Raw genomic sequence first — 72,089 nt, 5'->3', positions numbered from 1 at the left:
CATTTTAATAGCAAATAAAAGGGCAACCATTGATGCCATAGCTCCAATAAAGCTGAAAAAGCCAACATTCTAATGGAGAACCCCTTGGATGAGTGAGGAAACTAATACATTTAAGAAATTACAGAAAGGCAAAACAGAAGAGGATGAAGTCAAAGTTGCAGGTCCATTATGACATTGAGAAAACAACTTACCAGACGGGCTAATATTTCTAACTTGATCACTAATAATCAGAATAATTTGAGTGTGCTCGCTCTTCTTGACCATTAATGGCCTGATAAATCCTAACCCCGCAAACCTATATGAACTTCCCTCAACATCTAACTGTGATGAGTTTGCAGCATATTTCAGAGATAAGATAAACATTAGGCTGGGTATCAATCAAGCAAGACCTGATGAGAGTTTTGATGATATGTGCCCTAGCCTACTACACAAAGGCACTATGGATTTATTTTCCCTGGTTGACACAGACATGCTCAGGAAAGTGATATCACAACTTAAGCCTTCTACCTGCCTTCTTGATCCTATCCCCCCCACCTTCAAAACAGATTTTAATTGCATATCTGAAGAAGTGTAAGCTATTGAAAATCACTCCCTGTTCACAGGCACTTAAAAACTGCTATGGTGAAACCCCTTCTGAAGAAAAGTAATCTAGATTATTCAGCGCTTAGCAATTGTCAGCCAATCTCCAACCTTCCATTCTTAAGCAAAATTCTTGAAAAATTGGTTTACAAACAGCTAAATTAGTTTTTCAAGTGCAAACTGTATTTTTGCAAAATTCTAATCTGGTTTTCAGGCCTACCACAGCATAGAGACAGCCTTAGTTTAAGTGGTAAATGACCCAGCGCAGATGCCCAACAGCTCTCTGTCCTTGTACTCATGGATTTGTGTGTTGCATTCGACACGGTTGACCATGATGTCCTTCTGGAGAGGTGGATTGGCCTAACCGTCTAGTTCTAATTGGTTTAGGACCTACTTAACAGGTCGAGAGTTTTTCACCCTTGGTAAACATAACTCAGAGAAAATACATATCACATGTGGCGTTCCAAAAGGCTAGATTTTGGGTTCGGTGCTGTTCAGTTTATACATGTTACCCATTGGCAGCATTATCAGAAGGCACAGCATTGATTTTCACTGCTACGCAGACGATACACGACTTTCCATCTGTGTCACCACAGGATTTTAGCTCCACAGATAAATTAGACTGTATCAATGATTTAAAAACTTGGATGGCTAACAACTTCCCCCAGCTAAATCAAGACAAGACTGAGGTACTTATTGTTGGAGCCAAAGCACAGAGAATCTGGCTGCACATTTTAATTCACAGGCAATAAAGATAAACACCAGGTAAAAAAGGTGTTATTTTAGATTCTGAATTCAATTTCAAATCACAGGAATGTGAACAAATAGCTTTTTTCCACCTGAGGAACATTCCTCACTCAGGCTGATACTCATCCATGCTTTTATTACAAGCAGGCGTGACTAGTGTACTCATCTCCTTTCTGGTCTACCCAAGAAAGCCATTGGTCAACTACAAAACATGCAGAATGCTGCAGCACGGGTAATGACCAAGACCAGACAGAGAGCACAAAATACACCGGTTTTAAGGTCTCTGCACCGGCTGCCTTTGAGTTTCAGAATAAATTAAGCTTCTTCTATTAGTTTTTAAAATCAATCCACAACTGTGCACTCCAATACATGTCAGACAGGCTTTTAAGTCATTTAGCCAGTAGGTCCCTCAAGTCCTCTAGCACAGGCCTTTTAACTATCCCAAAGCCTAGGACCAAGAGGCATGGAGAGGCAGCCTTTAGTTATTATGACCCCAGCCTCTGGAATAGCCTGCCAGAGGACCTGAGAGGGGCCGAAACTGTGGACATTTTTAAAAGAGATCTTAAAGTCGTTCAGTTTTGATTGTTATTCTTTAGTTTTTAATCCTCTTATGTTTGTTGTGTAGTAAATATTTCAGTATTCATTTTCATTGTATATTCCTGTTAAGCATATTGTGTTGAATTCCATGTCTGAAATGTGCGGTATAAAAATCTTTATTAGACGATTGTCACAGTGATAGAACGTATCCCTCTATATAAGAATGCATGTCACAACATCAAATAATGTGTACACACATTTTGAGAGAGAAAGAGACAGAGGAGTACCTTGCTCTTGAGTGTCTGCAGTACGTCTAGGTAAGCGGCCAGCATGGCCAAACTGAGGGATTCTATCAGGGTGCTGTGTAGCCACTGGGTCAATTTGGTGTCCCAGTTGACACTGGCCAGTGCATGGCGCACCTTTCGGGCACACTTGTCCACAGCAATCCTGCGCAATACGGGCTCATTGGAGGCCTATGAGTCAGAGGAAGGGATGGTAAGACTAGAGGGACAGGAACTTTGATAGTCATCGAAACTGAATTAGTACCACATAGAAAAGCACTTAGTTGGTGCATATGAACTCACGTTTTCATTGGCCAGCCGGGCCAGTCTTTCAGCTTGCAGAGCCTTCAGCACCTTATTAAACAACTTGTTTTGAATGACCGACCATCCAGCCCTGTAATACAAGCAGTCAGTAATGAAGTCTGACGATTATCACCATTTGAAACGGAGATTGAGACAAAGACGGTGTATACAAGAGCTGAGCAAACAAGGCATCTGCAACACATAAGTCCTTACGGAACATAGATATATTTTTAAACCTCAATAGGGTTATTCAAAAGGGAGGTCGGGTGGAGGCCACTCACTTGTTGATGTGTTCCTCCCAGTCATCAGGGGGTGGGGGACCCTCAGCAATTGTGCGAGCAAATAAAACATGTCGCTCACACTCCTTCATAACACTGCGTGCTTTCTGATTGTCATAGAGTGGAATAGGTGTAGGCGTGACAGATTCCACATCTATTGACAGGTCTGATTCCCTGCAAAAGAACACAAACATACTTCAGTAAATGCTGTCATCCAGTTTAAGCTGCAACTTTATTATTGTCGTGATAAAGCTACTGCTACAAAATTTAATTTGTTCTGAGACACAGGTTTTCAATGTTAAAATTGTTTGGGCAATGAGTCATCAGTGAGGATAATGAGGGTTGAAACTCACGGAACGGCATCAGGTTGGCGACGGGGTGTGACGAACAGCATGCGCGTGGGCCGGGCACTGCTGGCATCCGGGTGGGCATTCCATGGCTTAGCATAGCTGTGGTCCAGGAACACCAAGTCCAGTTCACGCTCATGGACAGACAACTGGAACAGCAAAGATGTACCCATCCTCCGCGCTGAAGTCTGGAAGTCCTTGTCCACACCACGGTGCATCCTCTACTGGGGCCCCAAGGGCCCTACAGCTCTGAGACAGAGTTCTGCTTTCAATCCAAGCCTGAGCAAGGAGGAACTGTGATCAATACCACTATCATATTCATCAAACATCATCATGTGACATCACATGTAATTTGTACCCCACCCCTCCTCTTTAGCGCACATCTGGTTAGTACAAGCACCATTCTTATCCATTTTGTAACGTCAGCTTAGTCAAGTGACGTTGACTAACGTTAGTTCGCTAACTAGTTACACGTAAACGTCATTCTTTTAGCGAGCTACAGTACATAGGGGAACGTCTCTGAAGAATCTAAGGTTGATAGTAAAATACATGGCGGTACGCAAGCTCTGCGTTGTTGACATGACGTTACTAGTTGGCTAACTACATGTCTTAGCTAGACGGCTAACGTTAGTTAGCAACAACACGACATATTCATTAAACTAACGTTAGAGCATGGCTAACAGAAGGGGTAACTAACAACTGATAACTATACAGGGCATTACAACGTGTATTATTGTAGCAAATATTAACAAGGCGAACATTACATTAGCTAGCCAACATGGTAACGTAGCATTAAACCTAGCACGCGCTAGTAGCATCGGCTACTCACCTTTTCATGCTACTTCCATTGATAGCATTACGTATTTGCAATCGAACAATAATTTACACCAAATGAAGTCATATATAAATGTCAACAAACAACCTACGTCTCGATTTTGTCACAAATTTGAGAAGGACAGACGTTAGCTACTAGCTACACCTCGTTGATATATTATGGCCGAATTCCTTTTGTTTTGCGTGGGCGCGAGCCACCGCCACAGTTAGTTCTGCACACATATACAAAACACGGACTGGATTCCTATTTCTTAAGGACGGTGCATGTTATGGTGCCCAGTGTAGAGGCGTACCGCAGTTACGCCCGTCCTTCGCAAGGTCTTTTTTGGTGGGGAAACAGCTAACTTCCTACAATTCTATACATTTTGTCATGTGCAGTTTTATAGCCAAGCTCATACTATTCTATACATATTGTAATGAGGCTGAGAGAAAATGTTGCTGTTTTAAAGCTGCAATATGTAACTTTTTGGACAACCACACTAAATGCACATAGAAATATGAGTTATAGATCTGTCGTTCTCATTGACAGCAAGTCTAAGAAGCTGTAGATGTGTTCTATATGTGCTATTTCTATGTTTCCCGTTCTTACATTTGTCTTTTACTTTAGGTTTTGTACACCAGCTTGAAACAGCTGAAAACACAATATTTTTGGTTATGGAAAATATTGTTGTGCCACAGAAGCAGTATGTTCTGCCTACTTTGATCCCTACATGTTCCAATTGTCATGATATTGTAAATTAGGTTAAGTGTTTTTCTGTTGGTTCCTCAGTTGTTGTATGGCCCTGATATGTACACCTATGTGTGAACTGAACTGGAGTTAAGTTATAACACTTTAGTTACTGTTTATCTACAATAAACCCTTAAGAGAGAAGGTGATTTTTGGAGCTTCTTCCCACACCATCTACATATTAGAAGGTCTATGGCGCTACAACAGTACAGTTGTAGCGCCATAGACAGTACAATAACTTAGTTCAGTTAGGTAGCTAACAGTCATCTGAAGGGCCATCACCCTGCTGACAGCTCCAATGTCTCAGCCCTCAACACCGGGCAGAGCCACCACACCTCTGCTGGCACCATGGTCCCTGACACTGGGCAGGGCCACCACCCTGCTGCCTGCTCAGAGTTCTCCATCCTCGAAACTGGGCAGAACAACCACCCTGCTGCCAACGCCAAGGGCCTCACCCACAACACCGGGCAAAACCACCACCCTGCTGCCAGCACCAGGGGCCTCACCCTTGACACCGGGCTGAACCACCACTCCTCTGCTGGTATCAAGGGCCTCGACACAGGCACCACCAGACCTGTGCTTCAGCCAGCCAAGGGTGAAGAGAAGAAGCAGTGTGCCCTCACTAAACCTCCTGTGTGCATGGACATTCCTCATGAGCCACCCAAACTGCAGCAGTGGGCCAAACAGACACCCCACAAACCAGAGAACGAGCAGCTGGCATGGGGAAAACATTAGATCCACACCCAACACAAGTCCAGTCAGAGGGAAACACATGGACTTCCAGGTATGCAAACCAGCTTGTCACACCCTCATTCTTGGGTTAATACCCAACAAAACAGGGCTGAGGAAGAACGACAGAGACGCTAAATGTGGTTGAGGAGTGTGCCCATGCCAGCAGCAGCAAGGCCCGCAGGAGATAAATAACCACAAAGTAGTTCAGGACTGTTACAATGTTTCCCAGTTACTGAGAAGTCAAGTCTTAAAAACATTATTATTCACACTGAAAATGCATGCCGCCTATATAGTACCACCGTATGAGTCATAATACCCATAAAACCTAGCGTTCAAACAAGGAAATGGTTCCAATCGTTTTTCCACCATTCATTTTTCCCATTACGTTTTGATAACTGTGTAAATCTCTCTAGGACAAAGTGACTTATCAATATATTCGCCTGTATTTGCCCCCCAAAAATGAAATGCTAGTTAGCTACAAATGTGGCTGTCAAAAAGAACTACAAATACCATGATGATCTGGACAAGATTGACAAATCAAGGATTAACTTGCAGGGATTTGCAGTCTTGCATGATGTCTACTTTGTTGCTAATTAGCATTTTCTAATCTGAGAGTAAATAGAGCTGTCACGATCATTATAAGGAGTGGACCAAGATGCCGCGTGGTATGTTTCCATCCTTTATTTTTGGAATAGAAAACAAAAGAACAAGAACAAAACAAGATCAAAACAAACAAACGGTGATGCTAATAATATGCCCACAGGCAACTATACATAGACAAGATCCCACAAAGCACAATGGAAAAATGGCTACCTAAATATGATCCCCAGTCAGAGACAATGATAAACAGCTGCCTCTGATTGGGAACCATACTAGGCCAACATAGAAATATAATTCACCTAGATAACCCACCCTTAAATCACACCCCAACCTAACCAACATAGAGAATAAAAGCTCTCTATGGTCAGGGCGTGACAGTACCCCAACCCAAAGGTGCGGACTACGGCCGCAAAACCGGACTCAATAGGGGAGGGTCAGGATGGGCATCTACCGTCGGGAGCGGCTCCAGTGCGGCGCGAAGTACCCACTCCGCTCGTGGACACGTCATCGGAGGAACCGGACCGTGGGTCATCGCCAGTGGAACCGGACCGCGGACCGTCGCTGGGGACTCCGGACTGTCGCCAGATGCCCCGGATTTTAAGTGTTTCTATAATTCCCTATGGTAAAAATTAATGGTGGAAAAACAATTGGAACCATTTCCCTGTTTGACCGCTAGGTTTTATGAGTATTATGACAGCTCCACTGTGGGGCTCTATAGCGAGTGCCAAACACTGGCCACACATTCTGCAAGATTGATTGTCTATTCAAACAATTTAAAAGTGCTGCCTAGAGCCCACACTTCTATGCAAAAGAGAAATTGATGTTCAATATTTTGTTCATCAATACATGGTTGTGTTTCTATCTCCTGCCTTGGTATAGGCTCTGAGATTAAATAAATCAAATCAAATTTTATTTGGTCACATACACGTGATTGTACATTGGAGACATATACACTATCGTTCAAAAGTTTGGGGTCACTTAGACATTTCTTTGTTTTTGAAAGAAAAGCATATTTCTGTCCATTAAGATAACATCAAATTGATCAGAAATACAGTGTTGACATAGTTAATGTTGTAAATGACTATTGTAGCTGAAAACAGCTGATTTTTAAAATGGAATATCTACATAGGCGTACAGAGGCCCATTATCAGCAACCATCACTCCTGTGTTCCAATGGCACGTTGTTAGCTAATCCAAGTTTATCATTTTAAAAGGGTAATTGATCATTAGAAAACCCTTTTGCAATTATGTTAGCATTGCTGGAAACTTGTGCTGATTAAAGAAGAATTACAACTGTCCTTCTTTAGACTAGTTGAGTATCTGGTGCAGATTCAATTACAGGCTCAAAATGGCCAGAAACAAAGACCTTTCTTCTGAAACTCATCAGTCTTTTCTTGTTCTAAGAAATTAAGGCTATTCCATGCGAGAAATTGCCAAGAAACTGAAGATCTCGTACAACACTGTGTACTACTCCCTTCACAGAACAGTGCAAATTGGCTCTAACCAGAATAGAAAGAGGAGTGGGAGGCCCCGGTGCACAACTGAGCAAGTGGACAAGTACATTAGAGTGTCTAGTTTGAGAAACAGACACCTCACAAGTCGTCAACTGGCAGCTTCATTAAATAGTACCTGCAAAACACCCGTCTCAACGTCAACATGGGATGCTGGCCCTCTGGGATGCTGGCCTTCAATGCAGAGTTGCAAAGAAAATGCCATATCTACGACTGGCTAATTAAAAATAAAATATTAATATGGGCAAAAGAACACAGACACTGGACAGAGGAACTCTGCCTAGAAGGCCAGCAACCTGGAGTCGTCTCTTCACTGTTGACGTTGAGACTGGTGTTATGCATTTGAAACTTTCTTCAAGTGCAGTCGCAAAACCCATCATGGCTCTCATGAGCACCGTCACAGGAAAGGAAGACACAGAGTTACCTCTGCTGCATAGGATAAGTTCACTAGAGTTACTAGCCTCAGAAATTGTAGCCCAAATGAATGCTTCACAGAGTTCAATTAACAGACACATCTCAGCATCAACTGTTCAGAGGAGACGGTGTAAATCAGGCCTTCATGGTCAAATTGCTGCAAAGAAACCACTGCAAAGGACACTAATAAGAAGAAGAGACTTTCATGGGCCAAGAAACACGAGCAATGGACATTAGACCGGTGGAAATCTGTCCTTTGGTCTGATGAGTCCAAATGTAAGAATGTTGGTTCCAACCGCTGTGTCTTCGTGAGACGTAGAGTAGGTGAACGGATGATGTCCGTATGTGTGGTCCCCACAGTGATACATGGAGGAGGAGGTGTGATGGTGCTTTGCTGGTGACGCTGTCAGTGATTTATTTATAATTGAAGGCCCACTTAACCAGCATGGCTACCACAGCATTATGCAGCGATATGCCATCCCATCTGGTTTGCACTTAGCGGGACTATCATTTGTCTTTCAACAGGACAATGACCCAAAACACACCTCCAGGCTGTGTAAGAGCTATTTGACCAAGAAGGAGAGTGACCTAGCCTCCACAATCACCTGACCTCAACCCAATGGAGATGGTTAGGATAAGTTGGACCGCAGATTGAAGGAAAAACAGCCAACAAGTGCTCAGCATATGTGGGAACTCCTTCAAGACTGTTGGAAAAGCATTCCAGGTGAAGCTGGTTGAGAGGTTGTCTTTGTCACATGCGCTAAATAGCCTACAACGGGTGTAGACTTGACCATGAAATGTTTGCTTATGTGCCCTTCCCAACCATGCAGGGTTTTTTTATATCGAAAGACACATTACATGTGTGAGTGTTTTTGTAAGGTCTGGGTTGAGCAAGTAAACAAGCAACTTCATAGCTTCAAACTGCCCTGTCCTACCACTATATCATATATATACTGAGTGTACAAAACATTCAGAACACCTGCTCTTTCCCTGACATAGACTGACCAGGTGAATCCAGGTGAAAGCTACAATCCCTTATTGATGTCACTTGTTAAATCCACTTCAATCAGTGTAGATGAAGGAGAGGAGACAGGTTAACAGGATCGATGGGTCCCCCGCGAGATGGTTGAGCTAACGTAGACTAATGCGATTAGCATGAGGCTGTTAGTAACAAGAACATTTCCCAGGACATAGACATTTCTGATATTGGCAGAAAGCTTAAATTATTGTTTATCTAACGGCACTGTCCAATTTACAGTAGCTATTACAGTGAAAGAATACCATGCTATTGTTTGAGGGGAGTGCACAGTTATGAACTTGAAAAGTTATTAATAAACCAATTAGGTACAATTGGGCAGTCTTAATACAACATTCTGCACAGAAATGCAATGGATCAGTCTAAAACTATGCACATACACTGCTGCCATCTAGTGGCAGAACTCTAAATTGCGCCTAAACTCCTAAGTCAATTTTTTAAATTTCACCTTTATTTAACCAGGTAGGCTAGTTGAGAACAAGTCCTCATTTGCAACTGCGACCTGGCCAAGATAAATTCGACACATACAACAATGCAGAGTTACACATGGAATAAACAAAACATAGTCAATACTACAGTAGAACAAAAGAAAACAAAAAGTCTATTCAATGAGTGCAAATGAGGTAAGATAAGGGAGTTAAGGCAATAAATAGGCCATGGTGGCGAAGTAATTACAATATAGCAAATAAACACTGGAATGGTAGATGTGCAGAAGATGAATGTGCAAGTAGAGATACTGGGGTGCAAAGGAGCAAGATAAATAAATAAATACTGTATGGGGATGAGGTAGGTAGATACAGTGCCTTGCGAAAGTATTCGGCCCCCTTGAACTTTGCGACCTTTTGCCACATTTCAGGCTTCAAACATAAAGATATAAAACTGTATTTTTTTTGTGAAGAATCAACAACAAGTGGGACACAATCATGAAGTGGAACGACATTTATTGGATATTTCAATTTTTTTTAACAAATCAAAAACTGAAAAATTGGGCGTGCAAAATTATTCAGCCCCCTTAAGTTAATACTTTGTAGCGCCACACTGCTGGAGCGTGTGCTACGAGTGGGTGCTGCTATGGTGACCAGTGACCTGAGATAAGGCAGGGCTTTACCTAGCAGAGACTTGTAGATAACCTGTAGCCAGTGGGTTTGGCGACGCGTATGAAGTGAGGGCCAACCAACGAGAGCGTACAGGTCGCAATGGTGGGTAGTGTATGGGGCTTTGGTGACAAAACGAATGGCACTGTGATAGACTGCATCCAGTTTGTTGAGTAGAGTGTTGGAGGCTATTTTATAGATGACATCACCAAAGTTGAGGATCGGTAGGATGGTCAGTTTTACGAGGGTATGTTTGGCAGCATGAGTGAAGGATGCTTTGTTGCGATATAGGAAGCCAATTCTAGATTTAATTTTGGATTGGAGATGCTTAATGTGAGTCTGGAAGGAGAGTTTACAGTCTAACCAGACACCTAGGTATTTGTAGTTGTCCACGTATTCTAAGTCAGAGCCGTCCAGAGTAGTGATGCTGGACAGGCGAGCAGGTGCGGGCAGTGATTGGTTGAAGAGCATGCATTTAGTTTTCCCTGCGTTTAAATGCAGTTGGAGGCCACGGAAGGAGTGTTGTAATGGCATTGAAGCTCATTTGGAGGTTAGTTAACACAGTGTCCAAAGAGGGGCCAGAAGTATACAGAATGGTGTCGTCTACGTAGAGGTGTACCAGAGAATCACCAGCAGCAAGAGCAACATCATTGATGTATACAGAGAAGAGAGTCGGCCCGAGGATTGAACCCTGTGGCACCACCATAGAGACAGTCAGAGGTCCGGACAACAGGCCCTCCGATTTGACACACTGAACTCTATCAGAGAAGTAGTTGGTGAACCAGGCGAGGCAATCATTTGAGAAACCAAGGCTGTCGAGTCTGCCAATAAGAATGTGGTGATTGACAGAGTCGAAAGCCTTGGCCAGGTCGATGAATACCGCTGCACAGTAATGTCTCTTATAGATGGCGGTTATGATGTTGTTTAGGACCTTGAGCGTGGCTGAGGTGCACCCATGACCAGCTCTGAAACCAGATTGCATAGCGGAGAAGGTACGGTGGGATTCGAAATGGTCGGTAATCTGTTTGTTAACTTGGCTTTCGAAGACATTAGAAAGACAGGGTAGGATAGACATAGGTCTGTAGCAGTTTGGGTCTAGAGTGTCACCCCCCTCTCAGACGATACGAAAGAGAGGTTGAACAGCCTAGTAATAGGAGTTGCAACAATTTCGGCAGATAATTTTAGAAAGAGAGGGTCCATATTGTCTAGCCCAGCTGATTTGTAGGGGTCCAGATTTTGCAGCTCTTTCAGAACATCAGCTATCTGGATTTGGGTAAAGGAGAAATGGTGGGGGCTTTGGCTGGTTGCAGGGGAGGGTGCCGGGCAGTTGACCGGAGTAGGGTAGCCAGGTGGAAAGCATGGCCAGCCGTAGAGAAATGCTTATTGAAATTCTCAATTATCGTGGATTTATGGGTGGTGACAGTGTTTCCTGGCCTCAGAGCAGTGGGCAGCTGGGAGGAGGTGCTCTTATTCTCCATGGACAATGCAGTGTCCCAAAACTTTTTTGAGTTTGTACTACAGGATGCAAATTTCTGTTTGAAAAAGCTAGCTTTAGCTTTCCTAACTGCCTGTGTATATTTGTTCCTAACTTCCCTGAAAAGTTGCATATCATGGGGGCTATTCGATGCTAATGCAGAATGCCACAGGATGTTTTTGTGCTGGTCAAGGGCAGACAGGTCTGGAGTGAAACAAGGACTATATCTATTCCTTGTTCTACATTTTTTGAATGGGGCATGCTTATTTAAGATGGTGAGGAAGGCACTTTTAAAGAATAGCCAGGCATCATCTACTGATGGGTTGAGGTCAATGTCATTCCAGGATACCCCAGCCAGGGGGGGGGCCTCAATGTTAATGCTAATTAATTACTTAAAAATCATACAATGTGATTTTCTGGATTTTTGTTTTAGATTCCATCTCTCACAGTTGAAGTGTACCTATGATAAAAAATTACAGACCTCTACATACTTTGTAAGTAGGAAAACCTGAAAAATCGGCAGTGTATCAAATACTTGTTCTCCCCACTGTATATCACTCCAGTGTTTGATCGCTAAATTGAAATTATTTCACCCCTGTGGCCTATTTATTGCCTTACCTCCCTTATCTTACCTCATTTGCACACACTGTATATAGACCTTTTCTCTATTGTGTTATTAACTGTATGTTTGTTTATTCCATGCGTAACTCTTTGTTATTGTTGTGTGTCGAACTGCTGTGCTTTATCTTGGCCAGGTCGCAGTTGTAAATACAGGTGATTTTTTTAAAACTGCACTGTCCAATTTACAGTAGCTATTACAGTGAAAAAATAACATGCTATATGAAGAGGGTGCACAACAACAAACCCCTGCTGTCTCAGGGGTTCAAAGACCAGCATCCCTGAGTTGCCTCTTCACTGTTGACGTTGTGACTGGTGTTTTGCTGGTACTATTTAATGAAGCTGCCAGTTGAGGACTTGTGAGGTGTTTGTTTCTCAAACTAGACACTAATGTACTTGTCCTCTTGCTCAGTTGTGCACCGGGGCCTCCCACTCCTCTTTCTATTCTGGTTAGCGCCAATTTGCGCTGTTCTGTGAAGGGAATAGTTCAAAGCATTGTACAAGATCTTCAGTTTCTTGACAATTTCTCGCATGGAATAACCTTCATTTCTCAGAACAAGAATAGACTTATGAGTTTCAGAAGAAAGTTCTTTGTTTCTAGACATTTTGAGCCTGTAATCGAACCCGCAAATGCTGATGCTCCAGATACTCAACTAGTCTAAAGAAGGACAGTTTTATTGCTTCTTAATCAGAACAACAGTTTTCAGCTGTGCTAACATAATTTCAAAAGGGTTTTCTAATGATGAATTAGCTTTTTAAAATTATAAACTTGGATTAGTTAACACAACGTGCCATTGGAACACAGGAGTGACGGTTGTGATAATGGGCCTCTGTACGCCTATGTAGATATTCCATTAAAAATCAGCCATTTCCAGCTACAATAGTCCTTTACAACATTAACAATGTCTACACTGTATTTCTGATCAATTTCATGTGATTTTAATGGACACTTTTTTTCACTTTTCTTTCAAAAACAAGGACATTTCTAAGTGTCTCCATACTTTTGAATGGTAGTGTGTCTCAAGTAAACAATATAAATGATTTAAATCAGACCTATTAGACAGGCAATTTTTTCAAGTAAGCTCTTTTGATTTTTACATCCCAAAGGGAGCGTGGTTTATAATATACTGTAGAATTTAATTGATGAACAGATAGTTGATATTTTGCTTTGAAGTTTGTGGGCTTCCACTGTAGCTAAAAACATTTTTCAGTGTAGACATACTAACTAGACAATAGCTAGGTTTCCATCAAATGGGTGACAGATTTTCGTGCTAATATTCTAAAAATACAACATAAAGAAAATACGCATATCTTCCCACCAGTAGTTCATAGTGTTTCCATCGCATTTTCAACTCTACAGATACACAACATGACCAAAAGTATGTGGACACCTGCTTGTCAAACATCTCATTCCAAAATCATGGGCATTAATATGGAGTTGGTTACCCCGTTGCTGCTATAACAGCCTCCACTCTTCTGGGAAAGCTTTCCCCTAGATGTTGGAACATTGCTGCGGGGACTTGCTTCCATTCAGCCACAAGAGCTTCAGTGAGATCGGGCACTGATGTTGGCGATTTGGCCTGGCGATTTGGCCTGGCTCCAATTAATCCCAAAGGTGTTCCATGGGGTTCAGGTCAGGGCTCTGTGCAGGCCAGTCAAGTTCTTCCACACCGATCTCGACAAATAATTTCTGTATGAACCTCGCTTTGTTCACGGGGGCATTGTAATACTGAAACAGGAAAAGGCCTTCCCCAAACTGTTGCCACAAAGTTGGAAGCACAGAGTCATCTAGAATGTCATTCTATGCTTTAGGGTTATGAATTCCCTTCACTGGTACTAAGGAGTCTATCCCAAACCATGAAAAACAGCCCCAGACCATATTTCCACTTCACAATAACAGCACTTATAGTTAACCGGGGCAGCTCTAGCAGGGAAAGCATTTTAAGAACTGACTTGTTGGAAAGGTGGCATCCTATGACAGTGCCACATTGAAAGTCACTGTGTCTTCAGTAAGGTTGTTCTACTGCCAATGTTTGTCTATGGAGATTGCATGGCGGTGTGCTCGATTTTATACACCTGTCAGCAACGGGTGTGGCTGAAATAGGTGAATCCACTCACTTGAAGGGGTGTCCACATACTTTTGTATATATAGTGTAGTTTTGTCACAATAACTGTTGCATTAAATAGAAATATGCCTCTCTGGTATAGGCATGTGCACTCCAACAGCTTGCAGATACAGTAGGCTGTAGGGGTAGGCTAGTCTACATGATATTGTGGGGGTAGGCTTGTCTACAATAATATTTGTCAAATGGCAGTCAAGCATCGATCATCATGTCACCAAAATCAAATCCTAGACATTTATTGGAAAGGAGCATCAAGCTCATCACCTTGCACTTTCACCACCCTGTGAAGTTCATCATTATTTATTTAATCTGTAGCCTCATAAACTGCATGGTTTCCCGAGTTGTAGTGGGAGGCAGACTCCAAGTTTACTTCCATATGATGGTTATTATATCAATATTTCCACATAAAGTTGTTTCCACCGCCATTTCTCGTCCAATGAACAAATTATCTGTCTGCGTTTATAAAATGGTACCGAAACTTTGTGTTTCCATCACAGTTGTCGTGATTTGTTTTATATACACACACACACACACACACACACACACACACACACACACACACACACACACACACACACACACACACACACACACACATGTCTCAATATTTTTTGTATGTGCGCAGTCTTTTCAGACAAAACTGGTTAATTCTCGTTAGACAAAAGCTATTAGGCTACCATTTATCCATCACTCATTTAATAGCCTAACCACCTGCTCAAAAGTAGAGATCCGGTAGCCTATTTAAAATATTTGAAAGGATGGGTTGGCTACAGTATTGCTCTGCGATAGTAGCCTATTTAAATTCAGAGCCTCTACCAAGGTAAGATATAGAAACACAATAATCTATTCACAAACTATGTGTATTTTCCATAGAAATGTGCTGTAGCATTTCCGTTTAAATTGTTCAAATAGACAATCAAACTAGCAGAATGCACAAATATAGTATGGCTCTGATTTATGAATGAAAATATGCGTATATGTTGCAACAGTTTGATAAATCCCAATAATTTGTTGCGCACACACATCTTAGAATCTCCACATATATACATATATTTTTTTCTTGGGCCTCTATAACTATATCTATTTATTTATTAATTTATTTTTTGCGAATTGGATTCATCCCCTCTACCACACAGAACCCCACTAATCCTACCGACAGAAACGCACAAGGTGGCTAATAACAGACCTCCATCCTATGCTAGCTTGCTACCAATGGCCCGGCTAGCTGTCTTAATCGCTGTGACCCCAACCAACCTCACTATTCACTGGACGCTTTTGATCACTCGACTAAGCATGCCTCTCCTTAATGTCAATATGCCTTGTCCATTGCTGTTCTGGTTAGTGTTTATTGGCTTATTTCACTGTAGAGCCTCTAGTCCTGCTCACTATACCTTATCCAACCTATTAGTTCACCACCCACACATGCAATGACATCTCCTGGTTTCAATGATGTTTCTAGAGACAATATCTCTCTCATAATCACACAATACCTAGGTTTACATCCACTGTGTTCACATCTTACCATACCTTTGTCTGTACATTATAACTTGAAGCTATGTTATCGCCCCCAGAAACCTCCTTTTACTCTCTGTTCCAGACGTTCTAGACGACCAATTTGTATTGCTTTTAGCCGTACCCTTATTCTACTCCTCCTCTGTTCCTCTGGCGATGTAGAGGTGAATCCAGGCCCTGCAGTGCCTAGCTCCACTCCTATTCCCCAGGCGCTCTCTTTTGATGACTTCTGTAACCGTAATAGCCTTGGTTTCATGCATGTTAACATTAGAAGCCTCCTCCCTAAGTTTGTTTTATTCACTGCTTTAGCATACTCTGCCAACCCGGATGTTCTAGCTGTGTCTGAATCCTGGTTTAGGAAGACCACCCTCTGCCCACAGCTGTGCTCTGGACACCATATGTGAACTGATTGCCCCCATCTATCTTCAGAGCTCGTGCTGCTAGGCGACCTAAACTGGAACATGCTTAACACCCCAGCCGTCCTACAATCTAAGCTTGATGCCCTCAATCTCACACAAATTATCAATGAACCTACCAGGTACCTCCCCAAAGCCTTAAACACGGGCACCCTCATAGATATCATCCTAACCGACTTGCCCTCTAAATACACCTCTGCTGTCTTCAACCAAGATCTCAGCGATCACTGCCTCATTGCCTGCATCAGTAATGGGTCAGCGGTCAAACGACCTCCACTCATCACTGTCAAACGCTCCCTGAAACACTTCAGCGAGCAGGACTTTCTAATCGACCTGGCCGGGGTATCCTGGAAGGATATTGATCTCATCCCGTCAGTAGAGGATGCCTGGTTATTTTTTTTAAATGCCTTCCTAACCATCTTAAATAAGCATGCCCCATTCAAGAAATTTAGAACCAGGAACAGATATTAGCCCTTGGTTCTCCCCAGACCTGACTGCCCTTAACCAACACAAAAACATCCTATGGCGTTCTGCATTAGCATCGAACAGCCCCCCGTGATATGCAGCTGTTCAGGGAAGCTAGAAACCATTATACACAGGCAGTTAGAAAAGCCAAGGCTATCTTTTTCAAGCAGAAATTTGCTTCCTGCAACACTAACTCAAAAAAGTTCTGGGACACTGTAAAGTCCATGGAGAATAAGAACACCTCCTCCCAGCTGCCCACTGCACTGAAGATAGGAAACACTGTCACCACTGATAAATCCACTATAATTGAGAATTTCAATAAGCATCTTTCTACGGCTTGCCATGCTTTCCACCTGGCTACTCCTACCCCGGTCAACAACACTGCAACCCCACAGCAACTCGCCCAAGCCTTCCCCATTTCTCCTTCTCCCAAATCCAGTCAGCTAATGTTCTGAAAGAGCTGCAAAATCTGGACACCTACAAATCAGCCGGGCTAGATAATCTGGACCCTTTCTTTCTAAAATTATCTGCCGAAATTGTTGCCACCCCTATTACTAGCCTGTTCAACCTCTCTTTCGTGTCGTCTGAGATTCCCAAAGATTGGAGAGCAGCTGCAGTCATCCCCCTCTTCAAAGGGGGGGACACGCTTGACCCAAACTGCTACAGACCTATATCTATCCTACCCTGTCTTTCTAAGGTCTTCGAAAGCCAAGTCAACAAACAGATTACCGACCATTTCGAATCTCACCATACCTTCTCTGCTATGCAATCTGGTTTCAGAGCTGGTCATGGGTGCACCTCAGCCACGCTCAAGGTCCTAAATGATATCTTTAACCGCCATCGATAAGAAACATTACTGTGCAGCTGTACTCATTGATCTGGCCAAGGCTTTCTACTCTGTCAATCACCACATCCTCATCGGCAGACTCGACAGCCTTGGTTTCTCAAATGATTGCCTCGCCTGGTTCACCAACTACTTCTCTGATAGAGTTCAGTGTGTCAAATCGGAGGGTCTGTTGTCTGGACCTCTGGCAGTCTCTATGGGGGTGCCACAGGGTTCAATTCTTGGACCGACTCTCTTCTCTGTATACATCAATGATCGCTCTTGCTGCTGGTGAGTCTCTGATCCACCTCTACGCAGACAACACCATTCTGTATACTTCTGGCCCTCTTTGGACACTGTGTTAACAACCTTCCATGCAAGCTTCAATGCCATACAACTCTCCTTCCATGGCCTCCAATTGCTCTTAAATACAAGTAAAATTAAATGCATGCTCTTCAACCAATCGCTGCCTGCACCTGCCCGCCTGTCCAACATCACTACTCTGGACGGCTCTGACTTAGAATACGTGGACAACTACAAATACCTAGGTGTCTGGTTAGACTGTAAACTCTCCTTCCAGACCCACATCAAACATCTCCAATCCAAAGTTAAATCTAGAATTGGCTTCCTATTTCACAACAAAGCATCCTTCACTCATGCTGCCAAACATACCCTTGTAAAACTGACCATCCTACCAATCCTCAACTTCGGGGATGTCATTTACAAAATAGCCTCCAATACCCTACTCAACAAATTGGATGCAGTCTATCACAGTGCAATCCGTTTTGTCACCAAAGCCCCATATACTACCCACCATTGCGACCTGTACGCTCTCGTTGGCTGGCCCTCGCTTCATACTCGTCGCCAAACCCACTGGCTCCATGTCATCTACAAGACCCTGCTAGGTAAAGTCCCCCCTTATCTCAGCTCGCTGGTCACCATAGCATCACCCATCTGTAGCACGCGCTCCAGCAGGTATATCTCTCTGGTCACCCCCAAAACCAATTCTTTCTTTGGCCGCCTCTCCTTCCAGTTCTCTGCTGCCAATGACTGGAACGAACTACAAAAATCTCTGAAACTGGAAACACTTATCTCCCTCACTAGCTTTAAGCACCAACTGTCAGAGCAGCTCACAGATTACTGCACCTGTACATAGCCCACCTATAATTTATCCCAAACAACTACCTCTTTTCCTACTGTATTTATTTTTATTTATTTTGCTCCTTTGCACCCCATTATTTTTATTTCTACTTTGCACATTCTTCCACTGCAAATCTACCATTCCAGTGTTTTACTTGCTATATTTTATTTACTTTGCCACCATGGCCTTTACCTCCCTTATCTCACCTCATTTGCTCACATCGTATATAGACTTGTTTATATTGTATTATTGACTGTATGTTTGTTTTACTCCATGTGTAACTCTGTGTCGTTGTATGTGTCGAACAGCTTTGTTTTATCTTGGCCAGGTCGCAATTGTAAATGAGAACTTGTCCTCATCTTGCCTACCTGGTTAAATAAAGGTGAAATGAAAAAAAAAACACAAATTGTATGTAGGCATGGTTGATAAAGGAGGCCCCAGATAAGCTCCTGAATAAGAACATTGTCACCACCGATTTTAACCAGTAGATGGCAGTAGAGGTGGAGTTTGTCTTTCTCACTTGTTTTAATACCCTCTTCAAAAAAATGAAAAAGAGAGTCAGAGTTTTGGAAAGGGACTGACTGACTGACTGACTGTAAGTTAGACACAATTACATCGTTTTCTGTGGAGCTGCCTGGAATGCACTTACTTTGTAGCTATTTTCTTACTGTTGGGAAGTAGGACAAAGGAAGACCAGGAGTTTGCTGTTATGTGGCTCAGTGCATGTAGCCTGTGCTTGCTTGTCTCTTACCCAGTTATTAGAGCTTCCTGACTCAGTTGAGACGGACTAGATTCATAGCATCAGTGCATTCTCTGCCTTCCACTGCACCCTTTCAGATAACTTATTTTCAATGCTGAAGAATACTGGATCAATATACAGAAATAAGGAATAGTTTTTTTTTTGTACAAAGGAAAGGTTTTTCTCCACCTGTTTTCCAAAGTGGTTTTATTCTTCCTTTTATGTGAAATAGGCTCCTCCAAACTGGAATAATGTCTTTATATGGGTGCAGAGGCTCCTGGTTACCAGTGCTGCTTGGTGTTGTGAGTGTGCTGGTGGTGCTGACAGCTGGTAATGCTGGGCACAACCAGGACAGGGGGGAGACTGGACCATCCTGCTTCGGGAGCTTTGACCTCTACTTTGTCCTGGACAAGTGAGTTTGTCATTCATCATTCTCTTTCCACCTTATCTCTCCACTGCTTGTCATACACTATTGGGGGCAGAGTTCATAACTGTGTGTACAATGTACTATCAGTTGGTGAGAGAGCGACTCAAATATCACATTCATTTGTACATATTCACTGTATAACAACAGTGGTCACCAACCGGTCGATCTTCAAGACAATACACCCATGTGTAACTCTGTGTTGTTTTTGTCGCACTGCTTTGCTTTATCTTGGCCAGGTCGCAGTTGTCAATGAGAACTTGTTCTCAACTGGCCTACCTGGTTAAATAAAGGTGAAATAAAAATAAATTAAAACTTTCCTAGTTGACCACCAAACATTTCTGTAGAAAAGCCAATGATACAGGCTTGCTCTTTTTCGTGTGGCGCTGTTGGTGGAAGGTGTACTTAATTCATAAGCCCTGCACACCAGGTAGGCATAGACTACCACAGTATGAGTCATAATACCCATAAAACCTAGCGGTCAAACAGGGAAATGTTTCCAATAATTTTTTCCACAGGGGATTTTAGAAACACTTAAAATAAGGCCTGTGTTTCATGTAGGCTTATCCTGGCATGACGTTTTGATAAGCGTGTAAGTCTCTTTAGAACAATGTGACCGTGAGAGGCTGAGACTAATGCTGTGTTCAATTGGAAACCTCATACTTCCGACATATGACTGGGGAAAATCATTTTGAACGGTCATCCAACTCGGAATTCCAAGTCGGAAACTCGGGCATCTTTCTAGAACTCCGACTTCACTACCTGAAGATCACTGACGTCATGATTTGTCCTGGTTCCCAGTTGCCTTGAAAGCACTATGACAGATGCAGGTACCATTAATCCAGTAAAATAAAACAACTAATTATTTACATTTATGCTCAGCTGTGCCTTGCAAGTGCTACACCTGATCTAATTTATCAAAGCTCGAATTTGAAATATAATATGGTCTGAGAAGAACAATATTGGCAGGCCAGGTATATAGCCAACATGCTGTGATAATGTATTAGTCCTGCTGCACAAATCAAGATCTTTATAGAACTGTTTTTATTAGGTTAATGTTACATTTTTTAAGTCATGTTTAAAATAAAAATCATAATCTGAGTGGTACATATTGACTTGCATTTTGACTGAGAAAGTGATCTTGACTCAAAGGTTGGTGACCACTGGTGTACATGAATCTTGGCAAAGTCCGTTCCTGTTTGGTCACGTTTCTGTGTGTCAAACAAAAACACCCTAATTATAGGTTGACAATAGAGCCTCCCACAATGCAATCTATGGCTGCGGGATGAAGTTGGTAAAGAGCAACTGCAGAAACTTGCAGTCGACTGCAGTCAAAATGACATTTGATCACGTGGTTTTTGTAAAGTTTATGCAGTAGTCATGTAGGCGCAAAACGGACAATTTTATCCCCATAATGTAGCACACTTTGGAAGGCTTGACAGAAGTGACCCAAATGTTGTCATACTTGGCAGGATCGGACTATCGCATTGGGGCCCCGGGACACCGAGGGGGGGCGGCTAACTTACAGCATTTGTCATGAGGCTAAGGTTAAAATGTTGCAGTTTTAAGCTAATTTGCTGCAATTCTACACTTTTTGTCATGGGGCAGAGATTTTGTTGTTGTTGCTGTTTTATAGCTCATCTCATGCTTTTGTTGACATTTTGCCATGAGGCTGAGAAACATCTTTGCAGTTTTAAAGCTAATTTATTGCTATTCAACACATTTTACCATGTGGCTGAGAGAAAATGTTGCAGTTTTAAAGAACATTTGCTCAAATTCTACACATTTTGATATATGGGGGGCCCCCCCCCAACATATTGTGTGGGGGTTTGGGATCCCAGGGCATGTGCCCTGCATGCCCGTTTGGTAGTCAGGCCTTGATAGGTTGACATGTTCAGCAATGTTATTGTTATTATCAAGACCTCTGGTGAAACCATTTCTATTTTGACTTAGAATATGTGGACAATTTCAAATAACTGGGTGTCTGGTTAGACTGTAAACTCTCCTTCCAGACTCACATTAAGCATCTCCAATCCAAAATTAAATCTAGAATCGGCTTCCTACATCGCAACAAAGCATCCTTCACTCATGCTGCCAAACATACCCTCGTAAAACTGACCATCCTACCGATCCTCGACTTCGGTGATGTCATCTATAAAATAGCCTCCAACACTCTACTCAACAAACTGGATGCAGTCTATCACAGTGCCATCCGTTTTGTCACCAAAGCCCCATACACTACCCACCATTGTGACTTGTACGCTCTCGTTGGCTGGCCCTCGCTTCATACTCGTCGCCAAACCCACTGGCTACAGGTTATCTACAAGTCTCTGCTAGGTAAAGCCCCGCCTTATCTCAGCTCACTGGTCACCATAGCAGCACCCACTCGTAGCACCCACTCGTAGCACGCGCTCCAGCAGGTATATCTCACTGGTCACCCCCAAAGCCAATTCCTCCTTTGGTCATCTTTCCTTCCAGTTCTCTGCTGCCCATGACTGGAACGAATTGCAAAAATCTCTGAAGCTGGAGACTCACATCTCCCTCACTAGCTTTAAGCACCAGCTGTCAGAGCAGTTTACAGATCACTGCACCTGTACTTAGGCTATCTGTAAACAGCCCATCTATCTACCTACCTCATCCCCATACTGGTATTTATTTATTTATTTTGCTCCTTTGCACCCCAGTATCTTGACCTGCACATTCATCTTCTGCCAATCTACCATTCCAGTGTTTAATTGCTATATTGTAATTACTTCGCCACCATGGCCTATTTATTTCCCTAACTTACCTCATTTGCCATCACTGTATGTAGACTTTTTGTTTTCTTTTGTTCTACTGTATTATTGACTGTGTTTTGTTTATTCCATGTGTAACTCTGTTGTTGTTGTATGTGTCGAATTGCTACGCTTTATCTTGGACAGGTCGCAGTTGCAAAGGAGAACTTGTTCTCAACTAGCCTACCTGGTTAAATAAAGGTGAAATAAATAAAAAATAAATGCCCAAAATGTTTTATTTTGCTTTATGCTGGCAAAAAATTGTGAAGTGTTTTCTCAATGTCTGTTTATTTGATAATTGTAATCTGATATAACCTCATTGCTATATTTGTGTACTTTATACCATGTTGAAGGCATTCTGACTGCAAAAAAATATATAACCTAATGTGGAAAATATATATTTTTATTTCCAACAAAACCTGCATCTTACAAAACATATGTGGTATTTACTTCCCCTGAGGGGCATTGATCAAGCATTGGGACAATTCTGAAGATGATATCCCCATAATGCAACACACTTTAGAAGGCGGTGACATGAGCCTCTTTAAAACTCTTCACAAAAGCAGTGTTTACATGTCCGCTGCTTTCTTGAGTTACATACAGTGAATTCTAAAAGTATTCAGACCACATTTTGTTACGTTACAGCCTTATTCTAAAATTGATGAGGAAATGTGTTATTTAATCCATCTACTCACAATATCCCATAACAACAAAGTGAAAAAACAGAAATACCTTATTTCCGTAAGTATTCAGACCCTTTGCTATGGAACTCGAAATTGAGCTCAGGTGCATCCTGTTTCCATTGATCATCCTTGAGATGTTACTACAACTTGATTGGCGTCCATCTGTGGTAAATTCAATTGACTGCACATGATTTGGAAAGGCACACACCTGTCTATATAAGGTCCCACAGTTGAAAGTGCATAATCAGAGCAAAAACCAAGCCATGAGGTTGAAGGAATTGTCAGTAGAGCTCCGAGACAGGATTGTGTCGATGCACAGATCTGGGGAAGGGTACCAAAAAATGTCTGCAGCATTGCAGCTCCCCAAGAACACAGTGGCCTCCATCGTTGTTAAATGGAAGTAGTTTGGAACCACCAAGACTCGTGCTAGAGCTGGCCGCCTAGCCAAACTGAGCAATCAGGGTAGAAGGGCCTTGATTTGGGTGGTGACCAATAACCCGATGGTCACTCTGACAGAGCGCCACAATTCCTCTGTGGAGATGGTTGTCCTTCTGGAAGGTTCTCCCATCTCTGCAGCACTCCACCAATCAGGCGTTTATGGTAGAGTTGCCAGACGGAAGCCACTCCTCAGTAAAAGGCGCATGACAGCCTGCTTTGAGTTTGCCAAAAGGCACCTAAAGGACTCAGACCATGAGAAACAAGATTCACTGTTCTGATTGAACTCTTTGGCCTGAATGCCAAGCGTCACGTCTGGTGGAAACCTGGCACCATCCCTATGGTGAGAGATGGTGGTGGCAGCATCATGCTGTGGGGATGTTTTTCAGCGGCAGGGACTCGGAGACTAGTTGGGAAAGATGAATGGCGCAAAGTACAGAGAGATCCTTCATGAAAACCTACTCCAGATCGCTCAGGACTTCAGACTGAGTTGAAGGTTCACCTTCCAATAGGACAACAACCCTAAGCACACAGCCAAGACAACGCAGGAGTGGCTTCAGGATAAGTCACTGATTGATTGTCTTTGAGTGGCCCAGCCAGAGCCCGGACTTGAACCCGATCGAACATCTCTGGAGAGACCTGGAAATAGCTGTGCAGTGATGATCCCCATCCAAGCTGACAGAGCTTGAGAGGATCTGCTGAGAAGAATGGGAGAAACTCCCCAAAAGCAGGTGTGCCAAGCTTGTAGGCTGTAATTGGTGTCAACGGTGCTTCAACAAAGTACTGAATAAAGGGTCTGAATACTTATGGAAATTTTCATTTTTTTAAAATAAATTTGCCAAAAATTGTAAACTGTATTTGTTTTGTCATCATGAGGTATTGTGTGTAGATTGATGGGGGAAAACTATTTAATCCATTTCAGAATTAGGCTGGCACAAAATGTGGAACAAGTCAAGGGGCCTGAATATTTTACAAATGAACTGTAGATTTCCAAACCCGTGTTTATCTCTGTGTGACTAACATGTGGACAAATCAATCCTGCGTGCAACTAACTAGCTTGCTGATTCTTGCATGTTTTCCTTTTCACTCAGCCATGTTGTTGGCATTGGACTGTTTCAGACTGGTACCGTCTGTTTCATGGAGCTGCCCCAGTTTTTAGCATTTCAACCACAACCAATAATATCTCATTTATGCCACCCTATGATATTCTCAGATGTATTTCTACTGTAGGTAGCCTTTCTCTGTCACTTCTGCACTAGTTCTCCGTAGTGTTAGTTCACCCAAATTCCTTCCTTATCCTCCATCAAAAGGGCCTAATTATTGTGAGCAAAGGCAAATCAAATCAGTTTGAGTCACATGCACAGGGTCGCAGATGTAATTGCAGGGTACAGCGAAATTCTTATGCTCCAACAATGCAGGTCAGAGAAGTGAGTGAAACATTAATACCAAGTAAAATAATAGAAAAAGGCATGTGTGTATGTATCTCTATCCAGGCTATATCACATCCAGTTGTGATTGGGAGTCCCATAGGGCGGCGCACAATTGGCCCAGCGTTGTCCGGGTTTGGTCGGGATAGGCAGTCGTTGTAAATAGGAATTTGTTCTTAACTGACTTGCCTAGTTAAATAAAGGTAAAAAGTGAAGTGTTGGTGCCATGTTTCATAAGCTGAAGTAAAAGATTCCAGATGTTTTCCAGACGCACAAAAGCTTATTTTTCTCCAATGTTGTGCAAAAATGTGTTTGCATCCCTGTTAGTGAGCATTTGTCCTTTTCCAAGATAATCCATCCACCTGACAGGTGTGGCATATCAAGGGCCGATTAAACAGCATGATCATTACACAGGTGCACCTTGTGCCGGGGACAATGAAAGGCCACTCAAATGTGCAGTTTTGTCACACAGCACAATGCCACAGTTTTGAGGGAGCGTGCAATTGGCATGCTGACTGCAGGAATGTCCACCAGAGCTGTTGCCAGATAATTGAATGTTCCTTTCTCTACCATAAGCCACCTCCAAAGACATTTGAGAGAATTTGGCAGTGCGTCCAACCGGCCTCACAACAGCAGACCACATGTAACCACGCCAGCCCAGGACCTCCACATCTGGCTCTTTCACCAGCCACCCGGACAGCTGATGAAACCCCAGTGGGCTCTCGCAGGCCTACCCATGGCTGCGCTCCTGCCCAGTCATGTGAAATCCGTAGGTTAGGGCCTAATGAAGTCATTTAAATTGACTGATTTGCTTATATGAACTGTAACGCAGTCAAATCTTGAAATTGTTGCATTTTATATTTTTGTTCAGTGTGTGTGTGTGTATTTATTTATAACTAGTTTTAAATTCTATACAGTTGTTGCAGTTAAGTGGCAACTTGTGTAAATAAGGCTATTTGTCCATAGTGTGAGATTTACAAGGATAAATGTCCATTAGGGGGTAAGGGGGGGTAGAAGCTATTGGGCAGTTTATTTCTACCATGATGCTCCTATATTGTCTGTGTGATGAAAGCGGTGAGAACAGGCTGTGGCTCGAGTGGCTGAGGTCCCTGATGATTTTATTGGTCTTCCTGTGACACCTGATGTTGTAGGTGTCCAGGAGGGCAGATGGTGTGCGACATCTGTAGAACCTTGTGGTCAGGAGCCATACCAGGCTGATGCAGCCCAACAGTGCGATCTCGATGGTGCACCTGTCCAACACTATGAGAGCCCTCGGGAACAGGCCGAATTTCATAAACCTCCTGCTTTCTTCACCACGGCGTCTTTGTGGTTTGACCATTTCAGCTCCTCTGAGATGTGGACACAGAGAAACTTTAAAAGTTTCTGACCGTCTCCACGGCAGCCCCGTTGATGGGGGTGTGCCTAGCTTGGTTCCTCCTGAAGTCCACAATCGGCTCCTTTGATTTGCTTACTTTGAGGGAGAAGTTGTTTACCTTGCACCACACCATCAGAGTGCCTACCTCATCTCTGTAGGCCGTCTCGTCGTTGTTGCTAATCATGCCTACTACTGTCGTGTCATCAGCGATTTTGATGGAATTGGAACTGTACCCCCGTGTTGAGGGTCAGTGTGGAGGAGGTGATGTTACCTACCTTCACCACCTGGGGGTGGCCGTCAGGAAGTTTAGGACCCAGTTCTATATGGAGGAGTTAAGTCCCAGGGCCGAGAGCTTTGTGGTGAGCTTAGAGAGTACTGTGGTATTGAAGACCAAGCTGTAGTCCATTTCAAGCATCTTCACATGTGCATTCCCCTTTTCCAGGTGGGTGAGGGCAGTGGATCTTTTGGGGCATATCTAATAGGGTAAAATAGAGCCTCTTCTGGTTTTAATAGATATTGCTACCCTCTGAACTCCAATACTTTCAAATGACAACACTCATTATTGCCTGCATGATTATTTGTCTAATGTGGGTGAGCAGGCTTCAGCCTCTATCATTTGGGTCTGCCTTTTCCTCTCCTCCATTGTTTAGTCTCTTACTCGTGGATGAAGATTGTTTTTTTTTCTCGTTTGCCCTACATCAAAATGCCAACTCCAGGCAGACATCTCTGTGGTGGCATAACATTCTAGCTAAGTGGAAATTCAGGCAGACATCTTGAATTGTAAGATTCAAAAGACTGATGTAGGGAGTATGATGAACATACTGCTGCGTGTGTGCACAATGTTTTGCTAACAGAAAATGCATAAAAAAGGAGAATGTTAGACACCAGGAGGTTGGTGGCCCCTTAATTGGGGAGGGTGGGCTCGTGGTAATGGCTGGAGTGGAATAGGTGGAATGCTATCAAATACATCAAACACATTCCATTTGCTCCGTTCCAGCCATTATTTTGAACTGTCTCCTCTGATTCTGCATTATATGTAGTATTTTATTTTTTATTAGGATCTCCATTCGCTGAGGTGGAAGTGTTCCAAGTGGTCATTCATGGGTCTATGTAGTCATTCTCTGGTTGCTTTCCTCTACCTCTCTTTGATTGAACTGATATCCTTTTTACCATAACTGTCCTTCTGTATTCTCTGTCTGATCATCACTCCTCTCTGTATCAACTCCTCTGTGTGTCTGCAGAACCCTTTCTCCACTAGGTCCAGATGTTCCAATGTTTCAGCCTTTTGGCTGCGCTGTCTGTGCTGGGACTCGTATCCTGGTAACAATGGATAAAGAGGTGTTTTGAGAAATGCTCCGAGAGGGAGAAAGAAGAGGACAGTGAAATAAGAGGATGGGAGTAAAGACAGGAATTAAAAGAATGACACACAGAAAGAAAGACCAAGTCATATGGCCGGTCAACCTACTGTTAACAACATTTAATTGTAAGAAACCATTATCAAGGTTAGAGTTCAGTGATTTTTGAACTGTTGAAAAGTGACAGCCCAAGTATAAATACCGTAAAGTACATACACTCATGAGTAAAAAAAAATGTTTTGAGCAAAATAGTGTTTAAAAAATACATTTTTTTAGACACAACTGAAAACTTCAAGGAGTAGGGCATTCAATGAGTTGGTCTGATGGGTAGTTGTGGTGTCATCGGCCTCCCCCTCCATTGTGGAGCAAAAGAGGACAGACCCCCCCCCTACTTGTGATGTCATGACTTACCTGGACCACCTATTGAGATGTGCCTTTTGTTAACTAAATCAGGTGTTAAATTAGGTAAGAAGGAGACTGGAGTGAGTTAACAAAACATAATCATCAAATAAGGACAAGGAGATTTAAACCACAAAAATCTGTAATGAATCGGTCAGCTATGCATACGTAGTGATGTTGAGTACGGTACTACAGCCCCGTTAGACTGGCCTAATTCAAATACATAACTCAGGCATATAGGCATAATGACTGATAATTTACCTGACTCTAGTAACACATAATGGCTGATCATTTACTTGACTCCAATAAGACGGAGATCATTACTGGGGCTGCATTATAAACACATTGACAGTAATCTGAGAAGAAGGATTTCACTGATCTGCATCAGCATGAGATCATTAGTGCAGTCCAAAGATGGCAACTATCTAATCAATCAGAGTTATAGGCTACGTTGTTGCTTTCCAACCAAGGTGTTTGCGTGTTCTAATAGAATGGGTGCTTCCGAAGCAATACCCTCATTTTCGGGAAAGAAGAGGCATACAGGAGTGTTGCCACAGTACACACCGGCAGGTAAAGACTACATTACTACATACTACAGCCAAGATTAATATATCGTCGAACTGTAATGGTTGGATGGGATAAAAAAAAAAATATTTCACCTTTATTTAACCAGGTAGGCCAGTTGAGAACAAGTTCTCATTTACAACTGCGACCTGGCCAAGATAAAGCAAAGCAGTGCGACACAAACAACACAGAGTTACATATGGAATAAACAAACGTACAGTCAATAACACAATCGGAATCTATATACAGTTGTGTGCAAATAAGATGAGATTAGGGAGGTAAGGCAATAAATAGGCCGTAGTGGCGAAGTAATTACAATTTAGCAATTAAACACTGGAGTGATAAATGTGCAGAATATGAATGTGCAAGTAGAGATACTGGGGTGCAAAGGAGCAAAAATAAATAACAATATGGGGATGAGGTTGTTGGATGGGCTAATTACAGATAGGTTATATACAGGTGCAGAGATCTGTGAGCTGCTCTGACAGCTGATGCTTAAAGTTAGTGAGGGAGTCTCCAGCTTCAGTGATAATTTTTTAAAATATATATATTTTTTAATTAGTTCCAGTTATTGGCAGCAGAGAACTGGAAGGAAAGGCGGTCAAAGGAGGAGTTGGCTTTGGGGGTGACCAGTTAAATATACCTGCTGGAGCTCGTGCTGCTATGGTGACCAGTGAGCTGAGATAAGGCAGGTCTTTACCTAGCAAAGACTTATAAATGAGGTGGAGCCAGTGGGTTTGGCGACGAAAATGAAGTGAGGGCCAGCCAACGAGAGCATACAGGTCGCAGTGGTGGGTAGTAAATGGGGCTTTGGTGACAAAACGTATGGCACTGTGATAGACTGCATCCAATTTGCTGAGTAGAATGTTGGAGGCTATTTTGTAAATGACATCGCTGAAGTCAAGGATCGGTAGGATAGTCAGTTTTACCAGGGTATGTTTGGCAGCATGAGTGAAGGATGCTTTGTTGCAAAATGGGAAGCCAATTCTAGATTTCATTTTGGATTGGAGATGCTTAATGTGAGTCTGGAAGGAGAGTTTACAGTCTAACCAGACACCCAGGTATTTGTAATTGTCCACATATTCTAAGTCAGAACCATCCAGAGCAGTGATGCTGGGCGGGCAGGTGCGGGCAGTGATTGGTTGAAGAGCATGCATTTAGTTTTACTTGCATTTAAGAGCATTTGGATGCCACGGAAGGAGAGGAGGTTAGTTAACAGTGTCCAAAGACGGGCATGAAGTATACAGAATGGTGTCATCTGCGTAGAGGTAGATCAGAGAATCACCAGCTGCAAGAGCGACATCATTGATGTACTGTATACAGAGAAAAGAGTCGGCCAGAGGATTGAACCCTGTGGCACCCCGATAGAGACAGCCAGTCAGCCGGTCCGGACAACAGGCCCTCCGATTTGACACACTGAACTCTGTCTGAGAAGTAGTTGGTGAACCAGGCGAGGCAATCATTTGAGAAACCAAGGCTGTCGAGTCTGCCGATAAGAATGTGGTGATTGACAGAGTCGAAAGCCTTGGCCAGGTCGATTGAATACGGCTGCACAGTATTGTCTTTTATCCATGGCGGTTATGATATCGTTTAGGACCTTGAGCGTGGCTGAGGTGCACCCATGACCAGCTCGGAAACCAGATTGCATAGCGGAGAAGGTACGGTGGGATTCAAAATGGTCGGTGATCTGTTTGTTAACTTGGCTTTCGAAGACTTTAGAAAGGCAGGGTAGAATAGATATAGGTCTGTAACAGTTTGGGTTTAGAGTGTCGCCCCCCTTTGAAGAGTGGTAAGCTGCCGCAGTCATCCCCATCTTTGGGGATCTCAGACGATACGGAAGAGGTTGAACAGGCTATTAATAGGGGTTGCAACAATTGAGGTGGATAATTTTAGAAAGAGAGGGTCCAGATTGTCTAGCCCAGCTAATTTCTAGGTGTCCAGATTTTGCAACTCTTTCAGAACGTCAGCTATCTGGATTTGGGTGAAGGAGAAATTGGGGAAGTTTGTGCAAGTTGCTGTGGGGGTGTAGGGCTGTTGACTGGGGTGTGGGGTGTGGGGATAGCCAGGTGGAAAGAATGGCCAGCCGTAGAGAAATGCTTATTGAAATTCTCAATTATCGTGGATTCATCGGTGGTGACAGTGTTTCCTAGCCCCAGTGCAGTGGGCAGCTGGGTAGGTGCTGTTATTCTCCATGGACTTTACATTGTCCCAGAACCTTTTGGAGTTTGTGCTACAGGATGCAAATTTGAAAAAGCTGTCCTTTGCTTTCCTAACTGCCTGCGTATATTAGTTCCTAACTTCCCTGAGAAGTTGCATATCGCGGGGGCTATTCGATGCTAATGCAGTACACCACAGGATGTTTTTGTGCTGGTCAAGGGCATTCAGGTCTGGAGTGAACCAAGGGCTAAATCTGTTCCTGGTTCCACATTTTTTGAATGGGGCATGCTTATTTAAGATGGTGAGGAAAGCACTTTTAAAGAATAACCAAGCATCCTTTACTGACTTAATGAGGTCAATATCCTTCCAGGATACCAGGTCGATTAGAAAGCCCTGCTCGCAGAAGTGTTTTTAGGGAGTGTTTGACAGTAATGAGGGCTGGTCGTTTGACCGCAGACCCATTACGGACGCAGGCATTGAGGCAGTGATTGCTGGGATCCTGTTTGAAGACAGCAGAGGTGTATTTAGAGGGCAGGTTGGTCAGGATGATATTTATGAGGGTGCTCGTGTTTACAGATTTGGGGTTGTACCTGGTGGGTTCATTGATCATTTGTGTGAGATTTGAGGGCATCTAGCTCAGATTGTAGGACGGCCGGGGTGTTAAGCATAGGATACAGCGTGATGTGCAGAAGAAGTTACACAAAGTCAAGTAAAAAGTCTTGAGTGCAGAAAAAAAGATTGTAGAAAGGTGTGCATCTATTACCTGGCGGCATCTAGCCTAGCGGTTAATACCGTTGGGCCAGTAACCAAAAGGTTACTGGTTTGAATCCCAGAGCCGGCAAGGTGGACAAAATCTGTCATTCTGCCCTTGAGCATGGCAGTTAACCCCCAACAACAACTGCTCCCTCGGCGCCGACGATGCAGACTTCAATTTAAGGCAGACACCTTTCAGTTTAATGCATTCAGTAGTGCAACTTACTACGTATCCCAAATCAAATCAAATCAAATTTTATTTGTCACATACACATGGTTAGCAGATGTTAATGCGAGTGTAGTGAAATGCTTGTGCTTCTAGTTCCGACAATGCAGTAATAACGAGCAAGTAATCTAACTAACAATTCCAAAAAAAACTACTGTCATACACAGTGTAAGGGGATAAAGAATATGTACATAAGGATATATGAATGAGTGATGGTACAGAGCAGCATAGGCAAGATACAGTAGATGATATCGAGTACAGTATATACATATGAGATAAGTATGTAAACCAAGTGGCATAGTTAAAGTGGCTAGTGATACATGTATTACATAAGGATGCAGTCGATGATATAGAGTACAGTATCAACGTATGCATATGAGATGAACAATGTAGGGTAAGTAACATTATATAAGGTAGCATTGTTTAAAGTGGCTAGTGATATATTTACATCATTTCCCATCGATTCCCATGATTAAAGTGGCTGGAGTAGAGTCAGTGTCATTGACAGTGTGTTGGCAGTAGCCACTCAATGTTAGTGGTGGCTGTTTAACAGTCTGATGGCCTTGAGATAGAAGCTGTTTTTCAGTCTCTCTGTCCCAGCTTTGATGCACCTGTACTGACCTCGCCTTCTGGATGGCAGCGGGGTGAACAGGCAGTGGCTCGGGTGGTTGATGTCCTTGATGATCTTTATGGCCTTCCTGTAGCATCGGGTGGTGTAGGTGTCCTGGAGGGCAGGTAGTTTGCCCCCAGTGATGCGTTGTGCAGACCTCACTACCCTCTGGAGAGCCTTACGGTTGAGGGCGGTGCAGTTGCCATACCAGGCGGTGATACAGCCCGCCAGGATGCTCTCGATTGTGCATCTGTAGAAGTTTGTGAGTGCTTTTGGTGACAAGCCGAATTTCTTCAGCCTCCTGAGGTTGAAGAGGCGCTGCTGCGCCTTCCTCACGATGCTGTCTGTGTGAGTGGACCAATTCAGTTTGTCTGTGATGTGTATGCCGAGGAACTTAAAACTTGCTACCCTCTCCACTACTGTTCCATCGATGTGGATGGGGGTGTTCCCTCTGCTGTTTCCTGAAGTCCACAATCATCTCCTTAGTTTTGTTGACGTTGAGTGTGAGGTTATTTTCCTGACACCACACTCCGAGGGCCCTCACCTCCTCCCTGTAGGCCGTCTCGTCGTTGTTGGTAATCAAGCCTACCACTGTTGTGTCGTCCGCAAACTTGATGATTGAGTTGGAGGCGTGCATGGCCACGCAGTCGTGGGTGAACAGGGAGTACAGGAGAGGGCTCAGAACGCACCCTTGTGGGGCCCCAGTGTTGAGGATCAGCGGGGAGGAGATGTTGTTGCCTACCCTCACCACCTGGGGGCGGCCCGTCAGGAAGTCCAGTACCCAGTTGCACAGGGCGGGGTCGAGACCCAGGGTCTCGAGCTTGATGACGAGCTTGGAGGGTACTATGGTGTTGAATGCCGAGCTGTAGTCGATGAACAGCATTCTCACATAGGTATTCCTCTTGTCCAGATGGGTTAGGGCAGTGTGCAGTGTGGTTGAGATTGCATCGTCTGTGGACCTATTTGGGCGGTAAGCAAATTGGAGTGGGTCAAGGGTGTCAGGTAGGGTGGAGGTGATATGGTCCTTGACTAGTCTCTCAAAGCACTTCATGATGACGGATGTGAGTGCTACGGGGCGGTAGTCGTTTAGCTCAGTTACCTTAGCTTTCTTGGGAACAGGAACAATGGTGGCCCTCTTGAAGCATGTGGGAACAGCAGACTGGTATAGGGATTGATTGAATATGTCCGTAAACACACCGGCCAGCTGGTCTGCGCATGCTCTGAGGGCGCGGCTGGGGATGCCGTCTGGGCCTGCAGCCTTGCGAGGGTTAACACGTTTAAATGTCTTACTCACTTCGGCTGCAGTGAAGGAGAGACCGCATGTTTCCGTTGCAGGCCGTGTCAGTGGCACTGTATTGTCCTCAAAGCGGGCAAAAAGTTATTTAGTCTGCCTGGGAGCAAGACATCCTGGTCCGTGACTGGGCTGGGTTTCTTCCTGTAGTCCGTGATTGACTGTAGACCCTGCCACATACCTCTTGTGTCTGAGCCGTTGAATTGAGATTCTACTTTGTCTCTGTACTGGCGCTTAGCTTGTTTGATAGCCTTGCGGAGGGAATAGCTGCACTGTTTGTATTCAGCCATGTTACCAGACACCTTGCCCTGATTAAAAGCAGTGGTTCGTGCCTTCAGTTTCACACGAATGCTGCCATCAATCCACGGTTTCTGGTTAGGGAATGTTTTAATCGTTGCTATGGGAACGACATCTTCAACGCACGTTCTAATGAACTCGCACACCGAATCAGCGTATTCATCAATGTTGTTGTCTGACGCAATACGAAACATCTCCCAGTCCACGTGATGGAAGCAGTCTTGGAGTGTGGAGTCATGGAGTGTGGAGTCAGCTTGGTCGGACCAGCGTTGGACAGACCTCAGCGTGGGAGCTTCTTGTTTTAGTTTCTGTCTGTAGGCAGGGATCAACAAAATGGAGTCGTGGTCAGCTTTTCCGAAAGGGGGGCGGGGCAGGGCCTTATATGCGTCGCGGAAGTTAGAGTAACAATGATCCAGGGTCTTTCCACCCCTGGTTGCGCAATCGATATGCTGATAAAATTTAGGGAGTCTTGTTTTCAGATTAGCCTTGTTAAAATCCCCAGCTACAATGAATGCAGCCTCCGGATAAATCGTTTCCAGTTTGCAGAGAGTTAAATAAAGTTCGTTCAGAGCCATCGATGTGTCTGCTTGGGGGGGGATATATACGGCTGTGATTATAATCGAAGAGAATTCTCTTGGTAGATAATGCGGTCTACATTTGATTGTGAGGAATTCTAAATCAGGTGAACAGAAGGATTTGAGTTCCTGTATGTTTCTTTCATCACACCATGTCACGTTGGCCATAAGACATACGCCCCCGCCCCTCTTCTTACCAGAAAGATGTTTGTTTCTGTCGGCGCGATGCGTGGAGAAACCCGCTGGCTGCACCGCTTCGGATTGCGTCTCTCCAGTTAGCCATGTTTCCGTGAAGCAAAGAACGTTGCAGTCTCTGATGTCCCTCTGGAATGCTACCCTTGCTCGGATTTCATCAACCTTGTTGTCAAGAGACTGGACATTGGCAAGAAGAATGCTAGGGAGTGGTGCACGATGTGCCCGTCTCCGGAGTCTGACCAGAAGACCGCTTCGTTTCCCTCTTTTTCTGAGTCGTTTTTTTTTTGGTTGCTGCATGTGATCCACTCGGTTACACTGGTTGTAAGGCAGAACACAGGATCCGCATCGCAAAAAACATATTCTTGGTCGTACTGATGGTGAGTTGACGCTGATCTTATATTCAGTAGTTCTTGTCGGCTGTATGTAAAGAAACCTAAGATGACCTGGGGTACTAGTGTAAGAAATAACACGTAAAAAAAACAAAAAACTGCATAGTTTCCTAGGAACGCGAAGCGAGGCGGCCATCTCTGTCGGCGCAGGAAGTCCCCTTTCCCCTTTGTGTCAAACAGTCTTTTACTGTGCTATAGGATTCACATAATAGTGAAAATGTTTAAAGCAGATGCTACCTTTCTACAATACAGATAGATGCAGTACACATTGATTCCCCTGACTCTCGTCCCCCATCTGTCAGATAGTCCTTAACCTCTCCACTTCCTCCAGACTGTTTATACAAAACACTCATCAATATGTTATCTCTCTTTACAGATCTGGGAGTGTGCAGCACCACTGGATTGAAATCTATCACTTTGTGGAACATCTGGCTCATAAGTTCATAAGGTGAGAATAATTTGCAAAGACCCTGTAATGTAAAGTTATATAAATGTAATATTAACTAAACTTTCAACTGTTAACCGGCTGGCCATGCCTTCCTCCTGGCTACTCCAACCTCGGCCAACAGTTCCGCCCTCTAATGACTGCCTTGCCTGGTTCACAAACTACTTTGCAGACAGAGTTCAGTGTGTCAAATCGGAGGGCATGTTGTCCGGTCCTCTGGAAGTCTCTATGGGGGTGCCACAGTGTTCAATTCTCGGGCCGACTCTTTTCTCTGTATATATCAATGATGTTGCTCTTGCTGCGGGCGATTCCCTGATCCACCTCTACGCAGGCGACACCATTCTGTTTACTTCCGGCCCTTCCTTGGACACTGTGCTATCTAACCTCCAAACGAGCTTCAACGAGCTTCAACGCCATACAACTGCTCTTAAACGCTAGTAAAACCAAATGCATGCTTTTCAACCGTTCGCTGCCTGCACCCGCACGCCCGACTAGCATCACCACCCTGGATGGTTCCGACCTAGAATATGTGGACATCTATAAGTACCTAGGTGTCTGGCTAGACTGTAAACTCTCCTTCCAGACTCGTATCAAACATCTCCAATCTAAAATCAAATCTAGAGTCGGCTTTCTATTCCGCAACAAAGCCTCCTTCACTCACGCCGCCAAACTTACCCTAGTAAAACTGACTATCCTACCGATCCTCGACTTCGGCGATGTCATCTACAAAATAGCTTCCAATACTCTACTCAGCAAACTGGATGCAGTTTATCACAGTGCCATCCGTTTTGTTACTAAAGCACCTTATACCACCCACCACTGCGACCTGTATGCTCTAGTCGGCTGGCCCTCGCTACATATTCGTCACCAGACCCACTGGCTCCAGATCATCTACAAGTCCATGCTAGGTAAAGCTCCGCCTTATCTCAGTTCACTGGTCACGATGTCAACACCCACCCGTAGCACACGCTCCAGCAGGTGTATCTCACTGATCATCCCTAAAGCCAACACCTCATTTGGCCGCCTTTCGTTCCAGTTCTCTGCTGCCTGTGACTGGAACGAATTGCAAAAATCACTGAAGTTGGAGACTTTTATCTCCCTCACCAACTTCAAACATCTGCTATCTGAGCAGCTAACCGATCACTGCAGCTGTACATAGTCCATCAGTAAATAGCCCACCCAATTTACCTACCTCATACCCATACTGTTTATATTTATTTACTTTTCTGCTCTTTTGCACACCAGTATCTCTACCTGTACATGACCATCTGATCATTTATCACTCCAGTGTTAATCTGCAAAATTGTAATTATTCGCCTACCGCCTCATGCCTTTTGCACACAATGTATATAGACTCCCTTTTTTCTACTGAGTTATTGACTTGTTAATTGTTTACTCCATGTGTAACTCTGTGTTGTCTGTTCACACTGCTATGCTTTATCTTGGCCAGGTCGCAGTTGTAAATGAGAACTTGTTCTCAACTAGCCTACCTGGTTAAATAAAGATGAAAAAAAAAGTGTGTGTGGGTATGCATGTCTACCAGACAAAGATACCAGATTACCCCCCCCACCCCCTTCTATCACTGACTACTAAGAATGTACTTTCAATGCTTGTTATATGTGGTTGTCCCACCTAGCTATCTACAGATGAATGCACTAACTGTAGTCACTCTGGATAAGAGTGTCTGCTATATGACTAAAATGTAAAGAAAGTTAATATACTGTATGAATGTTGTCAATTTCTCTCCAGTCCACAGCTGCGCATGTCCTTCATTGTGTTCTCCACTGAGGGAAGGATTTTGATGCGGCTCACAGAAGACAGGTGAGTGAACAATCTTTCTTTCTTAGGATTTGGGGTATTACCTCTCCACAAGATGTCAGGTATTTTCTGATTCTGAACTGAGTTGATTATCAAGAATCCAGAGAAACATGCAGGATTTAAGGTTAATTGAATTAGAGACATAAGAATCACAGAGAACAATACCCTCACATTGAGTTTGACTGACAATGCTGTCAATTCTTTGGCAAACTGTAAGCTTCAGCATGTGGCTCACAATATATTACATGTCGCATATGGGTCTAATCTTTCCTTAGGTGCATTGTCCACGCAGGCACTGAAACACTTTCAATGTTTATGGTCTTCCTGCTGTCTCATTTCACACAGGACTCATTTCCCCCCCATCTGCTAGACAATGTCCTGTGCCAATAGGACACTCTTAAAACCCGAAGCACACATAAAGCCCCTCACTACTCTCTGAAATGGAATACCACTTCAATAGAGAGATCATGATAGGTCTTTGTTTCTGTGCCTATTGTCTTTGTCACATCATATCTGTCTGTCAGCTTTTAGTTTAGGGAGAAGACTATGCGTTGTACAAGAAATCAGTCAAAAGGAAAATCTGTGAGATTTGAGGGCTCAAAACAACTCACTTGTTGATGATTATGGGTGTGCATGCATGCAGTTCAATGCTGTACTCAATGTTTTTGAGTTTGACATTATGATTTGGTAGTAGGACGTCACACATTTATCATTTTATCACTATGACTCTTATATCAAAACCTAAAGCTACCTCTCATTTGAAGATCTAGGTAATTTAGTTGTAATAGCTTTTTAGCTGCACTTAGATCTATAAGACTGGCCACACTCTGGCTGAATCAACGTTGTTTCCACATTTCAATGAAATGACGTTGAACCAACTTGGAATAGATGTTGAATTGACATCTGTGCCCAGTGGAGGACTTTTGCAGGGTGAGGGGTGAGACATGATGAATATGAACTGCCCTTTTATCTGTTTGCTTGCTCAGGGAGCAGATTCGCAAAGGTCTTGAGGAGCTCCAGAAGGTACTTCCAGGTGGAGACACCTTTATGCACGAGGGCATCCAGAGGGTGAGCTGTCTGCTTTTAGCTGAGCTCTGAGCTGGAATCTATCTCCATTCTGGCTTAAGAACAAAGAACATGGTTTGGAGCCAAAATGGCACCTGTATCAGTATGGAAGAGTTATTGTATTCACAGGATCACTTTAGCCATTGTACTGTTTCAATCCAATTCATATTCTTTTACAGGCCAGTGAGCAGATATATTATGGAAACTCAGAAGGTGTGTAGTTACATTTAATTTTTCAATTGTTTCCTGCTGGAAGTTGTGCATGATATATTAATTTCTCCTGTCTATCTGTTAGTCTGACATTATTATTTGGATAGCGCTGTGGCAGCAATTACATCCTAATCAAAGGTTTTCTGTCTGTTGATAGGATACCGTACTGCCAGTGTCATCATAGCTCTCACAGATGGAGAGTTGCATGAGGACCTCTTCTACTATGCTGAGAGAGAGGTAAACAGTAAATATAGCCAGAGGGAGAAAGACGAGCCCACAAATTGTAAACAGAAGCGGCACTCCTGTTGGCACAGATCAAACAGCAGCACCATATACATCACCTCAGTAGCACTTTGATCCATTATTTTCAGTGAAGGAAAAGGGGGGGCCAACGTTTCTGTCAGATTTATGTCTCCCATCTGCCCATGAATAAAGAAGGCAGAGTCATTCGCCGCACATCTGCACAAGGAACCAATGGTTTAGTTGGGAGTGCAGGTGCAGCAGGCGTGCCAAGCTAGGGCTGTTTAATCAGTTCTGAGCACCCTTGGACACACTTGAGGAAGTGAAGCAGATATGGTATCTTTCGCAGTAGCTTTCAAAATGTTGTGGGGAAATGCCACTTACCATGAACAGGGAGCCTCGGAGCAATAACTTGAAGATTTATGCTGTCACTCATATTGAATAAAATTGTCAGCTCAGCTCTGAAGGGCCTTCTTTCAGATGCTCATGAAATATAACATTTGAATCGTGAGCTCTATTGGCTCTAGCCACTCAAGTGTTTCCATCAGATTTTTTATTATTTTTAGAAACAATATTGAATGTCAGTCAACAAGAACTCAGTGCTGTGTGATCTCTTAACTATTACTAAAATCTATGGCTCAGAGTCACCACAGGTCCAGAGGAGCGATCTGGAGGGTTTTCTGTGGTTGTGTGTTGGTTCATGTTGCGCAATGCAGTGCTTTAATAGATTCCAGGTCTTGACAGTTTTTCTTGTTTTTGCTCTCCTCTGTGAATACCTGACAGGCCAACCGCTCGCGGAGTCTGGGTGCCTCTGTATACTGTGTGGGGGTGAAGGACTTCAATGAGACACAGGTGTGTTGACACGTCTTGCTTCTGTGTGCTCTGATTTGACATCTCACACTGTGTCCCAAACATAAGATGAAAAGGAGGTTGGTGGGTTTGTGAAAGTTCAGCATGAACTGAATGAAACTTTTTTCTTCCTCAGCTGGCAAAGATTGCTGATAGCAAGGACCATGTATTCCCAGTGAACGATGGCTTTGAAGCACTGCAGGGGGTCATTGATTCGGTAAGAGATCTGACTACCAACACATGGAAAGCTAGAGTAATTAAGCAATAAGGCCCGGGGGGGTGTGGTATATGGCCAAAATACCACGGCTAAGGGCTGTGCTTACGCACGACGCAACGCAGATTGCTAGTACACAGCCCTTAGCCGTGGTATATTTGCCATACAGTGGGGCAAAAAAGTATTTAGTCAGCCACCAATTGTGCAAGTTCTCCCACTTAAAAAGATGAGAGAGGCCTGTAATTTTCATCATAGGTACACATCAACTATGACAGACAAAAAGAGAGAAAAAAATCCAGAAAATCTCATTGTAGGATTTTTTATGAATTTATTTGCAAATTATGGTGGAAAATAAGTATTTGGTCACCTACAAACAAGCAAGATTTCTGGCTCTCACAGACCTGTAACTTCTTCTTTAAGAGGCTCCTCTGTCCTCCACTCGTTACCTGTATTAATGGCACCTGTTTGAACTTGTTATCAGTATAAAAGACACCTGTCCACAACCTCAAACAGTCACACTCCGAACTCCACTATGGCCAAGACCAAAGAGCTGTCAAAGGACACCAGAAACAAAATTGTAGAACTGCACCAGGCTGGGAAGACTGAATCTGCAATAGGTAAGCAGCTTGGTTTGAAGAAATCAACTGTGGGAGCAATTATTAGGAAATGGAAGACATACAAGACCACTGATAATCTCCCTCGGTCTGGGGCTCCACGTAAGATCTCACCCTGTGGGGTCAAAATGATCACAAGAACGGTGAGAAAAAATCCCAGAACCACACGGGGGGACCTAGTGAATGACCTGCAGAGAGCTGGGACCAAAGTAACACAGCCTACCATCAGTAACACACTACGCCGCCAGGGACTCAAATCCTGCAGTGCCAGACGTGTCCCCCTGCTTAAGCCAGTACATGTCCAGGCCCGTCTGAAGTTTGCTAGAGAGCATTTGAATGATCCAGAAGAAGATTGGTAGAATGTCATATGGTCAGATGAAACCAAAATAGAACCTTTTGGTAAAAACTCAACTCATCGTGTTTGGAGGACAAAGAATGCTGAGTTGCATCCAAAGAACACCATACCTACTGTGAAGCATGGAGTGGAAACATCATGCTTTGGGGCTGTTTTTCTGCAAAGGGACCAGGACGACTGATCCATGTAAAGGAAAGAATGAATGGGGCCATGTATCGTGAGATTTTGAGTGAAAACCTCCTTCCATCAGCAAGGGCATTGAAGATGAAACGTGGCTGGGTCTTTCAGCATGACAATGATCCCAAACACACCGCTCAGGCAACGAAGGAGTGGCTTTGTAGGAAGCATTTCAAGGTCCTGGAGTGGCCTAGCCAGTCTCCAGATCTCAACCCTATAGAAAATCTTTGGAGGGAGTTGAAAGTCTGTGTTGCCCAGCAACAGCCCCAAAACATCACTGCTCTAGAGGAGATCTGCATGGAGGAATGGGCCAAAATACCAGCAACAGTGTGTGAAAACCTTGTGAAGATTTACAGAAAACGTTTGACCTCTGTCATTGCCAACAAAGGGTATATAATAAAGTATTGAGAAACTTTTGTTATTGACCAAATACTTAATTTCCACCATAATTTGCAAATAAATTCATGAAAAATCCTAGTGTGATTTTCTGGATTTTTTTTCTTCTCATTTTGTCTGTCATAGTTGAAGTGTACCTATGATGAAAATGACAGGCCTCTCTCATCTTTTTAAGTGGAAGGAAAGTTGCACAATTGGTGGCTGATTAAATACTTTTTTGCCCCACTGTATATCACAAACCCCTGAGGTGCTTTATTGCTATTCTAAACTGGCTACCAATGTAATTGGAGCAGTAAAAATAAATGTTTTGTCATACCCGTGGTATACGGTCTGATATACCACAGCTTTCAACCAATCAGCATTCAGGGTTCAAACCACCCAGTTTATAACAGCATTTTTAATATGCACACTGGTTTTTGATAATTATACCTGTTCTAGGAGGTCAGAGGAAATGGTTCCACATGGAACTCATATCCTCACTGCAGTACATCTCTCTCAATCCATTAACACATTACTCAAATAGGAAACGAGGGAAAATAGGACAAATGAAAACACTAAACAGATATTCTGGCCATCAAGACTCACCAGGAACAACATTCCAGGAAAACATGCTGTGACTTCCCAGCTTTTGATCCAAGCTCTTACCAAATAGGATCAGTGAATGAATTGATTGTATCTTCTAGCTTCCACCTCAAAGGAATGAACTTATATTGTTGTATCCACTCGGCCGATTGAAAAAGCGAACGGATGAAAGTAAAGGAGAGTCGTGGTGGAGAGGCCACTGTCTTCCGGGCACTGAGTTTCTCTAGCAGAGATAGGGGTCAGACCAGTTGACTGTCATCTGGATCCCATTAACAGCATGCTGAAAGCTCTTGGCTCAGAGTCGAGGAAGAAGGGTAGCATATTGTAAGTCAGTCTGATCTTCAGGAATACAACACATACTTTCCCTGGACAGTGGGGGTATAGAGAGAGATATACACCCAGAGCACAAGGACCGCGAGGAGCACAGAGATGAGAACAGGAGACATCAAGCAGATCATAGTATCGAGGTGCACTGGTACACACTGTTACTGTAATTGACAGGAAAAGGAGTATAGGGATTATATTGTAAACCAATACTCTCAACAAATAAACACACAACCTTCTGTAACAAGTGTGAGATACTGTGAGAATGTCTAGACCTTGGTCCCATACCCCCCCTGTCTCCCTCCTTCTCACCTGTCACCTCCCTCCCTCAGATATTAAAGAAGTCCTGTATTGAGATCCTGGCGGCTGAGCCCTCCAGTATCTGTGCAGGAGGTAAGTTTATAGACCTTCGGCCCAACCCATTTATCCTCTCTGGTCTCTCAGGTCTTCACTAAATCATACATTTAAAGGCCCCCCTCATTGGAGCTCACAACAGGAAGAGAAGAAAAATCTACCTTGGCAGGGGCAGGAGCCTGGTGTGCAGTATATACAGTATCTCCTACACACAGTAGCAGCAACTTCATTTGTCATGAACGATTCAACCCAGGCCTGGTCTCAACTCCATTTAACTACTGTACTAAGGACACAAATCATAGCTGTCTTTTTCCGCTGTGTAATGCTGCTCAGTCATTATCCATTCTACAGTCTTACAACCCACCACTTTCCCCACTGTAAAGATAAGTATTTACGCTTCATGTTTTCTGGGTTCTGTGGTATTGGCTCCAGAGAGCCACTATATATCCACATGTCTGAACAACTGCAGTTGAAGTTTCATTGACCGCAAGATCTCAATTATCCAGGCATCCAGAGAAATACTTTATTTTCAACAACTACTATGGTCAGGGCAGTTTGTTGGCAGAATGTAACCAGAGTGTGAGATGCTGAGATGATAGACTCAGATGTTAGCCTGAACAGCTACAGTATTACATGTGGTGGGACAAATTCAGTCACTGTGCTCCTCTCTTCTCCCTCCAGAAACGTTCCAGGTGGTGGTGAGAGGAAACGGCTTCCTCCATGCTCGGAATGTCCATAAGGTCCTGTGCAGTTTCCGAATCAACGACACACTCACCAAGAGTAAGTGGAATACGAACTGAAAGTAAATAGACAATGGTGCTCTTTTCTGTTTCAATGGCTTGTTCATAATGCGTACGTCATTTGCTAATCATGTAATAACAAACACAAAGACGCCATTCCTGCAGCTGCAAACTGCTCAATCAGGACACGGTAAAAAGTCAATGTTTACCAATTGATGTCTCACAGTGCTTCCCAAAAGTGCTCTTCAGGAGTGCAGTCAGCAGAGGTTCTCTATGCCCAAACAAGTGCTCATGCCATTTGTTCCTGGTATTACTGGTTTGTGTCTTTTGAAGGGTACATTGTGCTTTAATGGCCTGGGACTGTGCCAGAGCCAGAAGATCAAGGGAAAACAGTGCCACACAGAAGTTAGTGAGGGGGAAAGTCCTAGAGGCACATCCAAGTTCCCCTGTGATCATTAGATGTGGCCTAATGGATGTGTGAGACCAGCCCCCTCTGATGCATGCCAACATGTAGCTGTCGGAGGCCATGCTCTAATAGAAAATAGCCAGCGCTGATGCATAAGCAAGTCTGGAGTCTGGGCCTGAAGGGAAGAGAAGAATAGGATGCCTAGGCTGGAAGAGGTTTTACCCTCTATGTCAGAACAGGGTCTGGAGAAAAGACACAGGCACCAAGTTGATGTCCGTTCTAAAGTAAGTTATTGGCCTTCATTCAGAAGGTCTGAATTGCAATGAAGGATTTCATCCTTGGAATTTGATAGCAGATCAAAGTGCAGTCTTCAGCGCCGTTCAATATTACGGTTGAATAACTTTTACAGTATGGTGCTGCTTAGCATGAATGACCTAGGGACTGCTAACACATTTCTCCTACTCTGAAGTAGAGTGATGAAGAGACTGGTTTACGGTGACCCAGAATGTTAATTGTTTGTATGTAGTTAAACGCACAACTCCCCACAAACAAGTGGAAGACATGGAAACGATTTAGGAAAAAAGGATAGACAGCTGTGTACCAACTGTCCAGTAGAGCATGTTTAGCCCTAAACCGTTTAGTCATTTCAGACACAACAGGGGCCACCTATAAATCGCTATTGGATTATTGTTTCCTGTGGTTGAGTGTCATATGACTGATTCACCTTGCCCCATGGTGGGCTCCTGTAATCTGCAGAACCCCTAACCACCACAAACACCATCATAGCCTCTCCATAACCTACAAAAGTTTTGGGACCTCGTAGGAAAGGAGCAATGTGTAGCTACATGTGTTCAGCAGCTGAATGGATGTCTCCAGAAACCAGCAGGAGCAAATATAGGCCCTCTGAGCTTTGGCAGTGAAGACACGTCATGGATATTCTTTCCTCTCGGTGACAATGTTGCCCTGATGGCTAGTGAGCAGCAGCATTGAGATATGTGAAGAATAAGAATCCACACCTAGTGACGTGATAAAAAGAGGTGGATTAGGAAAAAGTCATTTTTATTGAGATTGCATAGTCCTCCAGAAATCTGTGTTGAATGACAGCAAGATTTATTTCACAGCCACATTATGGTATTAGCTATGTCCAGTTGTTGTATTGTCCCAGTATTAGTTGAATAACATTTTGAGATCATCTCACTGAGTGGCTAGTTACTGATCAGCACAGACTGTAATTTTTTGAGTAAGATTAAACTGTGAGCATATCTACACTCAGCAGTAAAGCATGACCTTTTCTCATGTGCACAGAGTAAACCGTTTAATAAAGTGTAAGATGAAGCAAAGCTGTTGGCCAGTATCTAGATCCCTACACTCTCTTAGGGGAAAGAAAAAGAGTTCCAAAAACATTCTTCAGCTGTCCCCATTGGAGAACCCTTTTTGATTCCAGGTAGAACCCTTTTGGGTTCCATATAGAACCCTCTGTGGAAAGGGTTCTACAGTGCATTCGGAAAGTATTGACACCTTTACTTTTTCCACATTTTGTTACGTTACAGCCTCATTCTAAAATGGATTAAATTATTTATTTTTCTCATCAATCTACACACAATACCCCATAATGACAGTGAAAACATTTGTTAATTTGTATTTTATTGAGCACAAATAAGAAACAGAAATACCTTATTTACATAAGTACTTGAAATTGAGCTCAGGTGCATCCTGTTTCCATTGGTCATCCTTGAAATATTTCTACAACGTGATTGGAGTCCACCTGTGGTAAATTCAATTGATTGGACATTATTTGGAAAGGCACACACCTGTCTAAATAATGTCCCACAGTGGACAGTGCATGTCAGAGCAAAAACCAAGCCATGAGATCGAAGGAATAGTCCGTAGAGCTCCGACACAGGATTATGTCGAGGCACAGATCTGGGGAGGGTACCAAAACATTTCTGCAGCATTGAAGGTCCCTAAGAACACAGTGGCCTCAATCATTCTTTAACAGAAGAAGTTTGGAACCACCAAGACGCCAGGCCAAACTGTGCAATCGGGGGAGAAGGGCCTTGGTCAGGGAGGTGACCAAGATCCTGATGGTCACTCTGACAGAGCTCCATAGTTCCTCTGTGGAGATGGGAGAACCTTCCAGAAGGACAACTATCTCTGGTGGAGTGCTGCAATCAGGTCTTTATGGTAGGGTGGCCAGATGGAAGCCACTCCTCAGTAAAAGGCACATGACAGTTCACTTGAAGTTTGCCAAAAGGCACCTAAAGGACTCTCGGACAATGAGAAACAAGATTGAACTCTTTGGCCTGAATGCCTAGGGTTCTACCTGGAATCAAAAAACATTTTTCATATGGGAACAGCTGAAGAACCCTTTTAGGTTCTAGATATTTTGTAAGAGTGCATGGTAGAAACATGACTACTGCAGAGATTTGGGCCCCGATAACCCTTCACCTGAGAGAATGACCAGAGAGTCCTTTGTAGTCAGCTAGCCAGTCCGCCAACCAGCCAGTCAATCTGCCTGAAAAAGGCTCTCAGCTCTCTCGGTCCCATTTGATAGTTTAAGTCCATGCAGAGTGTAAGGTGGGTGACTGCTCAGTTGAACTCTGAGTGGGATATCTGGCTGAGTTTGTGTTGGCTCTGAGCTTAGCTTGGCAGGCAGCAGTATTGATCTCCTGCTCCCCACTCCTCCCCTCCATCCTGCGGGGTGTTAGAGGAGAGGAGCTGTCATCCGTTTGCTGTGGAGTGCTCATGTTCATTTCCTCAGTGCCGGGGTATGTTCAACCTGAGCCAGGATAAACAGGCTGCTTGGGCAACGACGATGCTCACTGGATCTGTTTTCAAAAGTTTCATACGTTGGACACAGGAAAAATCAAGGTTCTCTTCAAAAACGAAGATTAAGCTTTTAAATAATATTTTTTCTTTGCTCTGTCAAATGCAGTGGTGTAAAATTATTTTAAAGTACTACTTAAGTAGTTTTTTAGTGTATCTGTACTTTATTTATAGTTTGGCAACTTTTACTTCACTACATTCCTAAAGAAAATAATGTACTTTTTTACTCCATACATTTTCCCTGACACCCAAAAGTACTCATTACATGTTGAGTGCTTAGCAGGACAGGAAAATGGTCCAATTCACACACTCAAGATAACACATGGTCATCCCTACTGCCTCTGATCTGGCACACTCAATAAACACACATGCATAGTTTGTAAATTATGTCTGAGTGTTAGTGTGTACCCCTGGCTATCTATACATTTTAAAAACAAGAAAAAGGCGGTGTCTGGATTACTGTATTATTAGGAATTTTAAATGATACCTAAGTATATTTTATCAATTACATTTGCTTTTGATACTTATTATATTATAGAATATAGAACCAAATACTTGGACTTTTATTCAAGTATTTTACTGGGTGACTTTCACTTTTACTTGAGTAACTTTCTATTAAGGTATCTATACTTTTACTCAAGTATAACAATTGTGTAATTTTTCCACCACTGGTCAAATGGGTGTACATATCTAAACTAGAGGTATTGAAATCAGTCCTCCAACATCTCTGTATTATGTTAGATTGGTCTTGAGTTACCGTCAGATACTGTATGACATCCGTTCTGTTGTCCTCATTAATCAGATTGTCCTGTCACAGTCCAATACCAATAATCCAATTTAGATGATGACATTTCATGATCATTAGTCAATGAACTTCAGACATCAGTTGAAGAAAGATTTGGGACATGATATAGTTCTAAGTTCATGATATACAATACCAGTCAAAAGTTTAGACACACCTACTCATTCCAGGGTTTTTCTTTATTTGTACTATTTTCTACATTGTAGAATAATTGTGAGGACATCAACACTATGAAATAACACATGGAATCATGTAGTAACCAAAAAAGTGTTAAACAAATCTAAATATATTTTTGTATTTGAGATTCTTCAAAGAAGCCACCCTTTGCCTTAATGACAGCATTGATGACAGCTTTGCACAATCTTGGCATTTTCTCAACCAGCTTCATGAGGAATGCTTTTCCAACAGTCTTGAAGGAGTTCCCGCATATGCTGAGCACTTTTTTTTAATTTCACTCTGCGGTCCAACTCATCCCAAACCATCTCAATTGGGTTGAGGTCGGGTGATTGTCGAGGCCAGGTCATCTGCAGCACTCCATCACTCTCCTTCTTGGTCAAATAGCCCTTACACACCCAAGAGGTGTGTGTTGGGTCATTGTCCTGTTGAAAAACAAATGATAGTCCCGCTAAGCACAAACCAGATGGGATGGCATATCGCTGCAGAATGCTGTGGTAGCCGTGCTGGTTAAATCACTGACCGTGTCACCAGAAAAGGACCATCACACCTCCTCTTCTATGCTTCACTGTGGGAACCGCACATGTGGACATCATCCGTTCACCTACTCTACGTCTCACAGACAGAGGTTAACACCAAAGGACACAGATTTCCACTGGTCTAATGTCCATTGCTCGTGTTTCTTGGCCAAAGCAAGTCTTTTCTTCTTATTGGTGTCCTTTAGTAGTGGTTTCTTTGCAGCAATTCAACCATGAAGGCCGGATTCACACAGTCTCCTCTGATCAGTTGAGATGTGTCTTACTTGAACTCTGTGAAGCATTTATTTGGTATGCAATCTAAGGTGCAGTTAACATTTAATGAACTTATCCTCTGCAGCAGAGGTAACTCTGGGTCTTCCTTTCCTGTGGCAGTCCTCATGCGAGCCAGTTTCATCATAGCACTTGATGGTTTTTGCGACTGCACTTGAAGAAACTTTCAAAGTTCTTTAAATTTTCCACATTGACTAACCTTCACGTCTTAAAGTAATGATGGACTGTCGCTTCTCTTTGATTATTTGTGCTGTTCTTGCCATAATATGGACTTGGTATTTTACCAAGTAGGGCTATCTGCTGTATGCCACCTCTACCTTGTCAAACTTGGCTCAAACACATTAAGAAGGAAATAAGTTCCTCAACTTTTACAAGGCACACCTGTTAATTGAAATGCATTCAAGGTGGCTCCCTCATGAAGCTGGTTGAGAGAATGCCAATATTGTGCAAAGTTGTCATCAAGGCAAAGGGTAGCTACTTTGAAGAATGTCAAATATAAAATATTTTAACACTTTTTGGGGGGGTTACTACACGATTCCTTATGTGTTATTTCATAGTTTTGATGTCTTCACTATTATTCTACAATGTAGAAAATAGTAAAAATAAAGAAAAACCCTTGAATGTGTAGGTGTGTCCAAACCTTTGACTGGTACGGTAGGTATACAGTTGCTCCACTTCTCAAAAGGTCAATGGGTTCTGATCTGTGCAGTCTGAATTACACTATGACTAGAGCAGAACCAATATGTTTGTGTATGAGTCAATGTTGTGACCCTTTGTTCTCCTGTACTCCTAGGTGTGAAGCCATTAATAGTGGAAGATACATATCTCCTCTGTCCTGCACCCATTCTCCAGGAAGAGGGAATGTAAGTACTATAATCACTGAAAGAAATCAGTTTTTCTCTTTATCTGCTGTTTATCTGCTGATGTTTCTGTCACATCCTAACCACACGCTATCTCTTTACACCCCTGTTGTGTTCCAGGGCAGCCAACCTCTATGTCAGCATGAATGAAGGTCTCAGTTTTATCTCCAGTTCAGTCACCATTACAACAGTGGGCTGTGTAAGTATAGTGGGGTGGTGCATGTTGTTGCACCCCCAAACTATGACAGTTAGTCCCCTGTAGTTACATGATTACAGGCACTTTAACTTTCTGATGGGTCTCAGCCTTTGCACTGTGGTGGAACATGCAGGTCAGTGGAGACTGAGTTTGACCTGTGTCTCTCTCTCTCTCCCTCTCTCTCTTTGTCCCAGTCTGATGGAACCATCCTGGCCATCGCCCTGCTCATCCTCATGCTGCTTTTAATCCTCATGATTCTCTGGTGGTTCTGGCCTCTTTGCTGCACTGTGGTGAGTCACATGAACTGTATGTCACATTCACACTCATGGACAGTGTCTTACAAGTGTGAACCTTTTTAAACTTATATTTTATTAAATACAAATGACCCTATATGGTAGACCTATGTGTAGCTTGAAGCATTTTCTGAGAGAACTGTCCTTTATACACTGGCATAATGCTCACAGATGATCACAGATGTATTTTACGGAGTTATTTTATCTGAATAAATCACACTCAAGTCATCTTGCTAATCTAAACAGTATTTCCATGGTGAGAGGGGTTCTATGAGTCAGTGAAGGATAAGACTCTTTGGCCTTTTTTGCCTCCAATTGATTTTATTAGTCCATTATGCCCAGAGGCCACCAGAGGTCAGTGGTAAAGGTGTGCTGAAGTACTTAGTCCCTCTGAAGTAGTTTGTTCCACTGGAGGTCACAGGACAGTGGTTCTCAGCTCCAAGGTCGAGGACGATATAGCTTCTTTATGCTGTTCTTGTATTTAGACCTAAACCGTCCCAGCCAGGCCTGACAAAATGGATCACAATTTAACCACTTTTTTAACCAATTTCTCATCAAGCCTGGAAACAGAAAAGTTGGAAAGATGCAGAAAATTGTATTTTTTTTATATGTTACTCTCTCTCTCTCTCTCTCTTTTTAGTTCTTGTCAGTTATTTTCAGTGGAAACCCTTGCCTATAGCACTGTTTAGGAGAGTGATGCTATGTTACCATGGGAAATCAGAGAGCATCCCAGCCTTTGGGATTGGGAAGCACAGGGGGAAATAAGTCTAATTTCAAGTAAGGAATATTCATTGCCTTGACCGGGTTAATTTCTTAGTTATAGTTGCTCAACATTTTGTTAGCCATGGACACACCAAGCATGTATTTTCCTATAGATTGAGCAAAGTGAATGAGGAAAATACAGATGATCAATATTTACTAAACATCTCTATGATTTTAATATTCTTCTACATCATCACAGGGCTCTGCCAAAATCCAACAGCAGGAGCTGGTAGTTAAAAGATGTCCTTTTTTCTGGAACACATTTTACACAGGGTTTCTTGAATTTCCTCATAGCTAAAAACAGAAAAACAAGTGAGCGTGGAGCATAGACTCGCATGCCTTTTACTATTCCCCCACCCCCCTGTAAATAGTAGGAAAAAGGAGAGAGAAAAACAATTCCTGAGCCATGTGTTTTCATGCAACCCTGTTTTTGGCACACATTACTGTGACATATATTTTAATGTGTTTTTGAAGTACATTTGTTTTTTACATTCATGTCACGAGTGTAACCCCCCTCTCTCTCACCATAGATTATCCATGAGCCCCACCAGCGGTAGTGGAAGACAGTTCGGTAGGTAAACCCTTGATGTTGATTACTTTTGGGGGGGGTTAATATATTTTATATCTTCTATTCTCCAGAAGAAAAGTTTCCATTCACTCACTGTTACACAATGATATGGCTGTTAAATTATGTAATGGCCATTAAGCAGAACATAAATACACTTGCAGCCATTTGTTTTATAGTTAAAGTAGTCACATTCTTTTTTTGGAGATTTTTACTGAACAACAGTTATCCTTGATGTATATTCCCTATCCACGAGAGAGAAAAACTAGGCTACAAGGATAGTAGACTGGCTGACATGTAGCACATCCATTTGGAGTTTTTAATAGGTGTAGGAACCCATTTCTTATGGTCCATTTTCTTCAATAACCTCAACTCACTGACCTTTTAATATTCCCCTGGGTTTTATAGACTGACATATGACCAAGATGTTTCTTCCACCCATGTCATGAGGACAACACCCTCCCACTATGAAGCCCTGTCTTTCCCCTCAGCTCATCTTGTCCTAAACCAGCCCTTACTCTCAGCAAACACATTCTGATAAAAAGGCATGAGAGCTTCTTTGAACAGACCCATCTCTGGTCACTGTACAAACTGATAATCCATTTCTATACCTCCCCTGTATGATGATAATAAAGCTGAGAATAATTGTCTGTTTTAGATCACTATATGGGATTCCTTTTTTTAGTTTAAGCTTTCAATTAAGGCCTTATTTAAGAGACATCTGTTTTGGAGTCCCTTTCTTGAGATCCCACTGGGAATTCACTGACTAATCTGATTAATCAAATAATTGTTATATAATATTTTCTTCACAACAATACAGCATCGCAAATGACTCTAGTTACAAAACATTCTCAACTAGCAACGGAATTCTATCCAGGTCATATGTGACTCATTTTAATGACACAGTTTTTACAGCCCATACTCATTTAATAATGTTGAAATTATTTTCCTTTTAGTATAAATCCTTTGTTCCATTTTTGGATGCAACTTTGGTTGTAAAGTCAGGAAAGAATAGAGAGGTGCAGCCAAAAAGGTGTGTAGTGACAGTCCAATGTACTTTTCTTCTCAACTTGTATATCATAGATTTCTGTCTTTTTAGAAGTTTGTGTAAGATATTGTCATAAATCCCCTCATTAACAAGCACATGGAATGTACACAAAAAGTGTGAAGTAATCATCTCCCCCACTCCTCTAATTCAATTAAATCATACAGGAGGTATCTCCTCCAGTTTTCTGTGAAGCTCTTTGCCCATTGTCCATGTCTCTGTGAGGGCAATGGCGTCAGCCTGTTGTTATTTCCGCCTCCTCTCTGGCAGGCTCTGATCATAGGCCTGATGGATTCGATTAGTGCGAATCTGGGTCTATTAAAGAGCTGAAACATGAGGGGGGCTGTGGGCTCGGTCATTTCCTCTGATCTGACGCATGCCATGGACTGGACGGGAGAAGGCGAGGGGGAGAGAGAGGAGAAGGAGACTAATTTAGACATAAAAAGGAAATCATACCCAGGGCTTGAAATATTAGATTGTGAGTAGGGTATATGAGAGATGGAGAGGCAGAGTGCTTGGTGTATAGGCTGTACCTCAGAACCGACAGTGCCAGTGTTGTATGAAATGATTAATTATCTCACACCCTGAATTTTTATTAACCCTGTCTGGGACATTGTGCAAAGAGTGGGATCTTTACACTATCTCCCCCCCCCCAGGATGAGGAAGAAGATGGGATGCCTAAGAAGAAGTGGCCCACGGTCGATGCCTCCTACTATGGGGGCAGAGGTGTGGGTGGAATCAAAAGGATGGAGGTGAGCTTTGCTGGAACCCTGCTGTATTTAAGCTCTGACAAGCTGATTTCATAATACTGTACTTGCCCTCAATCGCCTGTCAATCTACAGCTGTTCTCTCCATGCTATTTGATCTAGGAACTCAGTTTGACAGATCAGCAATGGCAAACAACCAAGCACACACTAAGTGGTTGGCCGAGCGCGCCTCCATTCACATCGACGGGGCTGTAGTGGTGCGGGTTGAGAGCTTAAAGTTCCTCGGTGTCCACATCACCAAGGTCCAAACACACCAACACAGTTGTGAAGAGGGCACGATTATGCCTCTTCCCCCTCAGGAGGCTGAAAAGATTTGGCATGGCCCCTTAGCTCCTCATAAAGTTCGACAGCTGCACCATAGAGAGCTTGGCTGGCTGGATCACCGCCTGGTATGGCAACTGCTCTGCATCTGAACGCAAGGCGCTACAGAGGGTGGTGCGTACGGCCCAGTACGCACCAGTACGCAGGACCTCTATACCAGGCGCTGTCAGGGGAAGCACCCAAAAATTGTCAGACTCCAGCCACCCAAGTCATAGACTGTTCGCTCTGCTATCGCATGGCAAGCAGTACCAATGCACCAAGTCTGGAACCAACAAACCCTGAACAGCTTCTACCCCAAAGCCATAATACTGCTAAATAGTTAACCAAAGAGCTGGTCAGACTATCTGCATTGACCCTTTTTGCACTAACTTTTTCGACTCCTCATATACGCTGCTGCTACTGTTCATTATCTATAAATATTTACCTCAATTACCTCGTACTCCTGCACCTCGACTCGGTACTGGTACTCCCTGTATATAGCCAAGTTATCGTTACTGATTGTGTATTTGTTCCTTGTGTTATTTTTCCTCAATTTTTCTCTCTGAGTTGTTGGAAAGGGCCCTTAGGTAAGCATTTCACTGTTATGCTTCATAAACAACAGGTGTAGACAGTGACAAATTGAATGTGCCAGGTTGAAATGAAGCTAGACATGTTTAAAAATCTCTGCTTGTTATTATTTGTCAGGTGCGTTGGGGTGAGAAAGGTTCTACTGAGGAGGGAGCCAAACTGGAGAAGGCAAAGAATGCCAGGGTGAAAATGCCTGAGCAGGAGTTCATACAGTCCCCCACCCGCATTCTCAATAATGGCATGCGCAAGCCTCCAGGCCCTCACAAGTGGTACTCACCAATCAAGGTATTGACATGGCCAATATAAAAGAAACGCATTGCACACAAAGCTGTCAAGTTCAATCACATACACAACATGGCTTCCTATATTATATACACTGAGTGTACAAAGCATTATGAACATGGCATAGACTGACCAGGTGAATACAGGTGAAAGCTATGATCCCTTATTGTTGTTACTTGTTAAATCCACTTACATCAATTTAGTGAAGGGGAGGAGACAGGTTAAAAAAGGATTGTTAAGCCTTGAGATAATTGAGACATGGATTGAGTATGTGTGCCATTCAGAGGGTGAATGTGCAAAACAAAATATTTAAGTGCCTTTGAACAGAGTATGGTAGTATGTGCCAGGCACACAGGCTTGTGTCAAGAACAGCAACGCTGCTGGGTTTTTCACGCTCAACAGTTTCCCATGTGTATCAAGAATGGTCCACCACCCAAAGAACATCCAGCCAACTTGACACAACTGTGGGAAGCATTGGAGTCAACATGGGCCAGCATCCCTGTGGAACGCTTTTGACACCTTGTAGAGTCCATGCCCCAAAGATTAGAAGGTGTCCAGAGGGGAGGGGGGGTGCAAGTCAATATTAGGAAGGTGTTCTTAATGTTTTGTATATCTTGTGTATAGACTGATGGGATGGGTTGAAGCTGGAGTTGACTATGTAGGAATTTCATGTGGAATATTTGAGTGTTGGTGTCCCAGTCCTTAGCTGACCACTGGCATGGTGCCCCTACACACAGGTCCAGGAGCTAGTTAAAGGCATTGTTCTATACATCCTGACACTCAGCAGGGGATAGCTAATATAAACCAGATACACACTTGACTGACCTCCAAGAGACAAGGGCTGCAGAGCTAGCAGTTTTGTGAAGAAAAACAGATTATTTTCCAACCTCTTAGCAGTGGCTGGGTCTATGCAGAATTCAGAATGATCAAATATCATTTGTTCAGGCTCTGGCTTTGAGGAGGAAAATTGAAATAAACTGAGTCAGATGTTTTATCATTAAATCGGATTACGATCTACAAAGTGAATCCTCTTGTTGGTGACAGATAGGCATTCAATGACAAAATTGTGGAGTTGTGGTTTGAGTTCGAAAGTATGACTATGGAGTGTAAATATACATGCTGTCTTGTGACTTAGTCACAATACACAAACCCACAAAAAAACAAAAAGCATCTTAAAAGGTCTTATTGGTATTGTGTACTGATCTGTGATTGCAGGGCAAATTGGACGCTCTGTGGGTGTTGCTGTCGAAAGGCTATGACCGCGTGTCTGTGTTGAGGCCACACCCAGGAGACAAGGTAAGAGCCAACAAGCTGGATACATGTAGACCGAGCAAGGCTCATGTGAGGACAATAATCAGGCCCACTTATACAAGCCAACTCTGACTGCTTCAGATTGAACCCGGTGCACTCTGAAATACATCATGGTTTCCATGGCAGGAAAATGACTTCTCTTTGCACTTTTCCTGATCCAGAAACCTGTAACCAATTGACATGTGCAGTAACACAATTGTTATGTACAGGAGTCTCTAAAACATACAGTACTTTAGCTATACTATTATATCACCACATGATGTTTATTAACCTGTTTAAATCTCTCAGACCGAAAGGTTCTGAAGTTCAACTATTTAACAAGAAGGTTTTACCTACCCCAAGTGCATTGAGTGCTTGTCTTTTCCTACTAGCACTGACTTTGCTGAACAACTTTGTTGGGGGAAAGGTACTTGCTACAATTGTGATATTTTGTTGTCTCACCTAGCTATCTACAGATGAATGCACTAATGTAAGTCGCTCTGGATAAGAGTGTCTGCTAAATGACAATGAAATTAAACAAAATCAAATAATTATATACACTACCATTCAAAAGTTTGGGGTCACTTAGAAATGTCCTTCTTTTTGAAAGAAAAACTTATTTTTTTGTCCATTAAAAAAACATCAAATTGATCAGAAATACAGTGTAGACATTGTTAATGTTGTAAATGACTATGGCAGGAAATGTCAGATTTGTATAATGGAATATTTACATAGGCGTACAGAGGCCCACTATCAACAACCATCACTCCTGAGTTCCAATGACACGTTGTGTTAGCTAATCCAAGTTGAGCATTAGAAAACCCTTTTGCAATTATGTTAGCACAGCTGGAAACTTGTGCTGATTAAAGAAGAATTAAAACTGTCCTTCTTTAGACTAGTTGAGTATCTGGTGCAGATTCGATTACAGGCTCAAAATGGCCAGAAACAAAGACCTTTCTTCTGAAACTCATCAGTCTATTCTTGTTCTGAGAAATGAAGGCTATTCCATGTGAGAAATTGCCAAGAAACTGAAGATCTTGTACAACGCTGTGTACTAGTCCCTTCACAGAACAGTGCAAACTGGCGCTAACCAGAATAGAAGGAGGAGTGGGAGGCCCCGGTGCACAACTGAGCAAGAGGACAAGTACATTAGAGTGTCTAGTTGAGGACTCGCCTCACGAGTCCTCAACTGTCAGCTTCAATAAATAGTACCCGCAAAGCACCAAGAGGCGACTCCCCCAGATCATCACAGTGGGTGCAAGACATTGTGGCTTGTAGGCCTCTCCAGGTCTACACCAGATCAAGACCCTGTCAGATCAAGACCCTGAACCAGCCCAATCTCCAGACCTGAACCCCTTTGAAAACCTCTGGAATGTGATCAAGAGGAAGATGGATGGTCATAAGCCATCAAACAAAGCCGAGCTGCTTGAATTTCTTTTGCGCCAGGAGAAGCATAAAGTCACCCAACATCGATGTGAAAGACTGGTGGAGAGCATGCCAAGACCCATGAAAGCTGTGATTGAAAATCAGGGTTATTCCACCAAATATTTATTTCTGAACTCTTCCTAAATTAAAACATTAGTATTGTGCTGTTTAAAAATGTCTTTGCATTATTCGAGGTCTGACAATACTGCATATAATTTATTTTGACCAGTTGTCATTTTCTGCAAATAAATGCTCTAAATGACTATATTTATTAGGAATTTGGGAGAAATGTTGTCAGTAGTTTATAGAATAAAACAATGTTAATTTTACCCAAACACATACCTATAAATAGTAAAACCAGGGAAACTGATATTTTTGCAGTGGTCTCAATTTATTCTGGAGCTGTATATAGACAGTACCAGTCAAAGGTTTGGACACCTACTCATTCAAGGGTTTTTCTTTATTTTTTAAAACTATTTTCTATATTGTAGAATAATAGTGAAGACATCAAAACTAGGAAATAAGACATATGGAAAGTAGCCATTTTAGATTCTTCAAAGTAGCTACCCTTTGCCTTGATGACAGCTTTGCACACTCTTTGCATTCTCTCAACCAGCTTCATGAGAAACATATGCTGAGCACTTGTTGGCTGCTTTTCCTTCTCTGCGGTCCAACTCATCCCAAACCATCTCAATTGGTTTGAGGTCAGGTGATTGTGTGGCCAGGTCATCTGATGCAGCACTCCATCACTCTCCTTCTTGCTCAAATAGCCCTTACACAGCCTGGAGGTGTGTTGGGTCATTGTCCTGTTGAATAACAAATAATAGTCCCACTAAGCGCAAATCAGATGGGACAATATATCGCTGCAGAATGCTTTGGTAGCCATGCTGCTTAAGTGTGCCTTGAAGTCTAAATAAATCACAGACAGTGTCACCTGCAAAGCACCATCACACCACCACCTCCATGCTCCATGGTGGGAACCACACATGCGGAGATCATCCGTTCACCTACTCTACATCTCACAAAGAGACAGCGGTTGGGACAAAAAATCTAAAATTTGGACTCATCAGACCAAAGGACAGATTTCCACCGGTCTAATGTCCCTTGCTCGTGATTCTTGGCCCAATCAAGTCTCTTCTTGTTATTGGTGTCCTTTTTAGTAGTGATTTCTTTGCAGCAATTTGACCATGAAGGCCGGATTGGCGCAGTCTCCTCTGAACAGTTGATGTTGAGATCTGTCTGTTACTTGAACTCTGTGAAGCATTTACTTGGTCTGCAATTTCTGAGGCTGATAGCTCTAACTTATCCTCTGCAGCAGAGGTAACTCTGGGTCTTCCTTTCCTGTGGCGGTCCTCATGAGAGACAGTTTCATCATAGCGCTTGATGATTTTTGCAACTGCTCTTGAAGAAACGTTCAAATTTCTTGAAATGTTCCAGATTGACTGACCTTTATGTCTTAAAGTAATGATAGACTTTTGTTTCTCTTTGCTTATTTGAGCTGTTCTTGCCATAATATGGACTTGGTCTTTTACCAAATAGGGCTATCTTCTGTATACCACCTCTGCCTTCTCACAACACAACTGATTGGCTCAAACCTTTGATGTCTTCTATTATTGTACAATGTAGAAAATAGTAAAAGTAAAGAAAAACCCTTGAATGAGTAGGTGTTCTAAAACTTTTGACTGGTAGAGTATGTATGTTATATTTAAATAGGGAACTATGAAATCCAAGCAAAAAGGGAATTAGGTTTTTAATGTCACGTGCACAAGTATAGTGAAATGCCTTTCTTGCATTTTTACTTGTAATTTAGGTATATTGGTTAGAAAATTGACCATTTTTAATTTTTTTATTTTCACCCCTTTTTTTCGTGGTATCCAATTGGTAGTAGTTAGTCTTGTCTCATTGCTGCAACTCCCGTACGGACTCGGGAGAAGCAAAGGTCGAGAGCCATGCGTCCTCCGAAACCGCACTGCTTCTTGACACAATGCCCATCTAACCCGGAAACCAGCCGCGCCAATATGTCGGAGGAAACACCGTACACCTGGTGACCGTGTCAGCGTGCACTGCGCCCGGCCCGCCACAGGAGTCGCTAGTGCATGGTGAGACAAGGATATCCCTGCCGGCCAAACCCTCCCTAACCCGGACGACGCTGGGCCAATTGTGCGCCGCCCCATGGGCCTCCCGGTCGCGGCCAGCTGCGACAGAGCCTGGACTCGAACCCAGAATCTCTAGTTGCACAGCTAGCACTCGGGAGGCAATATAATTAACCCCATCACTCCCACCACCTCCATAAAGCCAGTCTGTTTTTATTTGGTGACTCATGAAACAGGCTTTGCATACGGGGTTGGCAGGAGTACATTTTGAAACAACAGAAAATGTAGCAACCAAAATAGGCACAGCTGTTAGCAATAAAGCAGACATAGAAAGAGAGAACTGAAGGGAAAACTGACTTCAGAAACTAGACATAATGTATCCCAATTGAATGAATTCACCCCCGTCCGCTCAACTCACTTTAGAGGGTGATATCTACTAAGCTAACATATGGAATTGTTTTCAGATGGTTATACCATTGATCATTTTGCTATTTTATTTTAGAACCCCTGTAGGCATAAACAAAGTATAAAAACATTATTTGATGAAACATTGAATTTGGCCTTACTGCTGTTAACCCATAGAAATGCATTGAATAACACATTCATACATTGGAAAACAGTCAAAAAAACAAATCAAAAGGAAGAATGTTTGTTTTTAAGTGTTTGTCCTGTATCTGAGCGATATGAGAAAGCTAAGGTTATATATGTATATATATGTATATATATAGATATTTTCTTTTACATATATTTAACCCCTTTTGTTTTGGCACATTCTACCCCATATTCACTTGTATTCATTTCTACCACCCAGTACCGGGTTACCTTCAGACGACTCTTGTGGAGCCTCTGAGTCTCAGGTTTCGATAGTGAGATCCAAATAGTTACTAGCTCAAACAATTCTGATTCAGTGGATTGCGACCATTGAGCTATTAAAGAAATGGACAGAGCGTCCAAGATGACCAACCGTTGTTTTCAACGTACACTACTCACACTCACATACGCCATTTTGAATTTGCTGCCATCTTTCTAGATCCGGTTTTACTGGGATTACTACGCATGTGGACAGACAGCTGGCTCACGCGAACATTCTCCGGGAACTCAGCCAGCTCAGGGAGTGTGCCAAGCATGTGGACAGCTAAACAAACCAACCGCCACCTCCCCCTCGCCAGCTGATGACTAAAGTCTCTTATTAGGAATTTTCTAATTTGGCTTCTCTATGGGGCCGTCTATGGGAAATGTCTTGCTGGGCCGTAGGTTAGTTAACTATCCTCTGGTAATTCGTAAGCGTGCTTCCAGACCGGAATCCTGGGCCTTGATGCGATGCAGCCCATGCAAAAACAGGAAGTCTCTAGTGTAAACACACAGGGTTTTATTTAATAAAAGGTGTTGATGTCAACAATTTTTAGCGTGGCCACGGACATCGACCTCAGATGTTTTTAACATAAGGTAAATTAAATATAACCCCTCTTGACAACTCCTCCTCCCAGACTGGCTGACCTCTACTGTTCAGAGCCTGTCCTTGGAGAGTTACAGGCTTGTGATAAGAGCTGTGGTCCAGTGTGACTGGGCTGGGGGCTGGGAGGGAGAACAGAGAGGAATATTGATTCTGTAGACTCTACTTCCTCCTTCACTTAAACCTGAATTAATGTTTAGCTATTCCCGGTGGATGGAACTGAAGTGCATTGTCAGCAAAGTTCTTCAATCATGTCATCCGGCACAAACAATGGGCACAAACAATGATTTCTGCAAAGATATTTGCATTTTCCGAAGATTTTGGCAATATTGTGCAATGTGGCTGATTTATTAGTTTTCTTCCATGTATATAACGCCATGTGGGTTATTGTGTGACTTGTTGATGAGTGTGAGGATATTACAGTACACTCTTAGAAAAAAAGGTGCTATCTAGAACCAAAAATTACCCCTTTTTTGTTCCATGTAGAACCCTTTTGGGTTTCTACATGGAACAAAAAAGAGTTCTCCTATGGGGACAGCCGCAGAACCCTTTTGGAACCCTTTTTTCTAAGAGTGTAAGGTACCCAGCAGGGTGAGGGTAAGCACTGGGGCATGCAGGGGGCACATGAAAGGTTTTGTACACTGACTGCAAACAAAGACCAATGCAGTTTTCTTAGGTAGAACTGTTTACTGCAGCTCCATTGGCCTGCACTCTCCACCGTAAGATGGTGACGAGAGACAGTGGAAATGACACAGAGACATCAGAAAATGTGGAACGTTGTCATGACTCATGACATTGCCTTCAGCAAAGGATGGCACATGAGGAAAAAAAGCTACAAAATAAAAATTACACTATTGCCTATCACACTATAGATGACTGCTGGCTTTAATCACCACTAAGCCTTTCATAATTAACAGTAGGAGTTCAACCTTCAGAAAGCTGTTAATTAGTACACAGGAAGCTAGGCGGAGAGCTCTAGTTTTCTTGTTGACTCTCAGTGAACAAGGCTACTCTGGTTGCAATTTAAGACCTCAAGTCAAGGCATTTGTTTTTAGTTCCCCTCAAATCAATGCATCTGTGAGGGACAGAAACAGGTCAGGACACAATCAATACTGCCTCTGGACATGACCTACTCAGTCCGATGCCCTTTATCCAATTTTCCAGTGCCCTGACAGTGCTAGTCGGGAGAGAGCTGAGCCCATGCTTCCTCCACTGCCCCTGTGTTGGGGCTGTAGTGATTTCAATTAGAGACAAGGAAAACTTTGATGTGGTGACATTAGGGTTGCAAAGCTACTGGTCATTTATCAAACTTACCAGAATCTTCAGTAATTTTGCCATTGATTTCTTGTTAATTACCAATCTTAAAAAAAAAAATGTATCCATATAGTATTCATTTTTATATCGGTGTCAATATTACTCTTTCAACTATTGACATTTTCCACAAACGCCACCAGTGTGACGCATATTGACATTGTGCATTTCTAAAGTATATTTCATGCTTAAACCCTCATATCAAACACCAATGGTATTCACTAAGTTGCTGGTTTATATTTAGAATAACGTTTTACGTCTTTGTCATACCTATTATTTTAAAATCATCTTATTTAATCTTCCATGTGATAAGGCCGCACAGACGGCCAGGGATAATTATAGACACCTGTGATAATCTGCTGTACTCAAGGGCCACTAAAAGTGTGTGCAAGATGGCAATCGGCAAATGTAGTATGGTGGCAGCACTTTTAATTTGTTTGTTTTAAACATCACTGGAAATAATTGCATCTGCATCTAGATGAAAGAATGGTAAATTCTCAGCAACTTCTCAGTCCTGCCAACACTTTTGATGGCATCCAGCACTTCGGATTTGGAAGGAACGTTATATACCAAACTTTCAATAGACCATGGCACAAACCAAAACGATCATCCAAGGCCAGTAAGAAATCACAAATTAATTGTGGAGATCTTATAATAACTCTATGCCTTCTCCTATTGAGTGATATCCATCAATGCCCTCCACCTCAGTTTATCGCAAACACCATTAAACGGCCTATGCACCTCCTGCAAACGTTGGGTTAAGACCAACTGCAAAGCTTTGGTATGTTTGGAATGCGTGCAGTTGATTAATCTAAAATGCAGCCGTCCTAGTTTTGGGCATGGGGTCAATGAAACTTACCTTCGCTGTCGGTGTGCTGTACCGCGGGGGTGTGTGAGCATTGAAGGTGGAGTGGGACCAGAGGACTCACCTAGGATGGAGAGCGCACCAGAGGAGGGGGGCTCCACAGCAGCGCACAGGCCACCAGAGGCGGGGGACGTGGTGGTGAGGACGACAGAGCAGCGGTAGGTGAGCTGGCAATGCGTGCACCTGGGGAGGGGTGCTCCATAGCAGCAGAGGCGGTTACAAGTGGATCGGGAATTCAGCGAGGTTTACATTTAAACGTCAGAATCCTACTACCGAAAATTGATGAGATATGCCTGTTGGTTCGCAAATCAGAGGTGGGTGACTTATGTTTTACAGAGACGGTGGGATTCATCTGTTCGTGACTCAGAAATTGAGATGGGCAATTACTCTGTCAGGAAGGATCGAAATCAGAACGGTGGGGGTTTATTTGCCTTTGTAAGCTCGAATATTGCTTATAAAGTCAGTTTGGATTTAATCGATGATGTGGACAGTGTCTGGCTGGATGTCTGGTTTCCCAATAACAAGCCGATTTTTGTTGGGTGTGTTACGGCCTGCCAATCAGAATGCATTCTATTAAGGTCTCTAAATTGTCAAACTGTAGTGATTCCCTGGTGAAGGAAATCATTTTGTTAGGTGATTTCAATACTGATGTCTGCAAAAGGGATAGCCCAACCTGGATAGCCCAACCAGATGACTATATTTATGCACTTCTGTATATCATTTGCTCTGACCCAAATGATAAAAGATCCCACCAGGGTATGTGAAACAGTGCAAATTATGATTGACTTAATATTGATGTCTGATAAATCCAACATTTTTCAGAGTAATAGTAATATATATTTTTATTACATTTTGCACAAGAGTTTTTAAAGATATATTTAGGTGTCACTAAACTGTTAGACAACAGTGTTGAAATGTTTAGGGAGCAAGTGGGTAAACTTGACTGGTCACCTGTGCTGGATAGTGTAGGGGTAGACAGTGCCTGGGAAGCGAAATGTATATTCCTTGATGTGGTGAATGTGATGGCTCCCCTAAGACTGGTCAGGGTAAAGCAGAGCGAGCCCTTGATTTAATCATGACATTCTAGACTCAAGAGCAGCCTGATTTTTCTCCTATATAAACATCACAAATGAAGCACAGAGAAGGATGGATGAAGCTATGTGGGGTTACTTTGCTGATTTTTAAAATCATTGAGAGCAAAAATTACCCTAAAAAGCTTTGGAAATCATTTTAAGGAACTATGGTGTAGTAGTTCTACCAAAAACAAACTAAACAGTATTGAACTGAACATCAGGGGGAAATATTTTATTTTATTTATTTGAACTTCTGTTGCCAGTAAGCTGGTAAGCAAGCTGCCCACCAGTTCTGGTTTGTATGGAAACAATCAAGTCAATAAGTATTATGCAGAGCCAAACGTTCTCTTTTGTAAAGGTAGCAACAGCTAAAATAGCCAGTACACTAGCGAAGCTTAAATGCTCAAAAACCACAGGCCTGGATAATATTCCTGTGAGGTTTCTTAGAGATTCTGCTGAGATTATTACCTATATTGTTAATCTTTCTGTTGAACAAGGCATCTTTCCCAGGGACGAAACAAGCTAAAGTTATACCTCTGTATAAGGTCTGACCCTGGGAATTATAGGCCTGTATCTATCCTCGGTATACCATCAAAGATCCTGGAGAGATTTGTACATAAGCAAATTTATGAATATGTCAACCAAGTCTAATGTATGATTTTCAGTCAGGGTTCAGAGAAACATACTCCACTTATTCACATTTACTTGACAGCCTTCATCAGGAAAGAGATTGATGAGGGAAATCTGTGTGGAATGGTACTGCTTGACCAACAGAAGGCCTTTGATACAGTTAAGCACTGTCTCCTAATCTCCAAACTAGAGGCACTAGGGTTAAGCAGTATCCCTATAGGCTAGGTAAAGTCCTATTTGTCAGGTAGGGAGCAAGTGGAAGAGGTTAATGGTTCACTGTCTCTGACAAAACCAATGAGTTTTGGCATTCCGTAAGGGAGCGTGCTTGGGCCTCTACTGTTATAAACGATATGAACGATGCTTGTTCTTGCCGTCTTTTCCTTTATGCGGATGACTATACATTTATGTTGTCTCATAAAAGTACAAATATGTTGGAGAGCATACTTAGCACCGAGCTTACTAACATTAGCAAATGGCTTAGAGATGATACGCTGCACTTAAGTAAAACTGACGCAGTTATTTTTGGGTCCAGACCTAAATTGTGTAGGTCCTCTGAAATCAGAGTGGAGTTAGGGGGTGAGGTGCTGGCTACTAAAATCTCTGTTAGCTACCTGGGACGCATCCTTGATGTAAGCCTGGGAGGTGTGAAAATGGCCACTAAAGTGCTAGGGAAGGTTAAGGCGGCCAGGACTGCGTTTTTGGCTAAAAAGTCCTCGTGGTTTGACAAGGACTCCATGAATGTTAGCCACTGCCCTCATTCAATGCCATTTTGACTACGCTAGTACTTCCTGGTTTGGGGGCTTATCTAAGCTTCTGAAGGGGAAGCTTCAGATTGCCCAGAACAAGCTGATCAGGGTAGTACTGAAAGTGAGTCTATGGACTGGGTTTGGTTTACAGGAGTATTTATGGTTCTGCGCCCAGATGTCTAACTGATTTACTTTCTCCATATTAGGGATGCACACTCACAGCACCTGATCAGGTGTTGCAAATGTGTGCTTATACAGGTTCAGGAGTAATGCTGGGAAAGGTCTTTTCTTGTATACAGGAGCCTCGGAGAGGAATTGCCTCTGCCCATAAAAACTGTCCAGTGTGGGCAGCTTTAAAAATAAAGTTTAAAAACTGTTTGATGCCTTCTGTGCCCATTTAGAATGTACCATACGATGTAATTGCAATGATAAGATATGTTCTTCTGCTTTGTTTTTGTTTTATAATCATCTCGCTGTCATACTGTGTTCAACAATGTTGCATCTTGCCTAGCCATCTTGTCTCAAGAAGACCACAATGGAAATAAGTCCCAGACTTTATCCTCAATGATTTTACTTATATGCATTTATGGCTTTAAGTTTTGTATGTGCCTGTTTTTTAAAATGTTTGAATGAATAAACTAAACACTAGATGTCTTGTGATAATTACATACAATCCTTATAAGATACCAAAATTCTGGTAGGCAGCAGTAGACATCCTAATAGCGTTCCAGAAAGGTGTAGAATCTATCCCAAGGTGCATTGAAGCTGTTCTGGCTTGTGGTGACCCAACGTCCTATTAAGACACTTTTATGTTGACGTTTCCTAATGTTCCAAACCACTGGCTATTGTTTAGAATATAAATACATGAATCTTAAATCCTAGGTACTCTCTGATCTTTGTCCTTTTAAGGATTAGGACTTTGACATTGTTTAACATGGGATGGCATCACAAATATCTTCTTTTGAGGATTTTTTTTTGCAGCAAGGATATTTCTTTGGATTTAGCACTGACACTATGCAGACATGAATCATGAGGGGAAATCAGAGAATGTGTGTTTGTCTCCCCAACCCAGCGATATGAAACAGAAGTGTAGACGACGGACAATGTACATGCCCTTAAAAAGTTGGTTGCCATAATGTAGGAACATCTAGTGTAGCGATCAGTCCATTCCACGTTGTTATGCCTCCAGATTTATTTTATTTAACAGCAAATTCAACTGACCAGCTCACCTGACAAAGCAATAAAATAAGTGTGTCAGTGGAGGCTGCTGAGGGGGAGGACAGCTCATAATAATGGCTGGAACGGCGCGAATGGAATGGCAGCAAACGTGCTTGACGTATTTGATACCATTCTACTGATTCCGCTCCAGCCATTATCACGAGCCCGTCCTTCCCAATTTAAGGTGTTACCAACCTCCTGTGATGTGTCTTGTCACTGGTGTCTGTGGAACATCAATGTGACTGACTTTCCTAATTTTAATCCTGAGCTCTGTCTCTCAAGCCACTTTTATACCTGGTTCTAACATGCGTCATTTGCCCTGATCGTGTCCTCATTCTGATGTGCCCACAATTTTTGACAGGTGTAGTTAAAAGACACATTGGGAACTGATTTTGATCAGATCTTATAAGTATAAACGGGCAAGATCAGGATGAAGGGCTCATGTTAGCGGCAGGTATAAACAGGGCTTTAGATATGTATGGAGACTGGATAATGCATACCTTTTTAATGCCTTTTACTATGAAGCACACCACCTCTACAACAGACCAGTGGATTCAGAAGTAGTACATTGCGTTTTTCTCACCTTGTCTCTGTCTTACGTTTCAGGGCCGATGCATGAACTTCACCCGGGTCAAGTTCAATCCTCCTCCTCGCTACCCCCACTACAACCATCACTCAGCCCCCATCTACACACCTCCAAGAGGATCTAGTCCACCGCCTCCCCAAGGCATGCTCCCCCTCCCCCAACAGCCCCCCAGCATCCCCTTCACCATCCTCCACCTCCACACTGCCCTCAACACCCCCTGCTTTTTTACTATTACACCTCCACCTTACACTCCTCCTCCAACTCGAGCCCTTCCTCCAACCACTCTGTATATATCCCCTCCTCCTATGTGCCCCCCCTCCCCTCCACCACCTGCATCCCCAACCGGCGCTCTACCCCCTCCACCAGGACGAGGCTCCCTGCCACCACCTCCTACCCGCCCACCACCATGCCCATCTGTAGATCCTCAGTAGTGATTGGAAGAGAGAGGGACACGGGATGACTAGGACAAGGAAGATCAACAGGAATTTGTCCTGTCTCCCCTAAGTCTTTGACTGTCCCCTCATTCCACTGCCAGTCAGGATATCTGTGTGGCTCACACCACAAACAACCAGCTGATGACTTGTCAACTATTTGTCCACAGTGGCACATGTACACATCTAGGTCAACAGTACAAAGATAAGTTGTACTTAAGGTTCTACAGACGTCTCCTGATTGACAGCTTTCCTCATAGAAATACATCTATGTTGTCCATAGATGGCCAGGTCTGTTACCTTGTCCAGGTCATGAGGGCTAAGCTCATCTCTTCCATTCTAGAACCAACAAGAATGGATGATATCGTTGTGACAAAGCAAAGCCAAGTGTTGGATGTTTGCCTCTTTTTCAAAAAAATTAAGGCTCTAGAGAGTTGGCATGATATTAGGTATTGTATTCAGAAAAGAATGGAGAGATGTCTCCAAATGACATTCCAATAATGTATCAGTCTGATACATTAATATTTGTTTCTCACAGACAAATAAGTTATTATGAGCAGCGGAATGATTTTTTGCCAGTGGTAGTTTCTTTAGAGATTAGCCAAACTAAATCCAGTAAATGTAATATCTCAATGAATCCCAAAGTCCCAGTGCCAATCACCCTGCTGCACTGCACAATTGTCAAGTCAATGGCAGGTTTGCATAATGTCAGCATAGAGGATGATTTAGTGCCTTATTGAGCCTTTTAAATGGGCAGTGTAGTTAATGTGATTTTTCCAGGTTTTTTTGTATTTTTAGTATTCTACACTATAATGTTGAAAGTACACTCTGAAATGATTATAATGTCCTTTTTGTGTAAGAACTGATAAACTTTTTTTTTTTTTATCTACACACCCACACGATCAGTCTGAGCATTTCAATGGCAAAAGGAGGCTCAGGGAAATAAATGATAGAACATACAGTACCAGTCAAAAGCTTGGACACACCTAGTTATTCCAGGGTTTTTCTTTGTTTACTATTTTCTACATTGTAGAATAATAGTGAAGACATCAAAACTATGAAATAACACATGGAATCATGTAGTAACACATGGAATCATGTACCAAAAAAAGTGTCAAACAAATCAAAATATATTTGATTTGTAGCCACCCTTTGCCAAGAGTGCAAAGCTGTCAAAGGCATTCTCTCAACCAGCTTCATGAGGTAGTCACATGCAATGCATTTCAATTAACAGATGTGTCTTGTTAATTTGTGGAATTTCTTTCCTTAAATGCGTTTGTGCCAATCAGTTGTGTTGTGACAAGGTAGGGGTGGAATACAGAAGATATCCATATTTGGTAAAAGGCCAAGTCCATATTATGGCAAGAACAGCTAAAATAAGCAAAGAGAAATGTCAGTCCATCATTACTTTAAGTCAATGTGAAAAATTAAGAACTTTGAAAGGTTCCTCAAGTGCAGTCGCAAAAACCATCAAAGGTTATGATGAAACTGGCTCTCATGGGGACGCCAGAGGAAAGGAAGACCCAGAGTCACCTCTGCTGCAGAGGATAAGTTCATTAGAGTTAACTGCACCTCAGATCGCAGACCAAATAAATGCATCACAGAGTTCAAGTAACAGACAGATCTCAACATCAACTGTTAAGAGGAGACTGCGTGAATAAGGCCTTCATGGTCGAATTGCTGCAAAGAAACCACTACTGAAGGACACCAACAAGAAGACGAGACTTGCTTGGGCCAAGAAACACAAGCAATGGACATTAGACTGGTGGGAATCTGTTCTTTGGTCTGATGAGTCCAAATTATAGATTTTTGATTCCAACCTCCGTGTCTTTATGAGACGCAGAGTAGGTGAATGGATGATCTCTGCGTGTGTGGTTCCCACGGTGACGCATGGAAGAGGTGTGATTGTGTGGTGGTGCTTTGTTGGTGACACTGTCAGTGATTTATTTAGAATTCAAGACACACATAACCAGCATGGCTACCACAGCATTCTGCAGCCATACGCCATCCCATCTGATTTGCACTTAGTGGGACTATCATTTGTTTTTGAACAGGACAATGACCCAACACACCTCCAGGCTGTGTAAGGGCTATTTGACCAAGAAGGAGAGTGATGGAGTGCTGCATCAGATGACCTGGCCTGCACAATCACCTGACCTCAACCCAAATGAGATGGTTTGGGATGAGTTGGACTGCAGAGTGAAGGAAAAGCAGCCAACAAGTGCTCAGCATATGTGGGAACTTCTTCAAGAGGTTTGTAAAAGCATTCCATGTGAAGCTGGTTAAGAGAATGCCAAGAGTGTGCAAAGCTGTCATTAAGGTAAATGCTGGCTACTTTTTTAGGAATTTCAAATATATTTTTATTTGTTTAATACTTTTTTTTGGTTACTACATGATTCCATATATATTATTTCATAGTTTGATGTTTTTGCTATTATTCTACAATGTAGAAAATAGTAAAAATAAAGAGAAACCCTTGAATAGGGTATGTAGGTATGTCCAAACGTTTGACTGGTACTGTACATTTGGAGTTATTTTCAATAAACACACAGTGATTTATTAGGCGTACATTGATGATATAAAAATTCAAAAGACTGCATGGGGGCTTTAATTAAAAACAGAATGTTAACTGAGAGCAATTACATTCCCGTGGTTTAAATAATTTGTTAATGCATGTAACAGTGTTTGATTAATTAATGGGTGTTTGTTAGTTTATCATTCATAACATTTAAAAAAAATACATTGTGTATAAATGTCTGTCTTTGTATTGTTCACTCAGCATTGGAGTATGGTTGTCACAGTGAACAAATTAATTATTGCAAATAAATGAATGTAAATGTGTGCAAACGAGTCCTCACAATTATATTAAATTCCTGTTAGCAGTATCAATGGTTAATGTGACATAGTTGGGTTTCATTTTGTACACGCTATTTATACAAAAGTATGTGGACACCCCTTCAAATGAGTGGATATGGATATTTCAGCCACACCCGTTGCTAACAGATGTATAAAATCGAGCACACAGCCATGCAATCTTGATAGACAAACATTGGCAGGAGAATGGCCTTACTGAAGAGCTCAGTGACTTTCAACGTGGCATCGTCATAGGATGTCACCTTAACAAGTCAGTCAAATTTCTGCCCCGCTAGAGTTGCCCTGGTCAACTGTAAGTGCTGTTATTGTGAAGTGGAAAGGTCTAGGAGCAACACTAGCTCAGCCACGAAGTGGTAGGCCACACAAGCTCACAGAATGGGGCCGCCAAGTGCTGAAGCGTGTAAAAAATTGTCTGTCCATGGATGCAACACCCACTACCGAGTTGCAAAACTCACTAAAGAGTTCCAAACTGCATCTGGAAGAAACATAAGCACAAGAACTGTTCATCGGGAGCTTCATTAAATGGGTTTTCATGGGGTTCCATGGCTGAGCAGCATCGATGCAAGCATCGGCTGGAGTGGTGTAAAGCTTGCTGCTATTGGACTCTGGAGCAGTGGAAATGAGATTCTCTAGAGTGATGGATCATCTGGACAGTGCCATCTGGCAGTCTGACAGACAAATACGCTACCTGCCCTAATGCATAGTGTCAACTGTAATGTTTGGTGAAGGAGTAATAATGGTCTGGGGCCCTTTCATGGTTCGGGCTAGGCCTCTTAGTTCCAGTGAAGGGAAATCTTAATGTTATAGCATACAATGCCATTCTAGACGACCAACTCCATATTAATCTCCATGATTTTGGAATGAGATGTTCGAAGAGCAGGTGTCCACATACCTTTGGTAGTGTAAATTTAATCAATAAAATTCCTGACAAACATATCCTTGGCCTTACAGTAGTTTCTTCAAGCTGTGCCTTTCAGGGTTCACATGGTATTTTGTCATTGTTGCTCCTTACAATTTCTTGACCAAAAAGACCATAGTGTATTGATGGTAAGCCTCTAAACCAGGCTATGATGACTTCACCCATTGATACTAACATGCTGACTAGACCGCTCGTGCCATCGTGAGCCTGATGATTTTGTCCACTCACACCTGATCAGAACACGCAGGTTGAAATATCAAAACGAACTCTGAACCAACTACATTAATTTGGGGACAGGTCGAAAAGCTTTAAAAATGTATTGCAATTTAGCTAAATAGCTTGCTGTTGCTAGCAAATTTATCCTGGGATATAATCATTGGGTTGTTATTTGACCTGAAGTTCCTCTACTCTGACAATTAATCCACAGATAAAAGGGTTTATTTGAAAGATGAACTGAGGTCCACCTGCCCAGGGACTGCGGTTGAAAATTAGCCGGCTCGCTAAAACCGGCACTTTTACTGAAACGTTGATTAATGTGCACTGTCCCTGTAAAAAATAAAATAAACTCAAATAATAAACTCAATCTCTCCTCCTTCAGGCTTCTTTTTCTTCTTTGGACTTTATATGGCGGTTGGCAATCAACTTTAAGGTGTATTACCACCACCAACTGGACTGGAATGTGAACCTCAGTTCATCTTTCAATCACCCACATGGGTATATGCTCCTAAAAACCAATGAGGAGATGGGAGAGGCAGAACTTGCAGCGTGTCAAGCGTCACAAATAGAACCAAGTTCCTGGTTACGCACACACTCGTTGACGCGTGTGAGCAGTGTGGGTGCAATGATTGAATAACCTG

At 42.8% G+C, this 72,089-nt stretch overlaps 2 protein-coding genes across 8 annotated transcripts in view; one reads left to right on the top strand and one right to left on the bottom strand.

Annotated features, from left to right (window-relative positions):
* The window catches only part of LOC112262928 (KAT8 regulatory NSL complex subunit 3), a 15,516-nt gene extending 11,374 nt beyond the window's left edge, over nt 1-4,142 (bottom strand). For 3 of the 7 annotated variants that reach the window (XM_024438801.2, XM_024438796.2, XM_024438798.2), the window contains exons 1-5: nt 3,902-4,142; nt 3,079-3,351; nt 2,729-2,899; nt 2,448-2,538; nt 2,151-2,336 (exon numbers count right to left, since the gene is read on the bottom strand). In XM_024438801.2, the coding sequence (XP_024294569.1) occupies nt 2,151-2,336; nt 2,448-2,538; nt 2,729-2,899; nt 3,079-3,290 (660 nt within the window). In that variant the 5' untranslated portion in view covers nt 3,291-3,351; nt 3,902-4,142. The remainder of the gene's footprint in view (nt 1-2,150; nt 2,337-2,447; nt 2,539-2,728; nt 2,900-3,078; nt 3,352-3,901) is intronic. The other 4 variants (XM_024438799.2, XM_024438803.2, XM_024438802.2 and 1 more) reach the window with 2 other exon arrangements.
* Nucleotides 4,143-19,197: 15,055 nt separating this feature from the next.
* LOC112264083 (anthrax toxin receptor 1) lies at nt 19,198-68,466 on the top strand. The gene is made up of 18 exons (XM_042331580.1): nt 19,198-19,743; nt 35,637-35,708; nt 37,455-37,526; nt 38,510-38,591; nt 38,768-38,801; nt 38,956-39,035; nt 39,822-39,890; nt 40,024-40,104; nt 42,882-42,942; nt 43,585-43,683; nt 49,454-49,523; nt 49,641-49,719; nt 49,911-50,022; nt 51,314-51,342; nt 53,038-53,133; nt 54,154-54,321; nt 55,534-55,614; nt 67,029-68,466. Exons 1-18 carry the CDS (start codon nt 19,583-19,585, stop codon nt 67,437-67,439), a joined length of 1,857 nt encoding a protein of 618 aa, XP_042187514.1. The 5' UTR covers nt 19,198-19,582; the 3' UTR covers nt 67,440-68,466.
* The last annotated feature ends 3,623 nt before the right edge of the window (nt 68,467-72,089 follow it).

The sequence above is a fragment of the Oncorhynchus tshawytscha genome, linkage group LG12, assembly GCF_018296145.1.
Source record: "Oncorhynchus tshawytscha isolate Ot180627B linkage group LG12, Otsh_v2.0, whole genome shotgun sequence".
Lineage (NCBI taxonomy): Eukaryota > Metazoa > Chordata > Actinopteri > Salmoniformes > Salmonidae > Oncorhynchus > Oncorhynchus tshawytscha.
This window is presented reverse-complemented; position numbering and strand designations above follow the sequence as displayed.

Excerpts from the sequence above, each read along its gene's own strand:
- LOC112264083 (XM_042331580.1), top strand. The coding sequence starts at position 19,583 with ATGTCTTTATATGGGTGCAGAGGCTCCTGGTTACCAGTGCTGCTTGGT. Across the intron at positions 50,023-51,313 it reads TGTGGTGAGTCACATGAACT|CCCCACCAGCGGTAGTGGAA; the intron begins GTATGTCACATT and ends ATTATCCATGAG. Across the intron at positions 54,322-55,533 it reads AGTGGTACTCACCAATCAAG|GGCAAATTGGACGCTCTGTG; the intron begins GTATTGACATGG and ends CTGTGATTGCAG.